The following is a 72089-nucleotide window of genomic DNA, read 5'->3' on the forward strand; positions in this document are numbered from 1 at the left end:
CCTCCGTCTCATAATATTTGTTCGGTCCGCAAAACAAGAACTACAAAATAATGCATTTCTTTCGAGAAAAAATTTAAATTTTTTTCATAAGTTAAAAGAACTCGTTGAGATCTAGTAAATTGTTGAATTTTTTTTCAATTTTTCTCACAAAAATAGTATTATTTTTATGTCTTCGTTTTGCGGACCGGACAATATTATGGGACGGAGGGAGTATTACGTTTGGATCTCTCTACCTATTTTGTGTCTTCGTTCAAACAGATTAAACATATTGTCAGGATTATACAGTACTCAACTAGATTTAAGCTGGGCACTTTAAGTGTAATCCCGTTTATGTACGCAGATTCGAGTCAGAGAAGTCCACTCACTGCTAATATAAAAATAATAATTTGAGGGTTACGTTTGTTTGTTTGTTTGTTTTTTTTTTTTTTTTGACCAGCAATAATATTTTATTTAAAATTTTTTGACAAAAGGTACATCAAATTTGGAGAGAAGGAAGGCTGAGCTAGTTCGATCTTCCAGCGGGAAGTCAGAGAATCCAACAAAATATGGATAAAAATAAAAATACCGATTGGGACAAAACCCGAAAAACACCTGAGAGGGTTACGTTTGTTGCTAGCAGGAGTAATGGTAAAGTGCAATATTACATGACTTCAAAGCTTAGATTTGAGGTAGGGTCCATTTAACAACTAATGGAGAGTTTGAAGGGTCTGGTCAAATGTCAATTGCTTAATTGGTTTCCAAAACTTGGGAAAACCTGGAAGAAGATCTCCAGAGAATCTCGGCGAATATAATTCAATTGATATCATTGCATGCAAATATGACCTGTGATTTCTTCTAAAATATGCTATCACGTTGACTAACTTAACGTAATAATTAACCAGATTAGGAACAAAAATAATTGGGGTTATGATGAAGCTTCTAATTTTGGCAAAGGATGATTTGAATTGGCAGTTATAGTTTGGACTATGACTGAAGAAGAGAATTAATTTTGCAGAATTATGGGTAAATTACGCTGACCTCCCTTGAGGTTTCTAATAAATATACTCACCTCCTTCTGGTTCTGAAAATTATTGTTACCTCTGTTACTTTATAAACTGGTATACAAATGCCCTCTTACCGTTAAAATTAGCCTAACACTGTTAACTCTGATCTACAAAAGACCATTATACCCTCAATACAAATAGTTCAGATATCTCCTATTCTTTCTTTTAACGTATATTCTTGTGCCGTACACACACACACACACATACAGCCTCTTTCTACTACTGGCGCCCTTAACTTGCTAAAATGCGGACCTCTCCTTTCCCGATCAAATTCAATGATCTGAATCGTTCAATGTGATCAAAACGTGATTTTAAAAGTTTTCGCGAAAAATTAGCATAAATATATGACTGGAAAGTGCTTCATCCGAGCAGTTTTTCATTGAACGGTTAAATGAAAAACTGCTCAGATGAAGCACTTTCAGGTCATATTTTTTGCTAATTTCTCATGAGGAACTTCAAAATGATGTTCTGAACACATTTAACAGTTTGGATCTCCAAAATTTGATCAAAAAAGGAGGGGTCCGCATTTTGGCAAGTTAAGGACGCCCTTAGTGGAAGCTTAGTGTGTGTGTACTACAAGTATAAATGACTATTTTATTTTCCTTATGCTAAATCAAATAATAAATAGAAAATTTTATGGCATTCTAACTTTTTTCAGACTTTTGTTTATTGTTAATGCACATTTTATACTTGGTCCAAATATGTGTTTCTATTCTTCTCGTAACCAATCTGAAAAATAATGAATTTTTTCAAGATGCAAAAGGAGTAACCTAAATATAAGATTTATCTAATTTACTTTCTTGTCTTTTTGTCTCATAGAAATTTAAGATTCAAAAGGGGAAAAAAAATAGTCATCTTCTGTAACGACCTGCACTAGCTGACCAACTTAATTCTTAACCTAACCACATGACTCAAAAGGTTAACCTCGGGTTAATAGTAGCTGATGGGTATTGTCATATATATCAAACCAAATTATCCTTTCATAGGTGATGTGGGACACATGCCCATTATGGGCTCTCACATTCTCCCCACCTTATGATGCAATATCCCCGTTGCATTGTCCTAGTAACCTTTACCTAGTGGTTATTTGGATAGGAGAAAGAGAACTATTATGATACCAACTAAAAACTAGCTACTAGGAAAGGAAGTCCCACATCCAAGAAAAAGAGCTACCTAATCCATTCCAATCTGTCCTTGTTTTCCATTCTTCTTTTCTGGCTGTCTTTCTTTCGGTTTATTTGAGTCATAGAAGGCAAGGCAGCGAGTGAAGGTAGAGGAAGAGAAAAACTATTAAGACGACTTTTAGTTACAAACCCTTATAGTACCAGTTAGACGAGCTACGGATGAAGTTTCTTATCCAGGAAACTCTACTTTCTGTCACTGCAAGCCATAGAGGCTGAAAAAGAAGCTACTCGCCTAAGCATAGGAGAGATGGTAACTGTGTTGAATGTAGAGGAGTGATGTAGAGACCCGTATTTTTTAGGTTGTATTTTTTTTTTGTAATCGTACGGCACGTCGAGATAGACGGTACGGATATTTGATGTGGCGTATTCGTGGAAGGATATAAGGGTGATTGTGCGAAAGATGCACGTGTGAGTGTGTGGTGTGAGAAGTAGGGGATTACTTCCCCACCTTTATTATTTCTCCAGGAGGAGAAATATTCCCATTCTCTCTCTTTCTCACTCTCGGCTCTCTCTCTCTCTCTCCTCCTCTCCTCCGAAAAACTCCCTCCTCTCTTCTCTCTTCGATTTTATCTACCTAAGGTGTGATTCCGGACAAGGTCCGAGAATTAAAGTTGCTATACGAAGCACGGGCTTTCTGAATATCCAAGAAAATTTATGATCGGACCTCGTGGGAGCTCGGTTGACTTGGTCAAAAGGTTGGGTTTTGCTCAAAACCCTTGAGGTACGGATTTCTTACTTGTTCTATGCGTTGATGAGTTGAACTTGTACCTAAATCTCGTGTCTGATTGTTGTTTTGAAGTGTACTGTTGGCCCTCGAAATCTGTGTATCGCGCTGAAATTTTCAGGCGCTATCCGTAGTCCGTTTTTGGTCCTACTCGTAGCCACTGATCAGAAACTGAACATTTGTTCCGCTACCCGTAGTCTGTTTTTGGTCCTACCCGTAGCCACTGCAGATTTTTGTAAAAACTCTTGTTTTCACATTCTAATGTCGTGGTTCATTTCCATAAGTGATGGTATGTATCTTTATGAGTTCAAGGACGTTAATTTATATTTAGCGGGAAGTATGACGATAGCTTGATGTATACGATTGCCAAATGCCGAACCGAGAACTTAAGGCACTATGTGAGGAATATGATTGAAATGAAGCACACGAACACTGAACGCAAGTTGTGAACTTTGTGACATGGTGATGTAATAAGAATCGATGACATGAGTAATGAAATGGCTGAAGGAAACTTGAACCGGCCCGTCAATTGGCGTGGTGAACGGCAGGGGATGAACGGGGTCCTAAATACCTGGAATGAACGGGTCCACCTATTGGTGCGATGACTGGTAGTGAATGAACGAGTCTGCCTATTGGTGTGATGACCGGCAGGGGATGAACGGGGTCCTAAATACCCGGAATGAACGGGTCCACCTATTGGTGCGATGACCGGTAGTGAATGAACGGGCGCGCCTATTGGTGTGATGACCGGCAGGAGATGAACGGGGTCCCAAATACCCGGAATGTGCACTTGGAACAAAAGACTTATTAACTATGAAACACGGGACACTTTGAATGTGATGGTAAACTAGATGATTGTTTCATTTTCGGCTTGTCGTTTTGTATTCTCGCGATTCGTCTCATTGGTTTCTCTAAATTTCTTGAGTATTCGTTCTATGGGATTTAAGCTTAGGAACTAGTAGACTGGGTTTAGTAGAGACTATTTGTGGTTAATACGTTGTGTGGGATGCGGGAACATATCCAGAGGTATGGCGTGGACTTGTGTATTTGTCGATGTACGATATGGTACTTTGTTTGTAATGAAAATGGGACAATGAATGATTGTTTGATATTGTGGACAATGCAAATGAACGGGTATCACCATGACCAATCAGTGATATGACCGGACCATCCAAATGAACGGGTATCACTACTTGGTGATATGACCGGACTACGTGCGATACATGCGAAGACCGTAAATGATGAAATGTTGAATAATGTGTGATTATTGGAAAATTATGAAAGATTGGCTTTTAATCATTTTTTTTTTGAAAGGAAAAGGATTTTGCTAAAAAAATCCTCCGATATTCTTGAGCGAATCAACGGTTTCCGGTATTTGGGCACAAATCAACGGACTCCGATATTCAAGCTCGAATCAACGGAGCTTGATCTGGTTTTGTAATACTTTACCTTTTTTTTTTTTTTTTGAAATCAGAAGGGAAAGTTTCATGGCGAAGGGGTGTGATGATGAACAAGGTGGAAGTGAGAAAGATTGTGGTATCATACGAGAGACGATGAGATGATTGAGGATTGATTATTGATTGAGGTATACATATGCGAATTTATTAATGTTGCTAGTTTGATGTTTGAACAGTTGGGAATATTTATAAGACGTCTAGAACCCTATGGTTGTAGCCCGCTTGTTTGTTGTGATAAACCTTGCTTTCTTGTGTTCGCTTATTGAACTTCACTCGCTCTTGGTGCATGTTCTCTCGCATTTTCGCATAGCTTAAGTATAGATTTTTCTACTGGGCTAGTGTAGCTCAACTTATCATTTTCAGGTACACCACAGGAGCATAGTCATTGAGAGTATGGAGTGCATGCAGACATCACAAGCTAAAGTTATTTTCTAAAGTACTTGTCTTTCTTCGTAAATCGAACAGCATTGTACTATTTTCTCTAGTTTGGAATACTGTATCAGTTTGACAGATTTGTGAGATTCGGGAATTGTATTGTAATTTGGGATATCGTATGTACTATTGCGAGGATTTGTATTTAAAATGGTATTGTTATTTATGTTAAAAATCGAGGGCGTGACAACTTGGTATCAGAGCATAGGTCTAGAATACCTAGAGACCGTGGGAAGACTTTTTAGTCTCATGGGTTCAAAATTCGCTGCATGTTTTGTTTCAACACATGTGTGCTTGCATGAACGAATTTGTACATCATTGAGGTATTGTAGTTTGCATTATGGCAGAGTGACATAGAATTGTTGACTCATGTTGGGAAGTTGGAGGCTTTGACCTCATTGTTGTGGTTGTGATTGTGGTAGTGACGACATGTGAACAAAATATACGTTGGCATGCGATGAAAGAGATAGACTATTGATATGACTCATGAGATGAATGTTTGATGTGTATCTATTTGAATTGTGTGGATTACGTACTAGGTATTATATGCATGGAGTAAATCCTGTGAGATTTGAGTTGTGTTAAGTGTAAGTATGAGGAGAGTAACGTATATGTTAGGAGATGAGCTAGAAAGTGTCTTGAGGTGTTAGCAGTTGAGGTAACATTTGTGGTTGGTTATCTTGTGGGTAGTCGTTATTGTGACTGTTAATGAGGTTGTGATTGTGAGCATAGGTAAGGTAAGCTAAACCTACATAGTGATTTGTACGTAGCTAAAGTTGACTTAGGAAAAGAGGGTTATAAGTAGGGTGTCAGGATACGGTATGTGTCTTCTGGACACCCAGGCGACTACCGATGAGATCCAGTTAGAAGAGATGCCTGATCACCGCTCCTTCTAAATGAAAGTCTCGAAAAGTCAATTGGACACTAAGATTGTGTATAGGGACTAGATCTCTAGGCTTGAGATAGATGGTTGTACGTAGAAAGTTCGTAGAAAAAGGGAAGTGTTATGGTGTTGTAGTCTCCATTGTCAAGGTGAATATCGTGGTGGTGTCATTATGATAGGGTGGTAGAAAATAGTGATAGCATTGTTTGGTAAAAAAAAAGAAAAAAGACAAGGCTTGAGGTGTACTACATTGATGTGACCTGAGGTGAGTGATTAATGTCAGTATGTGGTGAGAAACTTGTTTGAAGTGAGGGCAATATGAATGAAGACTGTTGTGGTTGATTATGCAGTGGAGTGTAGTTAATGTCCTGGGTGGAAATAGTAGAAATTTTGAAGCGATAGGCTTGTGGAGAAATAATATGTTGTGAGTTGAAAGATTGGAGTGTAGAGATTGTGTGTGATGCAATTGGAGAAGTAGACTAGACTAATGACATAATACGATGCACTAAGGTATGCCATTGAGGTGATAGATTTGAGAGAGACTAAGGTTTAAATAGTGGTAGTGGTAACAGTGATGGTGATGGGAATGATGTTGTTAATATTATTGAGGTTGAGTGCAATTGTGGTAAATATCTTTGAGGAAAAGTGATGTCGTTATGACTACTTAGTTAAAAGAAGAAATTTGTGAGCTGTGGAACTTGTGGTTAGCGGAACTATTAAAAGCTATTGGTGCGAGAGAATTGGTTCCTAAGTGATGAGACAGTAGAAGTCTTAAAGTATAATGAAAAGTATAGATATGTTGTTTGAAACCCTGGAGTTTTAAGGGTATCCAAGGGGAAATCTGTCAATTGGATTGTATCGGTGACTAGATTTCAGTATAGAAACAATCAATAGTATTGTATGTTAGTTGGTGCAGCTACTGCACACATTGTGTAAGTGTCAGGATGATGAGATGTTGTTAGGTTGTGATGCTGTTGAAATAGAGGAATGATTAGTATTGATGATACGTGTATTTGTGATGTGATTTTTAAGATTGTGAACATGAGAAATATGTGATTTGATTTGACTAAATGAATGAGAATGCCTGAGATTGGTAAAGTGAATAGACATCGTGTGAGGTATTACGAGATTGAAAAGAACGAGATTACTGTTGGACTTCCTAAAGCCATGAAATGTGGAGTGTTGGATACTTTGTGAGTCCATGAATACTGAGTGAGTCTATTGGATACTCTGTGAGTTTATTGGATACTCTGTGAATTTGCTGGATACTTAGTGAGTCTGTCAATCCATGGATGTGTCCGGTGTTATGTAAGCTATTAAATTGTACCGTGGGTTTGTTGAAATATTTCGTGTATGAAATGTGCTGTTGTTTAGATTTAACCTACATGTTTGATTCGTTATGTAATCTCAATGCGTGAAATTTGCTTTTAGTATACAATGTAGAATAAACAGTGGTGCGTATGTGAGTATTTGCTACGAGTAGTATATGCCTTTCTTTGAGTAGCAACAGTGATATATGAAGGACTGGGTTTAAGGAAAATAGTAGATTGAGAGTTTACCATAACGGTTTTAATGTTGTGTTGTGAAGAGTTATGTAGAGGGGACGCATTTCATAGAAGTGAATTTGGGTTTCTAGAATGGGAGTCGGTGGTGTTACTGAGTAAGCTAAGGAAAATGGAGTAGTGTTAGACTTTTGATTGTATTCGAATGTTAGATGGGTAAAAAAAAAAACGAGAGAGACATTTGAGATTTATGTGGATTTGATATGAGAGTCATGTGGGTAACAGAGATGTGAAATGGAGGTAATGGTTAGCAGTTTTGTGTTATAAATGTATTGATGTATCGATGGAGGTTAATTGTGTCCTTATGAGAGGGAAGTGAGTGCCATGAGGCACGGGGCCATTTGATAATTGTTAAGGGAGTGATAACGAAGCCTATTAATAGCAGTACCAATAGAATGATTCAATTGTGAGATCTGAGATGTGTTTATACTTGAAGTCCAGAGAAATATCAATAGCTAGAAGGGCGAGGAGTTTGACTGTGGTGAGTGAATGTTTATAGTTGAGCAAAAGGTGATGAGTTGTTATGTGGTTTTAGGTTCGAGGCTTATTAGTTTTGTTCCAGTGGAGGTGTTTGAGGTTATTTGTATTGGTGAGTAAATGCTTGATTCATTGATTGATATTGATTAGGAAAGATAGAACTTAGAGTTTAGAATTCGAGTTTTCATGAATAGTTTAATTTGTCCTAGAAAGTTCGAGAAGTACTTGGAGAACGTAAGGAGGTTGTTTGTTGGATTTTGGTATAATTGTCATGTTGGTATGTGGAATCTAGAACTTTCGTACAGATGTGAGGACTTGAGGATTTGGTGAAGATGATAGTGGTTTGTGATTAAGTGTTGAGTGGTCAAACCATATCGATGGAGAGGGTTTTGTGGAGTAATCAGGATAAGAAAAGTCTACGTAGAAAGGAGGGGATGATGTGATGATTATGAGATGGCAGTATGAGGTTTGGTATTGTGGTTTTCGACTCGGTTGGACTTGGTGATCAAATTTCGAGGACGAAGTTTCTTTAAGGAGGATAGAATGTAGAGACCCATATTTTTGAGATTCTATTTTTCTTTTGTAATCGTACGGCACATCGAGATAGACGGTACGGATATTTGGTGTGGCGTATTTGTGGAATGATATAAGAGTGATTGTGCGAAAGGTGCACGTGTGAGTGTGTGGTGTGAGAAGTAGGGGATTACTCCCCCACCTTTATTATTTCTCCAGGAGGAGAAATATTCCCATTCTCTCTCTTTCTCACTCTTGGCTCTCTCTCTCTCCTCCTCTCCTCCGAAAAACTCCCTCCTCTCTTCTCTCTTCGATTTTATCTACCTAGGGTGTTATTCCGGACAAGGTCCGAGAATTAAAGTTGCTATACGAAGCACGGGCTTTCCCAATATCTAAGAAAATTCATGATCGGACCTCGTGGGAGCTCGGTTGACTTGGTCAAAAGCTTGGGTTTTGCTCAAAACCCTTGAGGTAGGGATTTCTTACTTGTTCTATGCGTTGATGAGTTGAACTTGTACCTAAATCTCGTGTCTGATTGTTGTTTTGAAGTGTATTGTTGGCCCTTGAAATCTGTGTATCGCGCTGAAATTTTCAGGCGTTACCCGTAGTCCGTTTTTGGTCCTACCCATAGCCACTGATTAGAAACTGAACATTTGTTCTGCTACCTGTAGTCCATTTTTGGTCCTACCCGTAGCCACTGCAGATTTTTGTAAAAACTCTTGTTCTCATATTCTAATGTCGTGGTCCGTTTCCATAAGTGATGGTATGTATCTTTATGAGTTCAAGGAAGTTAATTTATATTTAACGGCAAGTATGACGATAGCTTGATGTATACGATTGCCAAATGCCGAACCGAGAACTTAAGACACTATGTGAGGAATATGATTGAAATGGTGCACACGAATACCGAATGCAAGTTGTGAACTTTGTGACATGGTGATGTAATAAGAATCGATGACATGAGTAATGAAATGGCTGAAGGAAACTTAAACGGGCCCGTCAATTGGCGTGGTGACCGGCAGGGGATGAACGGGGTCCTAAATACCCGGATTGAACGGGTCCACCTATTGGTGCGATGACCGGTAGTGAATGAACGGGTCTGCCGATTAGTGTGATGACCGGCAAGGGATGAACGGGGTCCTAAATACCCGGAATGAACGGATCCACTTATTGGTGCGATGACCAGTAGTGAATGAATGGATCCACCTATTGGTGCGATGACCGGTAGTGAATGAACGGGTCCGCCTATTGGTGTGATGACCGGCAGGGGATGAACGGGGTCCCAAATACCCGGAATGTGCACTTGGAACAAAAGACTTATTAACTATGAAACACGAGACACTTTGAATGTGATGGTGAACTAGATGATTGTTTCATTTTCGGCTTGTCGTTTTGTATCCTCGCGATTCGTCTCATTGGTTTCTCTAAATTTCTTGAGTATTCGTTCTATGGGATTTAAGCGTAGGAACTAGCAGACTGGGTTTAGTAGAGGCTATTTGTGGTTAATGCGTTGTGTGGGATGCGGGAACATATCCAGAGGTATGGCGTAGACTTGTGTATTTGTCGATGTACGATATGGTACTTTGTTTGTAATGAAAATGGGACAATGAATGATTGTTTGATATTATGGACAATGCAAATGAACGGGTATCACCATGACCAATCGGTGATATGACCGGACTATCCAAATGAACGGGTATCACTACTTGGTTATATGACCGGACTACGAGCGATACATGCGAAGACCGTAAATGATGAAATGTTGAATAATGTGTGATTATTGGAAAAATGGTGAAAGATTGGCTTTTAATCATTTTTTTTTAAAGGAAAATGATTTTGCTAAAAAAATCCTCCAATATTCTTGAGCGAATCAACAGTTTCCGGTATTTGGGCACAAATCAACGGATTCCGGTATTCAAGTTCGAATCAACGAAGCTTGATCTGGTTTTGTAATACTTTACCCTTTTTATTTTTAAATCAAAAGGGAAAGTTTCATGGCGAAGGGGTGTGATGATGAATGAGGTGGAAGTGAGAAAGAGATTGGTATCATACGAGAGACGATGAGATGATTGAGGATTGATTATTGATTGAGGTATACAGATTCGAGTTTATTAATGTTGCTAGTTTGATGTGTGAACAGTTAGGAATATTTATAAGACGTCTAGAACCCTATGGTTGTAGCCCGCTTGTTTGTTGTGATAAACCTTGCTTTCTTGTGTTCGCTTATTGAACTTCACTCACTCTTGGTGCATGTTCTCTCGCATTTTAGCACAGTTTAAGTATAGATTTTTCTACTGGGCTAGTGTAGCTCAACCTATCATTTTCAGGTACACCACAGGAGCACAGTCATGGAAAGTATGGAATGCAGACATCACAAGCTAAAGTTATTTTCTAAAGTACTTGTCTTTCTTCGTAAATCGAACTGCATTGTACTATTTTCTCTAGTTTGGAATACTGTATCAGTTTGACAAATTTGTGAGATTCGGGAATTATATTGTAATTTTGGATATCGTATGTACTATTGCGAGAATTTGTATTTAAAATGATATTGTTATTTATATTAAAAATCGAGGGCGTGACAAGTGAGGCATTTAGCCGTGACTATCCCAATTGGGGAAGGTAAGATCTATCTCTTTCTTCTCCTACGCTTTTCGATAGCTGCCCTATTCAGTTAGCTACTTCACTCAGGAGAGACCATTGATGCTAGCAAAAGAGAAAGGACACCCTACTCTATCGTGTGGCACTTAGTTCTGTACATCACATTCGTGTGCTCAGAACTTGATTTTAAAGGTGACCCCCACCATATAGATCAAGGTTGTGCTTTGATACCAACGATATGGACCTGCACCAGATGACTTGCTCCACATAGCTCAAAAAGTTAACCTTGGATTAATAGTAACTAATGGGTATTGCCATATATATATCAAACCAATTATCCTTTCATAGGCGATGTGGGACACATAGCCCATTATGGGTCTCACATCTTTGAACATGAATATTCATAATTTAATGTAGTTAGGAATTGAGTCTAATAATAGCCACCTCAAATAATGATTAAGAAAGTAAAACATTTAATTGATCAAGTTTTAAAACTTCACTAAACGACAAAAGGTAGGGCAAAAAATTCTCAAAAATTGAAGGAAAAAGTTGTACTGAGTTTGGAAAAAATCCAATAAAGATAAAAAGACGATTTTTTTTAATTTTCCTATCCTTAGGCCATCCACAGTCGTATAATCAAAAAACGATAACCAAAAGTTGACACATCAGCTTTTGATTTTTCACTTAAAAGATTGCTAAACTTAACAATGTTGAGCTTCACAATGATCATTTTTAATCCATTACCAAAATAAGGGTCCACTATAATTTCACTCTTTCTCCCCCTCTGTTTCCTACCAATCACTTCCCTCCATTTACTTTTTTTTTTTTTGGCAAAATATATCTATTCCATCTCATAATTTTGGGAAAAAATTGGTGACTTTCTTCCCTCCTATTATAAATTTTTTTGTGGGAAAAAAAGTAGAAACGGAAAAGAAGAGTGAAATACCTTAATCCAGCGATGACGGGTTGAATTGTAGATAATCGAGAAATATGAGCTTCATTTTTTGAGGAAAAGAAAGAGAAATAGTTTGTGAGTGAAGTGAAGAAGATATAGAGTAGGCGAAGAAGAGAAGAAAAAAATACCAATTGAAACACGCGTGTATACAAATTTTGGAACTAGTTAACTTATATAGTGTGGAGTTCAAAAATTTTGATTATTGAAAAATGTTGTTAGTTTTGGCTATTCAAAGCCCAAAATTTGATTATTTCTAAGGACGTTGCTAAGTTTAATTATACTATTGTGAGCTATCTTTTGCACCAACATTGTTAATTTTAAAAACAATTTGCTTTTGATTATACCACTGTGGATGGCCTTAGTGAACTCTTTTAGCCTTGTTCGTTTGCTAGTTTTGGGTATTTTAGTTTTGGTAGTGGGCGGAGAGATAAATAGGGTAATGATTGAAGAAATGGGTAATGAGTAGAGATAGATAGAGAGAGAAATGAAAGTAATAATTGGAGAAATAGAATAATAATTTTTTTGATAGGCAATAAGATTTTATTAAAAACTCGACAAAGAGTACATCGAGAAAAGACCAAATACAGACCACAGAGAAAGAGGTATTGTATAAGCCCAAGGGAAAACAAAATAGAAAAGAAGATTACATTCAAAGGATATTGAATGTTTTCCAACAAACAGACTAAAACATCAGTCTCAATAGAATGAAACTCAACAGAAGGACATCAGTCTCAATAGGATAATGATTGGAGAAAGAAATAGGGTAATGATTAAAAAATAAAACTAAATCAAAGTTAAAAAGAGAAATGAACAATCTTTGAAGTTGTTACAAAGATTAAAACAACAAGCGATTAAGGGACTTTTTTCAACATGCAGACAACGTATACATTTTATAATTTGTCTCGACAAGACGTAATCATAAAAATTGAGTTAAAGAGTAAATCAAGGTTGAAAAAAGTATACTAAAAATAAAAGTAAAAATTGATAGAAGGTAATATTCTGATTTTATTGTCTTTAGGTTACCCTCCTTTGGTTTTACAAAAAAATTGTACTATTATTTTTCATATTTGTACGGTATAAGATAAATTCAAAAAGAGTATTTAAACCAAGTATTAAAATGCACTAACAATAAAAAGAAAGGTCAACAACCTGATTTTTTTTTAATTTTTCCTATTGGTTATATTATTCAAACCCACCACACCTTCAGTGTGTGTCGGCCCCACCCAAAAATATGAGTGTTTGTCATGTGTAAGTGTTTATGGTTGAATAATAATTGAGAATTTATAACAAACAAAAAAGTAAGAGCATGATACCGACCCACCCTCAAAAGCGACATGTGGTTGGGTGGGTCCCGCAGCAACCAAATAAAAAAAAACCCCATTTGCACCTCCCATCTCTCCCCCTCTACAACATCCATTTCTTTCTCTCTCCCCCAAATCAGATGTGACCCTGCTCCACCAAAACCCTGATTTCGCCCTAAACCACGGACATATATTGACGACCACCATCAACACCATTTCCGATAACCACCATCGATGCCGGCGACCACCACTGACGCCACCCCTGTCACCAAACCTGTAGAGACCCAAATATTTTAAATTTTGAAAATGATTATTAAATGACTAATTGAGAAATTATGGTTTATTGGGTGATTAATTGAATCAAGGACCAAAGTGAAAGAATGGAGACTTGAGGGAGCGTGGGTGTAATAAAAAGATACATGTGTATATAATGGGTGTGTGTGTGGTGTAGGGGACCATTTTTCCCATCTCCCCATCTCTCTCCACCGTCCCCTGTAACAACCCGAAACCTCAAACACCTCTCAATTAAAGATCAACCATATGACGCATAAGCTCCTCTTTCGCCAAATCAATTACCTAAAACCCACCACCGTAGACTAAAGAGCCACTGCCCCTGGCTCTCCCCCTTTTTGCTGTCGCTTCTTTTCTTTTATACCCATAGTGACTCATCCCCCAAGTGGTTTGTTGCATGACACATATATTCATTAAACATCCAATTTTGTTTTTACTTCTACTACTTTTGCTCCCTTATCCGTTCCTAGTAGTGAATGCTCACCCCAACCAAATCACGTGAGCTATTACACGAAGTCCAATAATTTGTCTTCCTACCATTTAAAATATTATGCCTTGCTATTTATTTCAAATAAATGGTAGGGGTATTACATCCCCCCCTTTCTCTCTCATCCGGTTCTCTCTCTCTTGCTCCCTCTCAAAACTTCTCCAAAACTTCAAAAATCAACCTCATTCAAGCCTTCCAATCGCGTCTTTGAGCTCAAAATTTCGTGGGTTAAGCTCGGGGAAGAAGATTTCAGTTGATTTCAAGGAGTTTGAAGCTAGGGCTCGTACGAATCTCTTGGTTTTCGCTCCTTGACTCGAGGTAGGGATTTCTTTGCTTCTTTTTATATGTAAATACGTTGATTTGGTGTAGAATCATGTCTTGGATCGTTGGATTTTAGTTGTTGTTCTAGCCTTGAAAATCTGCAGAATCGCTGCTCGAAACCTCGTGGTATCGATACTATAAACTTATCTTTTTAAGCAGTTTATATTGTATCGATACGATTTTTGTGCGTATCGATACCAGGACCTTAAGTCCAGTTTTGCTCCTGCTGCTTCTCCGTCGATTGTTTTGACCCCGATCACATCTAAACCCTTTTGGACACCTCCTAATCTATCTCAAGCTCGTCTAATTGACTTCCTTTGTCTAATTGACTTCTCCGTCGATTGTTTTGACCCCGATCACATCTAAACCCTTTTGGACAACTCCTAATCTATCTCAAGCTCGTCTAATTGACTTCCTTTGACCATTCGATGCTATCCTTGTTCCGTTGGTCTTCCGGCTAGCAAGAACCGAATAAAGAATTACTTAGTTAAAACATCGTTAAAGTGCATTCTATAGATTATTGGTATTTGTGATCGTTCATGGTGCATTTGTGATGACGTTGGCATAATGTGTGATGTTTTATCTATGAATGTGATCATGGGGGAGTCTTAGCTTGCATATTGTATGAGAAAATAGTTAATTGGGTCGGAAGTTGGTTTAGGGAGTCCCGTAACGCAAAGGGTGATAATACGGAGACTTAGAGGGGTTTCGTAACGCAAGGGGTGGTAATACGGTAACCCGAGTCGTTAGGGATCACCGTGATGCAATGGGTGGCAACACGGTAATCCTCGTGGTGTTATATGGTAACGCAAGGGTTGGAAAATACCGATGGTGGAAATTGGGTTAGCGAGTCGAGTTGGGATTGTTTAAGTTGTTTGTGTCATATGACTTATGCATTCAATCTAGAGAGAGGTTCATTTATAAGTTGATTGATTACCATCTATCGAGCTGTATTTTCTTATCCCCTTTCATTTGCACTTATCATCATATTTACATATAAGTTTGGTAAAGATTTTCCTACTAGGCTAGTGTAACTCAATCTAATCTTTCTTTTCAGGACAAAATGCCGGACCATAGATTGCGTGCAATGGTGTGCCTGGACATGAAGATTTTTGGAAGCTAACCTCATTAGTTACTAATTCATCTTTGTAATAGACTTACTTTTGATTAAAGATGGTTTTGTAACTAATTACTCTTAAACTTTCCTTTTGACTGAAGCTTGTAACATTCCAAACATGTCATAGTTGTAGCTAAGTTAATTTGGGGTCGGACTGCCTAAGTTGTATAATTTTTATCTTGGGGACTTGAATTGTAAATCAAACTGCTGGAAATTCTCTTTTGGGTATTATATACGACACGCAAGATTCTTATTGAAATGTATTATTTATATATGTTGAAATTGAGGGCGTGACAAAACCACCCTTCTCTCTCTGCAACTCCCATCTCTCCCTCTCTCTCTAAAATTGAATCTTCTTGTGTAGGTTCCACCTAAATCAAAATCCTCACAGAAATGAAATCAGAATAATACTAGGAAAGCACTCTAATTGTTGAATCCCTCACTCCTTGAAACTAGTTGCTGGTACATGAAAAATGGTTGGCGTACCCGCATTAAAACCTCGTCGGTTGGCTTGTGCGCGACAGAAGTTTGATGAAAATTTGGAACCTACTCTATCACCTTGTAGTGACATGATTTCTGGCCCACCTAAACCAAAGGCAGTTCTTTAGAGGACTCAAGATTGGACAAAGTATTGATTATTAGTAGAGGTGGCAATTCCAACCCACATTTTTTAACGTGCACGAATCCGCCCACTTATAACCCAACTCAATGCGCTCATATTGTATAATGGGTTGATATGAGTTCAACCCATGATTACTTGGGTTTAGATGGGTTGAAATTGAGTTCAATATGGGTTATAATTAAAAACCCACCACACACACTCCAGCCCATACATTGCACACAAATCTCACAATTCTACCCAGTACCCGCACATAAATCTCACACACACACACACACACACACACTCTCTCTCTCTCTCTCTCTCATGCCAAAAAGGGTTTAATCTCCCAATGAAAATGGATAGTAAAAATCAAACCAAATCACTCAATTTTGATCGGTTCTAAGCCGACTGATTCTTTTAATAAAGAATTTGTGTAAGGTCCATTATATGTGTTTGACCAATGCCCAATCCACCTATCTTTTCAGTAAAGTGTCGTGTCCACTGACGATAGTTTGTAAGGTCTAAGGTCCATCTTCTATCTTTGGCAAGACAAAAATGCCCTTTTATGTTTTAAATCCTATTTTTCCTTACTATTACCACGTTCGACCATTAGACCGACTCCTCCTCCCTCCGACTACCTCTGGCCACTGGTGATTTTTCAGCGCTACCTCCGGCGATTGATGAAGTAGAGATGAAGGTTTGGCGACTGGCACCAACTTTGGCGATCTACAACAATGATTTTCCTTCTCTTTGTAGAGTTGTTGTCGGAAAGTTGTAGTCGCCGGTAGGGGAGGAGGAGGTACGAAGTCCATGGGGAGAGAGAGAGAGAGAGAGAGAGAGAGAGAGAGAGAGAAGTTCCCTTTTGGGAGCTATGGAGTTCACTAGTTTACTAAAGAACTTTGCACACCATGTGTTCGTCGAAATTCCTAATAGAAGAACCAATATAGTAAAAGAGGACTAGTTTATCTGATTGATCTAAATCTCCTTGTATATAGTTGTTTGGTGATGATACTAGTCATTTATTTTTGTGCTTTTATAAAAAAATCACCAACTATTTGAGTTCAATATTCATATCTTAAAATCTCGTGAATGCTCACTAGAATAATTCTATTACACTTTTACTAGTTTGATACCATTGGTATGCTGTAGTTGATAACAGAATACCATTTTTATGTATACTTTCTACTATTGTTATTGAAAGTAGTGATACCTCACTAGTTTGAACACCGAAAACTACTGAACATCCACCGGATTTGAACACCGAAAACTTTACAAAATTGACACTTTGTTATGAAAACTAGTGAACATTCTCTAGATTTGAGCAAAAAATACTTTTAAAAAAAACTAGTAGCACTTCACTAGATTATCTCATGGGCATTCACAAGGTATTTTGGAACCTGTCACTAGTTATAAAAACTAGTGAGCATAAAACACCTTTTAAAAAATTAGTAAAACTTCACTAACTACTGAACATTATAAAAAAAACACTAGATTTGAAAACTAGTGAATATTCTCTAGATTTGAGCAAAAAATATTTTTCAAAAAAACTAGTGACACTTCACTAGATAATATCTCGTGGGCATTCACAAGGTATTTTGAAAACTTGGAAACCCACACTTGTTATAAAAACTAGTGAGCATCCTCTAGATTTAAGCATCAAAAACTTTTTTAAAAACTAGTGAAACTTCACTAACTTTTAATTTTGCATTTTTTTGATATTGAAGGGTGTATTATGGATCACAATCTCACTACTTTTGTTTATTAAAACTAGTGAGGTATCACTACTTTTGTGAGGTGTACTTGTATATTAAAACTAGTGAGGTGTCACTACTTTTGTTTTTACAAAACTGCTTAAACCTACTACATTAATCAACAAAAACCAACTCATTCCAATATCTATATGCGTAAGCTATTTTTGGCCATGGATGAAAGTTAGTTGTCACGCCCCGTCCCGGAACGACACCTGAAGTGGGTCCGAACCGACACGACCATGTGGCATTCCACACCAAAGAACAAATCTAAACGATGAATCCCCACATAATTAAAAACATGAAATCATGAAGTACTTGACAACCTTAGTCACAAAATGAGTTTAACAAAAATTAGAGTTTGACCTATTACAACCAACTCGACCCAAAAACACCAACACTCGATACTAATCCAAGTGTCCCCAAAATGCCGACCGGTAGTGGACCAACTCTACGACCACCTATGGCCTGGCAATCCAAAAAGGAAAACCAGAGTGTGTGAGATATAGAATACATTCAATAAAATACCACAGAGCCCGAAGGAATATCTCACTTGAATGTAAACCACACAAAACTCAACATAAGTACTCAATTGTATAACCACATGTGTAAACACCAACATACAGTGGCACGTCTGCCACATCCCATGTACCCAAGGTATTGTGTCCCGCACACCACATTCCCATTCACCGTTAATTAGACGGCATGACCCATGATATGGTGTGATTCATTCCACAATCCTTTAGCGAGTACAATCAACACCCAACAAACACATATCATTAGCTAAATCCCTATTAGCATGATATACAATCACCACCATGAAACTTAGTGATCGAATACTCACTAGGAAAAAATGTAACGACCCTGACTTTTGGTAAGTAAAAATTTCGTTAATTATTTGAATTTATTGGCTAGGAATCCTACATTTCCTTAGATAATTTGATTCCAACCAATTAGTTAGCCAAACCAATTGGATTCTAAACCTAGTTAAACCTCCCTAATCATTTTTTTTGAACCTTCCAAACGTCTTTAAACTCTAGTATTTCCTAGAAAGGCCACTTTGAAGTCCTATTCATTCTTTTGCATTGACAAGTCATTTTCAAAAGCCAAAGCCAACCCTTTAATCATTTCACTTTCCATTGACTTGTCATTTTCTCCGCTCATGACAATCAAACCCATCATTATGCTTTCTTAATCAAATCACTTTCCTAGAAAGTGCATTGTTCTTTTTCTCCATTGGAATGTCACTTTCAAAGAGATATTCCTCCAAAATCATCCTTGAACCTTATGAACCTTTCTACACCCTAGTTGAACCTTTTCAACCTTAGACTTGAAAATTATTATACTTTCATGACTAGTTATTTCAAGACTTAATTTCTCATCATTATTTCTTCCAAGTATATATTTTCTCATCATTACCTCTTTACCCATTGAATAAAAGTTCGTAGGGTAATTTTTATCCTTTGAGTAATAGACTTGCCATAATCCAATGAGTACATAGATTTGACAAGACAAATCATTAAAGCCCTTCTTCATAACCTAGACTTGTCATGCATGCAAGCCTTGAAACAATAGCCTTGAATCTAATTACCCACCAAGGTTGCTTTCCTAGATCTTTCCCTAGGTATAGATATATATATATATATATATATATATATATACACACACATATACACACACACACACACACACACACACCTCATAACTTATTATAAGCATGCCTATATATACATAGATATACTTTCTAGGAAAATCCTTACCCATCGGACAATGCTTTGCACTTGAAAGCCTTGCCATAATCATTACTTTTCCCTAGACTTAGTAAGCTAGACTAGTTAGTACTTAAGTATACTTGTGTATATATATAGCTATATATATATGTATACATACATACATCATACAAGAGAGAGAGAGGTCGAGAGGGAGGGAGAGGAGAGAGAGGCCGAGAGAGAGAGAGAGAGAGAGAGAGAGAGAATGTGTGTGTGTGTGTGTGTGTGAATGTGTTTGTACACTCTAGCAAGCTACCTCTTTTACCAACTTCACACTCGAGCCTAGGACTACTTGACAATCCATTCCTAGACTACTTCAAGCACACAATCTAGCTTTTAATCATCCTAGAACCTAGCCCTTGATTACCCTAGATATTGACTTACAAGCTAAGCCTAGGATTGACTAAACATGGAAGGCTATTCTTTAGCCTAATCAACCATATCTTTAGACTTGTAAGACTTGCTTAGCTAGGGTATAATTACCTTGGATTTTCCCTAAAATGCCTTAAAATCCTACTTGATTTTATAGCCCTATGTCTAAAGATTGGATTTGACAAGTCATGGCATGCTTGGAAGACAAGATTTGACTAAACAATGGAGCAAATCCATGGGAGAGAGAGAGAGAGAGAGAGAGAGAGAGAGAGAGGGGGGGGGGGGGGGGAGAGAGCCAAGTTTTTGCTATAAATAGGACCCCCCCTCATGCCATTCAACTCACATCTTCACCCTTCAACTTCTCTCTCTAGAAATCATTGTGTTCTTGCTTTGTTCTTACTTGTTCTTCCTTTGTTCATGAGTTCTTCAAGAAACTCATCTAAGACTGCCACCAAACCACCACTCGATCCAAAAAAAAAAAAAAGTTTAGTAGTTTAGTCAAGAACTAGTTTCGAGAGAAACCTTTCTCTTTTGAAGCTACCAGAAGCTTACCATAGGAAGTCACTCCATCCGATAGTCGACTTACTTTTCGTAGCCGCCCTGCCGCCAAGAAGAACAGTAGAATACTTCTAACCACTTTCTATCTTTAAATATGGAAATATGCATATTGTTTGTATGTGGAAATGCATGAGAACTTGAAAGGTGTATACTAAAGTTTTGAAAAGGAATGGGAGTATGTTGAATATAACAATTTAAACATATGTTGTTTTGAATTTCTCTAAAAGGAGGAAAGAACGGATTTTCGAAATATAAACTTGATCGGAAGTATTCGTATTTTGATATTAGGATGGTTATGAGCATGTATATGTGATTACTTGGATTACTTGTTGATTTGTGATAAAACATAAGTGGTTTTCCACTCTAAAGGTGTCTGTCCATGTGACACTATGCTTCATATTGGGTGCTAAATGTTTGAGCACGACTACGTGATAGTATGAGCATGATAAGTAATATAGAGTTGTATGATCTTGCTAGTTTAGTTTCAAGATTACAATGAATGATTTATGATTACTTACGTGAAAAGTCCTACCGCGGAGTCTTTGCATGAAAACGAGACACAGAAATCGAAAAAGTAGAAACATGACATCTAGGGTGTGTTAAAGACAATGTGTGGTTTTGAAACTGCAATGTGGCCGGCCTTGCCCATTGTGTGGTGTGTGTGTGTGTGTGTGTGTGCGCCAATGGGAACCTGGGATGGCGGAACCATTGTGAGGATACTCGAGAGACCGGAACGGCGAAACCGAGGTTAGGTGTGTTAAAAAAATGATTTTGGAAATGTTGATTTGGTAAATGAAAATGAGACACTGTCTATGATGAATCGCGTAGGAGAAACTCAAAAAATCATGAATACGAACGTTAGCTTGAATAGTAAATGTGGATGTGTCATTGTTAACTGTTTTGTTAGATATGCATGTACTATGTGGAAATCGTTAATATTATGATCTAATGTTTGTAAGTTAAGGGTTAGTCGATATGGATTATTCTATTGAGCTACTGTAGCTCATGGTGTTACCTTTGGTGACCCTGAAATATTATACTGGGGGCGACGTTGGTATAATGTGTTAGACTTTGTAGATGAACATGGTGAGCTATACACCTTGGAGGCTTTTGGAACCAAAGAGCTGGCTAGGATGGAAGAGCAGGCGGAGCTATAGTTAGGAACCTTAGTTTCCCTCCCTTTGTGTAATTATGGGGATTATGATGTAATAATGAGTCAAACTCTATTTAGATTTTCTATAAAATTGTTTATTTAACATTCCCAAAATTAGGGGTGTCACAAAAAACCTCTGTAATTCTCATATGAAAGTTAGTGAATATACACTAGGTTATATTTAGTGAACATTTAATAACTTTTTAGGACAGTGTGCTCGGCTATTTACCCACCCCAAAAAAAAAAAGTGCGGTCTGTTTTTAATAAGTGAATGAGTACTTTTTTCTTTTTAACGGGAAGACTATTAATTTATTATTTTTATACGGTTATTTGTCCTAATAATAACTTCATTAGATAAATTTATTTATTCTTTTAAAAATTAAAAAGATAGAATGAAAAAAGAAGAAAAACAGTCTTTCCATTTTTTAGAAAGTGATGACATAGAACAAACAAAAAATAGAGAAAAAATAATAGTTTTTGCTCTTCTTTCAAAACAGAGCCTTTTGGCTCTCAATTTCCCAATGATTGTGGTGATGGCTCTGGAATCAAGCCCAGGCAACGTGTGACCCAAAAGAAAGGTGAAGTACCAAAAAAGAAGTGGTGGTGGTGGTTGGCGGCGGAGGTGACCGGTGACAGCTTAATTTCTAGAGAGAGAAACTGAGATGTCGTGGAATAAAAGTGGTTTTCCGGCAGGTCTCGACTGCGCCTATTAGACTTGTTCTACATCGCTCATTTAAGCTACCTAAGCTTGGTTAATATATTCTAGAGGCTACTACACCTATTGCCAATTGGTTTTATGTTGGAACCCTCCAAGAAATCTAACATGGTATCACAACTAGGTCTTAGGTGGCTTCACCTCTCGTGGGAAAGTCTATGTCATCTTCGTTGCCCGAGTCAATCAATCAGCTCCTAGTCTCATAGTTTGTCATCTGCACGTGCATCTGGGCTGCACATGAGAGGGAGTGTTAGATTTGTCCCACATCACTAATTTAAGCCACCCAATCTTGGTTAATATATTTTAGAGGCTACTCCACCTATTGTCAATTGGTTTTAGGTTGGAACCCTCCAAGAAATCTAATAGCGCCGACGGACAAGGCCCAGGCAAGGAAGGTCTGGGGAGGTTGGTGGCAGTCCCGTGGTGGTGGTTCCTTGAATCGAGCTGCCTACGGCCACCGTCCCTTTATCTGGTTCTTTGTCTGCATCGATTGGTTCAATTGGGTCGAGGAGGAGATTGGCAAGCGAGGGTTATTTTAGTCTATTCAGAGGGCACGTGGACCTGATAGGTTAGGATATTATTGGGTGGACGCGTGGGGTTTGGTAAATGGAATAATGGACTGTACACTAAAATAACCAAAGAGCATATAGGTGGCTTTTAATTTTTATTCTCTCCTTCTGTAAAAAGAAAAAAAAAACACTTTCGTCTAATTTAAAATAACTAATTCTCTTGTAATTTGCTAATTTCAGACACTTGTTCAACAATTCCTCTTTCTATAATTTCCGTTCTTTCAAATTTTCTTCCCTTTCTATGGTGCGGCCAAGTGTTTTCGAATTCACGCCCCGTCCTACTTTAAATTATAGGTGATGTATTGTGAGAGAATGATCTGCCTCATAAAGCGGTAAATAAGTATGTAAAAAATAAGAACCTTAGCAGAGCGGGACCTCATTGAAACAATTGGGCACAAAGATGATCTGAATCTCTCTTTTTTCTTGACCTTTTTTTAGCCATTCATGTAAAAAAATCAGATCAATCGGATTTTGTTAAGTGAAGTACTTTTTTAGAATTCGTAGGGTTGAACAAATTGGTTTGAAGGCCTCACAAATTGTTCGCCCTACGAAGAGAAGCCCTTAAAGTGTCTCCAAAGGTATAACCAAACTAAAAGACTTTTAAAATTAGTAATATAGATTCAAAATATGGCTCACAATGATATAATCAAAATTTCCTAATGATTTACTTTTAAGTTTTAACCCCATTATCAATTTTTTGTGTATAAAAAAGGTGAAAAATAGCTGAAAGTAATTAGGTCCAAAAGGAAGCCGAAGAAAGAGTTGGAACTGGAAACAAAAGCAGCCACATTTTGGGGAAAAAACTAATCAGTTGTTTTGCCAATTAGTTTGGATTGTTGGGGAAACAAAAGCAATGTAGATTCAAAATATGGCCCCACATTGTTGTTTTGCCAATTAGTTTTTTCCCCAAAATGTGGCTGTTTTTGTTTCTCAACAATGTTACTCACGTAATAATTCAAATACAACAACTTACACAACCTCCCACATACATGTGGGGCCCACACATAGTAATGTGTGTGGAGCTCATATGTATGTGAGAGGTTATATAAGTTGTTGTGTAAGTATCATTTTTGTTGGCAAAAGTATGTTCATTTATGACACAGTGGTAGTCATACTGGGAATGGGAACAAAAAAAAAAAGAAGAAAAATGGGTTGGGCCAGGTTTGAGTACGACTTGACCATATTTGACCCGACACATCTAAACCCTTCTATTTTTTGACCCATATTCGATCCGTCCATATTCAACTCATGACCTATTTCAACCCGTCAAAACCTGCTCATTTGGCACCTCTAGTTATTAGAAATAAAGATTGGATTCCCCCATGTGTGAAAGGGGCCTTATTTGGAGTGATTTTTCAGTGCCAAGCGAGTATATCTTACGTGGTATCCGCTCGGCACATTCGAGCCGTCCGATATACTTTTAGAAAACTTGGATTGAAACCCTCTCTCTCCTTTCATCCAACACTTTCTCTCTCCTTTTTCTCCTTCCAAATCTGAGCCGTTCAAACATGCAATGAACGGCTCAGATGCGTGAGTGGGTACCATGTGGTACCCGCTCGGCATTGAAAATTTTTCCCCTTGTTTGACCTAAAACCACACCTATATCCAGACAAATTTCAAGCATGGCAGGTCAATTAATGCTACTAGTACTTTTTTTTTCATTCGATTTGAGAGAGTGTGTGTGTGGAGTGCTCTGGGATGGATGGTGATTGGTGGTTGCCAATGTTGTTTGTGGTTTGGGGCAGAATTAGGGTTTTGGTGGAGGTGGGTCGCGTCCGATTTGGAGGAGAGAGAAAGAAATGGATGTTGCAGAGGGGGAGAGATGGGAGGTGCAAATGTTTATTTATTTATTTATTTAAAATTTGGCTGCTGTTAGCATGAGACCCACTCTGCCATGTCAGCATCATGCTTTGAGGGTGAGTCGGTATCATGTTCCGTAGCATTATTGAATGACTTTTGTTAATATGTGCCCCTAAGGCAAATGATAACACACCAGACAAATATTGCCTAGTAAAAACAAATGTAGTGATTTGTGGACCAAAATACCCTTTGGCTTTTCTCAATCTTTTCCACGAGTGCGCGCACAAGAAAGAGAACAAACATGGTTGTGAAAAAACTCGTCATGAGTTTTTTTTATTGGCAATACGTTGTTAATTTACTTTCATAAAAGCAAGAACAAAATAATTAAAAGGTTATTGACCCAAAGTTTAACGGAATTATGAAGAGGCAAAATAGATGCTCATAATTTTATTTGTTTAGTTGCCAGCAATGTGTTATCGATATTTTTTTTTTTGGCCTTTTTAGTTCGTCTCGGTGGAAGAATTGAAAAACGTATAAAAAAGAATCAAAATGATAAAAAGTCAACCATTTTAAAAAATACTTTAAGTATGCCCCAAGCTTATAATAGAATAATCTGAACTGATCATTTTATAGGGCTTGTTGAAGAGTTTATTCATGAAAAAAAATTATGTTCTTCAAACATCTATAGGTATCTAACAAAAAATTTAAAAAACACAATATTGTTTGATACCCAATGATATCCGATCAAAATGAATTTTTCCATGAATGATCTTCTCAACGACACCAATAACATTAGTGGTTTGGATCATCTTGACACTGTCTTTAAAAAAGATGGTTGCAATTATTATTTTTAGTACTTAATGAAGAAAGAAATGATTAAAAAAATGTAGAGACCCGTATTTTTGAGGTCGTATTTTTTCTTTTATAAACGTATGGCCCGTCGAAATAGACAGTACGGATATTCGGTGTGACGTGTTCGTAGAAGGATATAAAGGTAATTATGTGAGAGGTGCACGTGTGAGTGTGTGGTGCGAGAAGCGGGGGATTGCTCCCCACTTCTATAATTCTTCCCGGGAGAACTATTTCTCCTCGCTGTACTCTCATTCTCTCACGGCTGTCTCTCTCTCCTCTCCTCTGAAACTTTCTCTCCTCTCTTCTCTCTTCGATTTCATTCACATAGGGTGAGATTCCGGACAAAGCCCGAGTATTAAAGTTGCTATTCGGAGTACAGGCTTTCCGAATATCCAAGAAAAATCATGATCGGACCTCGTGGAGCTACAGTTGACTGGGTCAAAGGGTTGGGTTTTACTCAAAACCCTTGAGGTAGGGATTTCTCATTTCTATTATGTGTGTATGTGTTGATTTGGTGTTTGAATCGTGCCTTAGATCGTTGTTTTCGTTGTTAAAAATGTTCTGGTGGAGTCTGAAAATCGTGCACTGAAAATCCAGGTCCTACCGGTAGGAGTTTTGGTCCTACCGGTAGAAAAGCTGTCCAGTAATGTCATTTTTGTGAAATCGTGGTCTCCTACCGGTAGGAAACTGTATCCTACCGGTAGGAAATGAAAAATTCAGCATTTTGGCAAAACTTCGAACGGGCATAACTTTTTCATTCGAACTCTGTTTTGGGCAAATTTTATATCGAAATTCATGTACCGGAAATGTACTTTCCAATGGTGGTGGTCTCATCTCCCAATTTTTAACCGATAAGATTTGGCAGCCAAAATAAGATAGATATGTTCGTATACGTTGGGAAATCCTTTTTCCTTAGAATTGTTTGGGTGAAACATGGGTGTTCTTAGGTTCCCCTGAGTACTAGTTGAATGGTTTGATGAGGCTAGTGGTATACTTAACGCTTGGTAGTGGTCGTTGGGTTCCGTATGAGTCGTTTGACACCGAAACGAGGGTTTAGAGAATATAAGGAGTATAGGTGGCCGAAGGTTGTATGTGTTGACATGCGAAGTGAAAAATGAACACATAGAACACTTCTTTGAGTTAAACAATGCTAGGCATGGATACATGAGACAGTTCCTTGTGTTTGATATGTGGTACACCTCTTGCGTAACTTATACGATTTTGCGAGTTGCAAGGTGGAAATCTATGAACTCGTTGTGAGAGTTTATCTTTTGATGTGTGAGTGCTTGTATGGTGATGAGAAACTACTAACGTAACGATTGCGAGTTGATTGAGATGAAATTATCTGTACTACTTCTATGTGAATAAGTTTTCGTTGTGAATTCATTATATGTGACTGAGATGAATGGCTAAATTGTAAAGTGTATCGAAGGAATTGTGGTATGGTGACCTTTGATGTGTGACTTGAATTAGCTCCATCAGTGAGGACGGAACTAGTGGGGAGTATCGGGATTTCTTAATTGGCCCGGCAGGAGCTTTTGCTCATGATACAGAATGATGAGGAAATTGTGACACGATGTGAATGGAAATGGGCTATCATTGTGAACGGGTAAGTGATACGAAAGACATTGGTGTTGCGATTCTTTGATTACGATAGTTTCATAAGTCAAGATATCGGATTGGTGATTCGAAGTAATATGAGGGACAGTGGCAGTCTTGAGAAAATCATATAGATAGTAAGTCCTCGTGGTTGAATTAGAGTTTTGGTGTGTAGTCACGGTACTTCATTTATGTCTTCGACCTTGGGAAAATTACTAGTTGTGTTTCGTTTCATCATTTGAGATACCGTACCTTGCTTCTGTTATTCATTCCACCTGTCATTCCATTCATATTTAATAGTTGTGTAGATTTCTCTACTGGGCACGTGTTTGCTCAACCTACCATTTCAGGTTCATTGCAGGTCATGGTCATGGAGTACTTGGAGTGCATGCTGACATTATCGATTAAAGCTATTTTGGAGAGTACTTTATTATTCTTGTATAACAAACGACTTTGTTATGAAATTCCTACTTTGAAAGATTGTATTTGTAGACCAATTTATGGAATCGGAAACTGTATTGTATTTTGGGGTATTGTACATACGATTGTGAGGACTTTGTATTTCAAATGGTATTGTTAATTTATGTTGAAAATCGTGGGCGTGACAAAAAAGAATTACTGTACTTTGTTTGGTTCAATTCTCATCTCATCTCATTTTTCTCTCTTCTCAATACTTTTTTTTTTCTATCTCTCTCCATTCATTACCACTCATTACATCAAAAATAATTTTTAAAAAGTTGAACCAAATAAGGTGAATATTTTTTTGTCTAGTTTCTCATTTGGGTCCAAACGTAGGTTGCTAAATGGGAAACAACACTGGAATGTGGCGGGGTATTTGTATCCATGCCCAAAACATTTACTCTTTTTCCACCAATCGATTTTTACAATACCATAACTTTTCATTCCAACGGCTCAGAGATTCGCATCACGGTGCTGTGCACCTCACTGCAGAAAACTAAACCCAAGAATGTAATGCTAACATATGTCCCTAGGGCACAAACAAGACCCTTGTTGAATTTATAAACCGTTATTGGAGATGCTAGTAAATTACTCTTCACACGCGCTCTCTGTCTCTCTCTCCCACGGCCACACCCACACAGACAACGGCCACACCCACACACGAAAACCCTCACACACGAAACCCTCTCCTCTCTCCATCTCCCATGGAAACCACAAACTCTAAGACCACCACTCCCAACTTCCATCTACCGCACCACCACATCCCCAATTGAATCGATCTCCACAGATGATTGCCGCACAATTCCAGAGTTGGTTTATGTTAGGTTTTCGACCAGGAACTTACATTTATCTACTTCTATTAGGCTTTTTTTTTTTTTTTTTATATTATTTTCCCTGTGTCTTCTTGATTTTGTGTTGATTAATCAGTTCGTGTTGATAAATTTGTCAATTTTTCTTCATGGGTCCAGAAAAATCTTCACCTTGGAGCCTGCGATGGGACGGCGTAGGGATGGTGCTCCGCCATAGCCAACTCAATGGGCTACCGTGTAGGGGCTTAAGAGAGAGAATAGATTTCTGCGCCCTCGGTATTTCTTATTACCCCAAAAGCAGTGTTCTGCGTTGCCTCCATCTTTTTTCGTCTCTTCTTTGTGTGTGGGTAAGCCTTTCATCTGATTTTTTCTGCGTGAGGATTTTACACTGCATAGTCATTTTGCCTTATTTTGTTGCAGTGTGGATTCCTCTTCTGCTTTCATCAAGGCTCCCATTGCGTTCTGTGTGCGTAAAGGTAATGATCGGCTCGGTGTTTATGCCTTTGTTGGGTGGTGTTTGTGTTCGCGTGTAAAAATAGATGTTTTCTTCGTTGGGGGGCATTTGGGCTAGGGATTTGGGTTTGCTCCTCTGTTGAGTGTCCGTTGTTGTTTTGACATAAAAAATGTAGTGCTGAAAGAAGAAGACAATTATTGTTTTATTTCCATTACTCTTGCCAACGAATAACTGTTGTAGGGTAACAAAATTAGTTATTTTGTCAAAGCTGAGCGGGCTTTTTCGAGTTTGTTCTGTTGATGGACCTGTGGATTTCTTTGCGCAAAAACTCCACAGCAAAAAAGAAAGAATAATGTAAAAAATCAGCGGTCTTTTTTGAGAAACTGGCTTGGCGTTGTGGCCCTCTAACTTGTTTGTACTTGTGATTTTACTTATGCATGTGCTTTGTGTGTTTTTTTAGAGATGGTGGCCTTTTAATTTGTTTTCGTGGTACATGTGCTCTATTTCGGTTGCTAGCACTTGTTAGATGATGGCATGTGGTTGCTGTACTTTATATTTGTGTTCGTACAACAGATTTTCGATGGTAATAACATGAAATATTCCATATTATCACATGAGATCTTCACCAACGAGCTCTAAAATCTCTATGCTATGTTTAATATGCTTATTGTGATTTTGTACTATATAATTCTCATTTATTGCAATCTGTAGTAATTACGAGGATTTTTGCTCCAAACAATTACGTCCATTACTATGTTTGTTGCTGCAAGTGAACATTTCTTCGGCTCTGTTTAGGGTTGAAAAATCGGTGAAAGGTTTTGGATGTTTTCTTTACTATTTTTAATTTGGATTAACATTTGAGGAAGGAGTGGAGATGTTGCTCGGTTTCATGATTATAACCAGTGCAGTGCTGGAAGGGGTGCTCATGTTAACCTAAAATGTGCAGAACGAGCTCGTATTACTGTAAATAATATTCCAGGTATCCTTCTCCTTCTGTGAGCTTCTGTAATGATTTATCCTTTTGCCTAAGCAGGCATCATGGTTTGGAGCTAAGAAGGTATCCCTTGAGATTTCTAACATTGCCAACAATGTCTTCAAAATTGCGTCCCTTGAGAGTTCTACCATTGCCAACAATGTCTTCAAAACGTGAGACATAAATTATGTAAATTTTGCTTAGAACTTGAATTTGGTGGGGGGTAGGGGAAAAGGAAAAGCAAAAGGAGAGGAATGTTGAAATGTGAAGGAAAACCGTTTTCTTTGTTTTTTTTGGGTTTTCTTTCAATGTTCTAAATCTCTTATCGGAAACAACTATTGTTAGGGTGTTACTTTTAATGAGTTTAACGTGCTCTATTAGCTTCATCAAGGCTTGTAGTTTGTGTTCTATTTCGCTTCACCTTGCTTCACCTTTTATCTCATTTGCCTGTTGAATTTAGGCACGTCTCCCCTTTTGCAAGTTCATGGTATAGGTCAAACCCGCATTTTCTCATCTAAATTGGACATCCTCATTCGATGTCTCTTTTATCTTTCCCTTTCCCATCATAATTGAGTTGCTTCTCTTTTGCTAATCTTTTATGGTGGCTCAGCTCTATATTATGTGGTGTGGTTCCACTAGATGCTCATTTGTTGTCTTTCTTATTTAACGAGAAAAATGGTGGAGAGGATGGGTGAGGCAAGCCAAGGATAATAAAAGGAAGAAAACCTAGGTATAGGGTTTGCTTCAAACTTGAAAGTATTCAATGGCATATTTTTAAGCTGCTTTTTTTTTTTTTTTCCCCGTTGACTGGTTGGTAATCTTAGGTTAACAGTTGTCTCCATTAGATTTCTACAAGTTTTTTTTTTTTTTTTTTTTTGGGGGGGGGGGGGGGGGGGGGGGGGTGGGGGTTGTTTAGGCTAAAATTTACCTTTTTTCCCTTCTTTGAAAGTGTTAAATAGGATATTTGATATTGGCATGTTTATTGATCTCATTTGATTTTGAAATTGGCATGTCTAACCATATATAAAAAGGAACACTTTGGCAATTAGATGGCTTGCCATTTTTGTCCAATTTGGACAATTTTGCCCCTCAATTGCTGGTGATGTATTCTTGGCCGGTTGTCCATACTTGTCATTTGACTTCTTGTGCTGGGTTCTCATCTCAGTCGTATATGGGTTCTCATTTCAGCAATATATTTTCCTCGTGGTTCCCGTTTAGCCACATACTAGGCCTTTGAGAAAGCAATATGCCTCTCTCTCTCTCTCTCTCTCTCTCTCTCTCTCTCTTGTCCATTTGCTATTCTTTATTGTGCCATGGCTACCCACCCAACTCTTTCTTTCTTACGTTTTGGATGCTATGATGATTCAACTGATCGATCTGAACTCTCTTGAAGAGTTGAATAGGTAAAGCCTGTTTAGATCAATATTTATATATACACATGTGTATGTATATGTGTATTTGAGGAGAAGGAATGGGGTTTGGATCATATCCAACCCTTTTCGCTTGGCTTCCGGTTTCTTGTTCATGATATTTTTCTGTCTCCATCATTAGGAACAACAAGCGCTGCAAGCCGGACCATGAACCCATTAACAACTGATGTTCAAAGAATCAGTGATGATTAATTTTGCAGGGTTAAAATCAGGTTCTGAGGACGGACTTGTTTATTGGCGAGGCAACTCGTTGCAGCCATGACAGAGTCAAGGTCCTTGGCTTGATTCAAGTAGATCTCAGCCTCACCCTGTATTTCATACACCCACATGCACCTATGAATCCGCCTATCCGTTCACTTATGGACATATTGCTTCTTCTTTTTTTGTGGAGTTTTAATGAATCCCTATACACATTGATACTCCTATGTTTTTGGGCTGTTTTTATTATTATTTATTATGTTTCTGTTTGAATTTTTGTTGGGGCTCTGATTTTCTATGGGGTTTTATTCCTGTCTTATTTTGGGTTTTTGGCTTGTTTAGCACTGGGTCTCGCCTTGTGATACTCTTGCGTTGACAGCTACATGATTCCTGATTATTTTCTGGTTTCTTAATTTATTTTTGTGGGGCTGTTTTTTTGTGTTTGGTAGGTGGAGCTCCAGCAATAGGTGAGGCATTTTTTATGATCTAAGGGAAGGGATTTCTTCTCTGTAATCATCACTCTCCCTGTGTTTCAAATGGATTGTGCTGTAACCCAACAGGAATTTGAGTTTGTTTGCATCTTGGATCAGTTAGTGATCCTCAAATTTTATTTTATAGCTGCAAATTTGGATTCTTCACATTTGACTGAGATAGATATGCTTGCGATCAGATTCATTTCACTTGCATTTTGGTTTCCATTGCATTGCTTAAAGTGATCCCACTTTACCATAATGGAAGCCTTACTGTTGGAAGTTGATTGTTTGTCAAAATTTATTTCTCAAAGTATTCACCGAATTTGATGTTTAAGCTTTTTTCGGAATTTAGCATTTAAGTTAACCTTCAATTTGATGGCAGCCCTAGCTGAAATTCCTGGTGCTGATTCCGATTCTCTGAACAAATTTTTTTTTTTTTTCCAGTTTGGGTCTTTGGGAAGATTACTTTAGATATCAAAATAATTTATGAGGTTTTTAGTATCTTGAATGGTTGTATTCACATAAGATCTTGTGAAACTGTCCTCCTTTGACTCTTCCGTTCTAACTTCTACCATGGAGGCTTGAACTCATTGCATTATGATGCTGCTATGATAGGATGTCAATCCTTTGATGAATAATTGGAGTACTATAGAGAAGTGCTCATAGGAAGTTGTTAAGGTGATAAAAGTTATTTCCACCAATCTAGGCCTTATGGTCTTTTATTCTCATATTCTCACTTGTTGGAAGCTAAATGAGTTTAAGTTGCAAGCAATGTATCTGGTTTCACTACTCTGTTATGTTGTGCTTCTTTCATTTTAATATCTTTCATGTAGATATAGCTCAGTAAAAATATTTTTGAAGTATAATATTTTTTTTTCCTATGATCTTTGTGCATGGAAATTGTTGATGTATCTATGCATGTGTTAGGTACTCTACTGCAATTGACATGATTGATTTGGCTTGGGACTTGGGAATGCTTGTGGACCCATGTAGAAGTAGCTTTGGAAGTGTGTCATATATTTGTACTGTGTTGTTTTTTATTCAATTTTTATGATCTTTTGTGGACTCTGGTTTGTGGGGTGCGAATGTGTATGTGAGTTTTTCCTGTTTGTTCTTTTTGCATCTCACTTTGAGTGATCGATGAAATTTATGAAGCGCTCCATTGGGTCACTAATTTTGGAGGACACTTTTTTTCTTCATTATCCACTATGTTGAGTGAACATAGATATCTTCTTTTCATCTGATTTATTTTCAACTCGTGCTAAGCTGCTGTAATGTTGCCTTGCCAATGGTGGCAAGCTTCTATTCTGTTTTATTGAGCATTTGTTTCACATTGTGCTATCTGACTGAGTCAAATTTTTTTGGGTGTTGATTTGAGAGTAGAATTGACTTTCCGAACTTTGCTATCGGAAATTGAGTGTCCTACTTATCCCTCTCTTTCTCTCTTCCTTCTTTCTTTTTTCTATTTTTGGTAAAGGTTTGACAAAAAAATTCTAATATGATACATAAGTCATGTAGCAGTAATCTTGAATCCGTATGGTGGTTTGTATTCTTTATGAGTTGGCAAACATCAAGCTTTAAATTGACGCATCAGTCATGCAATGGATGTAATTAGTTTCATCAAGGCATCAAGCCTAATATTCAAATTGATGCATCAGTCATGGTTTGCACTAGGGCTGTCCACGGATCGGATTTGGTCGGATTCGGGTCGGGTTGGACCCGACCCGACTTTTTTCGGATTACCAAAATGTCCACCCGAGCCCGACCGAAACTCTCGTCGGGCTCCGACCGAAATGCACTCGGATTAAATTTGTCGGGTTCGGTCGGATTTGGAACTGGCTGCAAACAAACAGATCGAAAGAGAGAGAGAGAGAGAGAGAGAGAAAATGCGTTCAACCCAGAAATTGTTCACTGATTACATAGAACCCAGAAATTGTTCACTGATTGCATACAACCCAGAAATTGTTCACTGATTACATAATACAGCTTGTCAATGGTTTCTTTTGATTCCTTGAAAACAAGATCACGAACCAAAGATTTTCCATGGCTTCCTTGACAGAAAATGCTTTCAACTCTGAAACCTTAGCATTCCTACAGAGGGAAGGAGAGTGAGAGAGATGAACGGGAGAGAGAGGGAGAGAGAGATGAACGGGAGAGAGAGGGAGAGAGAGATGGACGGGAGAGTTCAAGATCGATCGAGAGAAAGAGAGAGGAGAGATGTACCACGGTGGCCGGTGGGTCGATCGGCAGAAGGAGGAGTGGCGGTGGACTGGTGGTGGTGGCCGGTGGGAATTTGGGGGCTGTGGGAGAGAGAGAAAACGAGGAGCAGAAGGGAGGAGGAGGAGGAGACAGGAGGAGTAACAGAGGAATTTGGGAGCTGTAATAGATCTAGGGCTTTTTTTTCCTTTTATACACGATTTCTTGGTCGGGTCGGGTCACCCGAGGAATTATATGGTGCACCCGACACCCGACCGACATATCACGAAATCTGACTAAACAGGCCCGACCCCGACCCGAAAGAGTAATCAGATCCGTCCGTTGCATGTATTTTCGGGTCAGGTCGGTTTGGTGGACAGCCCTAGTTTGCACTAACTAGGCTATTAGCAGAATGTATTTTATTTTGTTCTAGATGTAAAACGGCATCTTGGGTTTGTTTTGTCATCAACATAAGCTAAGTGAGCCACAGTTCCTTGTTAGAGTTATCTTCTCGGTAGCTTTTTTAGTTTGTGCTACAATTTGGGTAGCAATTGACTTGTCAATATAGAAACCATGCTTAGGCTGATTATGTTTATTCTATTTCTTTTTACTTTTTCGAATTCATCTTGGTTTGATTTTTCTCCATAGCTTGGAGTCCACCTTTTTGCAAGGCTTGGAATTATGACCTATCACAATGAAATGCCTAAGCCTTTTTGATTGTTGATCTTTAAATCAGTTATGATTAACTATGAGCTATCCTAATTAGCACTTTTTGGTTTTTCTTTTGCTATATTGATCTACATTAAAGCTTTGCATGATTAGATGCTTTGTGCCGTATGGATAGCGCTTGACAGCTAGAGTACCACATTGGTTTCTTGATTTTTCTAAATGGTTTTTGGGGCCAGCTTTGCTAAACGGTTTTTCTCTATTTTTGGTAGTGTTAATGAATTGGTTTCCGCTTCTTGAAATCAGTTCTCTCATTACTATGAGCTATCCTAATTAGAGCCATTGTCACTGCATCTCATCTGGGTTTTTTTTTTTTTTTTTTTTTTTGTGAGGAATTTACACTCCAGAGTATATTTGCGGTTTTGCATGTTGCGTTTGTTGGCTTAGTGTTGCCTCAGTTATTTTGCCTTCTTTTGTCGCAGTGTGGACTTCTCTTCTGCTTTCGTCAAGGCTCCCAGGCTATTCCATTGGGTTCTGCGTGCGTTAAGGTAATGATCAGCTCGGTGTTTATCCCTTTGTTGGGTGGTGTTTGCGTCGGTGTATAAATAGCTGTTTTCTTTGTTGGGGGACATTTGGGCGAGGGATTTAGGTTTGCTCCTCTGTTGAGTGTCCTTTGTTTTGACATAAAAAATGTAGCGCTGAAAGAAGAAAAATTATTGCTTTGTTTCAATCATTTTTGCCAATGAATAACTCTTGTAGGGTATTTGGGTTTCATTCCTGCAGAACAAAATTAGTTCTTTTGTCAAAGCTGAAAGGGATTTTTTTCGAGGTTGCACTATAGAAGGACCTGTGGATTTCTTTGCGCAAAAACTCCACTTCTAAAAAGAAAGAATAATGTAAACAATTAGTGGTCTTTTTTGAGAAACTGGCATGGCGGTTGCTGTTGTGGTTCTTTAACTTGTTTGTACTTGTGATTTTATGTATGCATGTGCTTCGTGTGTTTTGTTGAGATGGTGGCCTGTTAACTTGTGTTCGTGTTGCATGTGCTCTATTTCGGTTGCTAGCGCTTGTTAGATGATGGCATGTGGTTGCTGTACTTTATACTTGAGTTTGTATTACAGATTTTGGATGGTAATAATATGGGATATTCCATATTATCACATGAGATCTTCACCACCAAGCTCTGAAATCCCTTTGGTCTGTTTTCTACACTTTTATGATTTCTAAGTTGTAACGATATTAATTCTCATTTATTGTATTTTCTAGTAATTATGAGGATTTTTGCTCTGAACAATTACACCCATTACTATGTTTGTTGCTGCAAGGGAACTATTATTCGGCACTGTTTAGGGTTGTTGAAGAATCTGTGAAAGGTTTTGGATGTTTTCTTTGCTATTTTTAATTTGGATTAAAATTTTGAATAAGGAGTGGATATGTTGCTAATTTTCAGGATCATTACCGGTACATTGCTTGAAGGGGTGCTCATGTTAACCTAAAATGCACCCAACGAGTTTGTATTACTGTAAATAACGTTCTAGGTATCCTTCTATGAGCTTCTGTAATGATTTTTCCTTTTGCCTGAGTGGGCATCATGGTTTGGAGCTAATAAGTATCCCTTGAGAGTTCTAATATTGCCAACAGTGTCTTCAAAATTGTGTCCCTTGAGAGCTCTAACATTGCCAACGGTGCCTTCAAAACCTGAGACATAAATTAGGTAGACATTGCTTAGAACTCGAATTTGGTGGGGGTAGGGATAGCCGGTAGCCGGGTACAGGTAGGGGAAAAGGAAAAGGAAAGGAATGTCGAAATGTGAAGGAAAGCCGTTTTCTGGGTTTTCGCTCCTACTTATTGAAATGTTGGAAAAAGAAAAACATTTTGAAATGCTAAGAGATCCTGGTAAAGAGAATGAGGATTGGTATTTAGATCTACACATTATCACCTATTTTGATTATTTTGTTTTCGTCTCCTTGTTCTGTGTGGTAATCAAGGATGGTCTTTGTAGAATATGTTTGCTGGCTTAGTACTATGTTAGTGTCACATCCTGTTGCAAGCTGCAATCTGGGTAGCTTCTTTGCTTCTGTAAAAGGAACTGTGATTTTTATTTACTGTTCCTGTTAGTTAAACATGAAAAAATAACTTCACTGATTGTTGTAGACTCTTTGGACCTTTTTAATAACTGCTACGTGAGACACATTGATATGCATTACTAAAGCAAAGTTGCTTTCTACGTGGCTTGATCAAGATTTCGTTCACATTCTGTTTCATTATTGGTGGCGTTAATAACTGCTGTGTCATTTTTATGAACAAATTGACAAGCCTTCTATACAAAAACAAATGAAAATTTGATTCCCTGAGAGTGGAAGAAGTGGGAGATCTGTTTTAACACTCAAGAATCTGGAATTTGGATTTGGGGATGAGGTAAGTAACATCCACAAGCGCCTATAAAGGAATACCTTTCCAAGTTGTGACTTACACTTTGGCATGGTTGGACGAAAATTCCCCTTAGTTTGGAAACTAGGGGGCTTAATCCAACTCTTCTTGGTTCTCAGCGTTTTAGTAATTTCACGCTTTAAAGTGGTGGGGCATAGCCACTATTTAGGTTATTTACAAATTACTTTAATGGGTTTTTGGATTTTTGAGGTTTTTCCTCTGTGTCCTCTTTTTTACATACTATTTTGTTCTTTGGTGGTGTTGGGTTAGAGGGTTTTTTGGTAAAATCGTGTTCCCAGGTCACTATGTTCACGTTAATTTCGGCTGAAATTCAGGATTGCTGTCTCTCTCTCTCTCTCTAAGCTGTGAACCACATCGATGATGATAGCAGACTCGATGCTGAGAGTTCAAGATCCCAATATCGATCGATTCGTCTTGCTCCCGTGTTTGATTGATCGTCTTGCTCCTGTGTTCGATTGGTTCGTTTTGCTCTTGCCTGACAGACTCTGAAAATTGGGAACTGGAATGTTTTTGCATGCAATGGATTCAATTTTCTAAGGTATTAGATTTGAAAAGTTGCATGTGTGGTTGTGCGAACACACGCCTTTTCTCAGTTTTTTGATTTGTGCATATTCTCATCTCAATTTTTGTTGTTGATGTACTCCTCATCTCGTTTATGATAGGATTTTGGTTGGGGATTTAGAGTCTTGTTTCATTACCTTTGGAAATAGTTACGAAGTTCATTGATAAAGAGTTGTTTTCCTGTTGATCTAGATGAAGTCTCGTTCAATATTATCTGCTAATGGGGACTAACATTTTACTTTTCTCATCATTGATTATTTATGATATCGCATTGATCTTGTAGGGGGTATAAGCAGCGCAAACACTAGGGCAAGAACGGGAATTAGCCAATTAGGTATAGAACGAGAAGTTTAAGGAGATCTATAAGTTTCTCCATATTCCTGTTTTGTTGGACATTTTCTTTTTGGATGCTTGTGTAATTTAGCAGAAGCCTTATATTGTTTTAGACTTTTGAGGGTCTAGGTCTCCGTGAGGAAACACTTTGAATCATGTGTGTGATACGGTGATACCCATGAGCATAACACTGTTTGGGTTTTTGGGGTGGAAGAGATATAAGACATACTGTAACGCCCCGAATTTTGGGTACGTTAAATAAGTAATTTTATTGAAAATAAACTGAGTCAGGCTCTTTATTACAACAAAACTTAAAAGAAGTACTTTTATTACAAACGGAAGGGAACTAAGGTTCCTAACTACTGCTCCGCTTGTTCTTCCATCCGGGCCAGCTCTTCGGCTCCAAAGGCCTCCAAGGTGTAAAGTTCACTCTGTTCATCTATGAAGTCTGACATATTATACCGGTGTCGCCACCAATATAATAGGCCAGGGTCACCAAAAAGGCAACACCGTGAGCTAAAACGCTCAATAGAATAATCCAACCCTCTAACCCTTAACTTACAACAATTCAACACATAGTCAAAGAATTTCTCATAGCATGCTTATCTAGCCAATACTAACAACAACACATTCGTATACGATAAACATTCAACGTTGGTGTCTAAGATTTGTGGGTTTCTCCTACGTGACTCCTCGTAGACCGTGTCAACATTTTTCCACATTTCATAAACGTATCACCTTTTCAAAAACTCGTTTTTAACACACCCAACCTCGGTTTCGCCGTTCCGGTCTCCCGAGTATCCTCACAATGGTTCCGCCGTCCCGGGCTCCCATTGGCACACATTGCATTGGCTCCGTAACGCGGATAACCAAGCACACACCCAACCTCGGTTCCGCCTTTCCAGTCTCCCGAGTATCCTCACAATGGTTCCGCCGTCCCGGTCTCCCATTGGCACACAAAACACACACCACACAATGGGCTACTACGTCCGGCCACATTGTGGTTTCCAAAACATTTCACACTTTTCAAAATACGCCCTTTCATAAACCACACCCTAGATGTCATGTTTCTACTTTCACGATTTCCGTGTCTCGTTTCTCATGCATAGACTCCGCGGTGAGACTTTTTCACATACGATATCATTCATTGTAGCATTCAATCTAACAAGATCATCCATTTTAAACTACTTGACATGCTTGATTCACTTAATAACGAACATCATGCATTTCATACGTTTCCAACAAAAGATAACATTATCTACTTTAAATGCAATGATCAAGGTTACTTCCTAATGAACTTATATTTGGGTACAAGACTATATTTGGGAAAGTTGGTAAGGATAACTACTTGGGATGGAAGATAAGGAGATCCTACCTTGCTTCTTGGCGGTAGTAGTCGGCTAAGAAGATTTGGTCGTCGGTTTTGGATTTCGGCGGCGTAACGGCGTCGGTTTGCTTCGAAAGGAAAAGAGATGCACTTTCTTTTCCTAGAAACAACTTTCTAACTTAACTAAGCTACTTTAAAAGATCTAAAAGTGGTTTTGGAAGGTGGTTTAGTGGTTTCTCTCAAGAACACTCAAGAACATAAGAAAGCAAGAACTTTGGAAGCAAGAACTCTTGAAATTTCTAGAGAGAAGTGAGAGCAATGGTTGAAGGTGTGAGTTTAAGCTTGGAATGACTTGCTATTTATAGGCCAAGGCTCCTCCTCTCCCTCTCTCAACCGAATTCTCTCTCTCTCTCTACATCTTTGATTTCTTTCACTTGTCAAGCTTGATTGAAAGCTTGATGGGTTAGGCCATGGGGCTATCTAGGCTTGCATGGCTAGTCTTAATACCTTGGATGGGATTTTCGGAAGATATGTTGGAAAGGAGGAGACATTGGTACAAGATTCTTGGTTTAAACAATTGAAAGTGGTACAAAGGAGGACAATGGTGGTAGATATGGAAGATATTCATCTTCCAAGTTTGAAAAGATGAAGAATATCAAAGTACAAGTCCCATCTTTCTTCTCCTTCCTTCTCTTTCTCTCCCTCTCCCTCTTTCTCTCTCTCGGCCTCTCTCCTCTCTCTCTCCCTCACGACTCTCTCTCTCTCCTCTCTCCTCTCTCTCCCTCATGCTATACATATATATATGTATGTACTAAAATGTAAGAACACAAATAAATAAAAGGGTACTTTGGTACTTTTAAAATCTAAAAGGATTTAAGGTCAAGATTTACCCTTTAAACTAATATAAAGGTACGAGTACTTTAATTAATATAATAATGTACTTTTGTACTCCGGGAATCTTAACAAAATATTAGTTTATTGAGCCAAGTACTTTGTTGGAAGATGAACCTATTACCCAATGGATAATAAAACCCCTAACGGTTATTAACCAAAGGATAATAAGGTACGAGTACTTTAAATCATAAATTAAGTTTTTGAAAAAGACTACATGTCCTTTTGTTATTACACATGTGTTTATATATATATGTACTTAACCAAATATAATAAAGGAAAGGCTTTTGTCCACTGGGTAAAGATTACCCTAACGGTTATTGTCCAATGGACCAAAGTTACTTGGGTACTTTTATTAGAAAAAATAATCAAAAGTACTTTTCAAATAATTATAAGTGTCATTTTTTAAAAGATCAAAGTACTTGTTCAAATCTTTCAAAAATCCTTTTAATATAAAGAATTGGGTTTCTATTATCCAATGGATAATAGTTCCCCTAACATTTATCGTCCAAAGGATAAAGAATAAAACCAAAACAATAAAAGAAAATAATTAAACAATTTCTAGTCTAGGGTTCAAAAGGTTCAAGATGGGCAAAACGGTCCATCTATGGTTAGGGAAAAGTAACTAGGTGACTTTCTAGTTTGGTTACTCCATCAAGCCGGTTAGAAGCTAACTAGGCTTGCTAAGTAGGGCTTGAAAGTCAAGAAACGATTCTTGAGGGCTAAAGTGTAATTAGGGTTTCTAGTCGAGGGGTAAGATGATAAGGCGATCGATTGCTTAAAGACCAATCGCTAATAATTAATATGAAAACCATCGAGCAGTTAAGAGAAATTACGAAATTTCGAATAACAACGAGATTTTTTATTGAATGAAAAATCGGAGTTGTTACACATACGGAGTACATAGTAAGTGAAACGAAAACAAGAGGACAAAAGTGAAAGCGTTTTTTTTAGAAAAGGGAAGAAATTAGGGACAAAAATATATTTCTTTCATTTGAACATGAACTAAACAAGAAATGAAATATTGTTTCAAGTTTCTTCTTCAATATAGGATTTAGACCATACATCTATTTTCTGGATATTACAACTCATGAAACTTTTGTCAACAGGTACTTTTGCCCTTTCGTAACCCATGTGTTTCATTTTTAATTCGTTTGCAGAAACTTAGATATTTTTAGGTTGGCATTCATTTGTGCATCCCCCGATGCCACATTTATAATTATGATGCTGCAGTGAAATTATATTTCAGATCTATTTAGAATACTAGAATGCTTGTTGCAAAGGCACAAGTGCTACATAATATGAGTGTTTTCCTGTATACATCTTATGCTGACAACTAATGCTGCATGTTTCTTTGATGACTACCTTTTGTGTTTTTAATAGGAAGATACTACGGGGTGGAGGTGGATGAGGGTTCTTGTACACTAAATTAATGGCCTTAGTTTTAATCAAAAGAAGAATCATGACTATATATATCAGTTTGATGCATCTGTGACTATCCTTGAACTGATTTTTGGTGCTGTGTACTCACTGCTTTACATTTTTCTTGCAGACTACAGGCATGACAAGTGAAGCTAAACTACGTACACCTGTGACAATTTCAAGCTCAATGCCAATCTCAACCATTTGCATCACTGACTTCTGTGAAAAGTGCGATGGCATCATCCTCAAAAGAAGTTAAACTACATACACCTGTTCATATGTATGCTTCAACAAACATCGACGGCACCTGCTGGAGTTGATTATGATGAGTTTAAGGAGGGATTGTCCCTAAATTCAGGGGAACAAGTATCAGAATCTAATCATAAAGATATATTGGGCCTCATGTCTCTGCTGATAGGTCATCTGATGATGGATATAACTGGCGTAAGTATGGGCAGAAACTTGTCAAAGGATGTGAATTTCCACGGAGCTATTACAAATGTACACATCCTAACTGTGAGGTGAAGAAGATTTTCAAATGCTCTTTCGATGGGCAAATCAAGGAGATTGTGGAGGGTACACATTATCATCCTAAACCTCAACCTGCCCGTCGATCTTCTGCAGGTGCTATTATGTCCTACCAATAGAAAACTGATAAAGTTTCGTCTTTAACAGCTGAAGAAGGTAAATAAAGAGACTTTCCTGTGTTTTCTCTTTTTTTAAAATTTATGGTGTACTGAAGTGATTCCTTGTTGGTTCTTTGAAGACAAATCTGGCGTAATTGCTCGGATGTATTCTCACATTGAGCCAGATGGGACCCCTGAGCTATCTCCTCTTGGAACAAATGATGATATTGTTGAAGGTGCAGTTCCCCAATTGAATAGCACAAACGATGAGGTTGATGATGATGACCCATTTTCAAAGCGAAGATGATGATGTTTAAGTGAGGCTGTAGAGTGTTTTATCTGTATGTTAATAGCTGTGTTCAACTGTCATGGTACTAACTTCGATTGAACTGCCCAAATTTTTTCTCAAGAAGTTTGACAGTATCGGTTCTGATATCACATCAGTACTTAAACCAATTCGTGAACCACGTGAAGTTGTTCAAACTACGAGTGAGGTTGATATTCTTGATGACCACTATCGATGGCATAAATATCGGCATAAATTGGTGAAAGGCAATCCTTATCCAAGGTATGTCTGAGTTTCTTGACTTTGTGCGGAACTAAAAGGGGGAACAGAGAATGGAGCTTGCGTCCATGCATACGGATTACAAGGTCAAACCAGTACACAAGGCAGCCTTACCCCACTTTTATGGAGAGGCTAATTCCTGAGACACGAACTCACGCCACAACCCTAGGGTTGGATAACACTTATGATCGTGCTAGGTCAAGACCTCTTTGTTAGCATCAAAATGCAGATTTATTTTCCTGACAAAGTAATGCTTTAAGTCATTTGACCCATCTAAAACCTCCACTGTTGCCAGCTTCTGTTATTCATTTGGACCAGTCAATTAGAAATATCATAGTTAAAGCAAGTCCACTAATGAGTCATTTAGGCTGCCAAAGCCATGACTTGGCAGTTGGCAAAATCTAAGTCCACGTGTTTCGATCTTTTGCTACAAAGCCATCTTTGGTGCGGTGCCAAATTTGGCACCGACTTTGATTTTGCCAAATCTCCCATATCTAGATGTGAGATTGTGCCAGAATGACACCAAATTGGTACAGCAGGCTTAGCAGCAATTTTTTTGTGTGGCCTTTTTGGACACTGTAACAAGCCAAAAATGGCTTTGGCAAAGTCACTTTTATCTATATGTTGTTTGAACAACAGATTAATGGTAGGTAGTAATCTTTAATCACACTATTTGAACTACTCAACTGAGCCATGGTCAGCAGCTTTTCTAATAATCCTTGGCCCATGCTGCCAATTTCCCTCAAAAATCTAGGTAGCCAGACACCTTTATTCTTTGCGTTTCGGTTATTAGATACTTGAATGAGGGCTTCGAGAGAGAACCCCTGTAATTTTGAGCATTATTTTTGGTTTTGAGATTGACTTATTCATGGAGGCTGAATAGGTTATTAATGGAGCCGCGCGATCACACTTGTCCGTTTCAGTTGAGATATGTTTTTACACTTTGACCAGTAATAGATATCTATTACCGCTAATGGATTGTTTTCAATCCGGATCGTCCAAAACACTTTTGGACGGTCGAGATTGAGCTACGGAGGCTCTGTAAATAAGATTTTCTCTTTGGTTTTAATGGTGTAGAATAAAATTAGTTTGTTCAATGATGAAGGGAACTGGAGCAGCCCTCTTTGTTCTGTGTTGGCTAATTTAAATTGATAGGCACATCTTTGGCTATTTGATTGTAGTCATCACTCATTTTTTCCCTTTGTGCCATGAAATAGAATTCCATCCAGGGAATGCTGATAATATATTGGAGTTTTTTCAAAGTTTTTTGGTTTTTAGGATTTTATGTCTCTCTTCGCTTCATGTGGAATGTGTTTTTCTTTCTCACTTTTGCTGGGAAATGGAGATGAGTTTATTGCTTGGTAGAATATTTCCAATGAAAGTTGTCGCAATAGAATCCCAAGTGGAAACCCAACAAGTTGAATTATGTACAACTTTTAGGTCACTAAAGCTGTGTGATAAAAACCTGATTTTTAATTATTTGATTTTTCATTGTCCTTTAAAGATCGAGTCCATACCGCAATTTCGGAGGAGAGTGACTTTCTACAGTAGCAGCAACCAAAATTGCCCTTAGACGTTTGAGTTGATCATGTTGCATGTATTTCTTTGTCTCTCTGTTTGTGTATATGGTATCTATAGCATAGCTAGGTTAGTTGGCAACAATGTTTATCTTACTGCTTCGCTACTTTGGTTGTGATGGTCAAAGAAAACCAAGGACTAAACTGATCTTTCTCTTCAGTTATCCATATATTTTTCCGAGTGTTGAATTTTGTGATCTCTGGGTAGCTTGATTAGTAAATATCTGTCTTCATTATTGTTTTCTATCAGGTTGGGCCCACTGTTGAACATAGATCCCCTATTGAAAGGATGTAATTCTGCCTATATAAGTTAGAGTTGCCATGCTTGCTGAAAGGTCTTGAGCAAGCTGGAAGCAAGAGAGGCTGTCAGCATTTGGAATCACATGATATGGCTGAAAGGATTGGGCAACTAACGTGAACCAACTATAATTTTCCAGGTAATACTTTGCTGCGACGTTCTTGACTAATTTAGTAGGTTGGTGGCACCAATGGTAGTGCTGCTACTCTTTTGTTCAATTTGTTGGTAATTATGTACGCACGTATTGTTGGTTTCTTGGTTGACTAATACAACGATTTTCCTTTCTATTGGCTCTGGATTGGCTTTGTAGAGAGAGGTTGAGTTCCTAAACCTCTGATGGTCAATATTTAGAGGTTTGTAGAGAGAGGTTGAGTCCCTAAACCTTTGATGGTCAATATTTAGAGGTTTAAGCAATAAATGTTTGATTGTTGGACTGGAATAGGTGGGATTCTGATCCTTGGTCCAGGGACATCTATTCTCATGTAGAAATTTTGCTCCATCCCATTATCCATTTGGTCTATCATCTCAAACCTTTGTCACTTACTTCATTTTGGGAGAGTTTACTTCTTTAAAAATAGGAACCTGTGATGAATAAGATGGGCTTTATTTTACATCAACTTGGGATGCATATGGGTTTAATTGGGGACCACTTGCAAATTGCAATATCGACAATAATGATTAGTAGTATTTTATGATATGGTGTTATTTTCTTTTTGAATTGCTATCTTACTGATTTCATGTTCCCCCAAGCAGAAATACTGCTTAGAGTCATTCGTTGTTGTTTCGCCTCCCATGACTTAGATTTGTGCTCACTCTGTGCTTCTTTTGTTCTGTTAAAATGGTAATGGCTATGAGAGTTGATTATTGCTCCCATGACTGAGGTGATTGTTTCACATAACTATTTCAGTAGTTTTAGTGCCACCCAACGGCCACATCAAAGTTGTTTCTTTTTTGAATGCTGAATCCTTTTTTCCCCTCTCATGTTCATACAATGGAAAGTAATGAGGGGAAAGTAGGCACAAGTTTATGAATACCGAGTCTTTTTGAATATAGGAAAAAGTTATCATTGGAAAAAACTGATGGTTTATGCAAGAAATTCATGGGATGGCTTGATTTTTGGCCACAAAAAATAGGTTGAATCGAATGTTCTTTTGAATTTTGTGTCTCATATTCTTTGATTAGGGAAGCTGGAAATACCACTATAAGCGCATTTGTATATTTCCTGGGAAGTTTTTATTACTGTGCTTTTTTGAGCCTATGGTAGGTCATTTTTTTGTTTCTTTGTGTTCTTTTTGTCAATCTATTTTCGTCCTTTGTTGTTTGAATCATGCATAACTAAGGTACCACTGGGATACACCGATTTGCTAATATTGGTAAGGCCGTTTAATATGAGAGACTCTAATATGTAAAAATTAATCTCCAACTTCTAATTCTTGTATTTGTCATTTCTAGGAGCTGCCTGAGCGATTCAGATCATCTTGTGAACAATATGAGTATGAAGAGTTTATACTTCTTTCAAAAGGAAAAAAAAGATGGAGTATCCAAAATGTTGGATTTTTCGTTGGCAATGGGTGGAGATTATTTGTTCGTGAACATAGCCTATCAACCTACCACACATTAGTGCTCAATCCTAACATCGATGTAGACTTGAAAACCTTAAGTACTCTGGCTTTAGTTAGCAGCTCTTTTAATTGTCAGCTTAGCTTTGGTTTTTCATTCCTCGGCCGACACAGAATTGGCAAATATAACTTCATCTCTTTAGTGAATTTTGACAGTATAACATCTCCTCCCTCCCCACTGCAACATTTTCTTTACCATCTGTACATGTTTAACGTCTATACAATGCATTCCAGACAAATCAACTATACATGTTTAACATCTACATTTTAAACGACGCCATGTTTGCATGCTCAAAACAACAATACAGTTTTGAACAATTTTACTGAGCACGCGATTCGTGTGAAGCACGTTGTGTGACACTAGTAATGAACTGAAAGAGGACAAAGGCTGACGAAGTTCAGCTGTCTGTTTTTGATTATTGTACATGTTATACTTTCTTTGTCAGGTGTTTTGTAAGAAGGCTGGACATTGAAACGGGAAAATTGCCATTATTGGCCCAAAGAGTGCGGAAAGTGTTCTTTGCTTAAACTTATTATGGGGTTTAGAGAAGGCTATAGGAGGTGAAGTTCTGCTTGGGGAACACAATGTTCTTCCAAATAATTTTAAGCAGAATCAGGTGTCTACTTGTGAGTTGTTATCAGCTGGGTTCTTATAGTTTTGTTTGGTCCATTATTTCTCTACACGAATAATTATTTAAATTAGGCTGAGGCATTTGATTTGGATATAACAGTGCCTGAGACCGGCGGAAATTGCGGATGACTGGCAAACTGATGATGTCAGCGGGCTCCTTGGGCATTGCAGTTTCAAAGTTGATATGATTGATAGGAACGTATCCCTCTTGACTGGTAGTGTGAAGGTTAGCACTCATGGTTTTCTATTGTCTTCGTTTTCATTAAGTGATCGCTTTACTTTTGTGGTTACATAAGAATCTATCTTTGAAAGTTCTGAATCTCTTATTGGAAACAACTATTGTTAGGGTGTTACTTTTAATGTGTTTAACGTGCTCTATTAGCTTCATCAGGGCTTGTAGTTCGTGTTCTATTTCGCTTCACCTTGCTCACCTTTTATCTCATTTGCCTGTTGAATATTGGCACGTCTCCCTTTTGCAAGTTCATGGTATAGGTCAAACCCGCCTTTTCTCATCTAAATTGGACCTCCTCTTTCGATGTCTCTTTTATCTTTCCCTTTTCCTATCATAATTGAGTTGCTTCTCTTTTGCTTATCTTTTATGGTGGCTCAGCTCTATATTATGTGGTGTGGTTCCACCTGATGCTCATTTGTTGTCTTTCTTATTTAACGAGAAAAATGGTGGAGAGGATGGGTGAGGCAAGCCAAGGATAATAAAAGGAAGAAAACCTAGGTATATAGCTTGCTTCAAACTTGGAAGTTTTCAACGGCCTATTTTTAAGCTGTGTTTTTTTATTTTTCCATTAACTGGTTGGCATTCTTAGGTTAATGGTTGTCTCCATTAGATTTCTACAAGTCGTGACTAAAATTTAGCTTTTTTCCCTTTTTTGAAAGTGGTAAAGATGATATTTGAAATTGGCATCTATATTTTTTGGAACAATTTTTATATAACAGGACCAAACCAAAGTCCTCAAGGGGAGGAACCCTTACAAGGGAAACACCTCACTACACTAGGACAAACCCTAGCTGTAGAAGGAAAAAAAAAACCTAGAAACAGAGTGAATAAATCAAGACTGTGCAAAGGAGGTCAACATTTAAACCCCACTCTAGAATCAAACAAATATTTGTAGTAGACCTACTAACATGCCTCCAGGAGGTCATACTAGCCGTAACCTCCTCCAGAATCAAATGCACCACTGAAGTAGAGTCATGGCCAATCTGTTGAAAAATCCTTCCATTTCGCTCTTTCCAAATATTGTACACTGAAGCAGCAAGGCAGAGCTTGAATAGTCTTGATTGGATAGAGCAGTCCTTACAATGAGTTAAACCCCAGTGAATCTCATCCATGAGAGCACGAGAAGGAAGAACAAACCACACTTAGCTTTCACAACCTCCCAGATATCAGAAGTAAAAGAGCATTCAAAAAATAAATGTGAATGGGACTGAAAACCACCCTGACAAAGGATACAAGAAGTGTCATTGACCGGACCCCAAGCTCTTAGTTTGTCATTAGTAGCCAACCTACCAAGAAGGGCTAGCAATTGTATGAAAGACCATCTTGGAATGTGCCACCTATGCCAAACCATATTAAACCAAAACACCTCAGGCCCATTAGAGCGAAGTGCCTGCCACGCTGACCTAATAGAGAAAGAACCATTTACAGACAAAGTCAACATGTGGGATGTGAGGTTAGGATCTGTGGAGGCCACAATTTCTCGAACAATAGGAAGCCTCATTCTATGTCATCTCCAGGTCCCATTATGAATAATAGAACTAACTGTTGCATGAAGAGACCTACCAAGGTTGAAGACCACTTGATTCCCATATCTCTGAAATAAAGGGCCAAGGGTATGCCAATTATCCAACCAAAGGAAGGTGCTTAAGCCATTACCAATGCTGGATAGAATAAACTTCTGACCTACACTTCTCAAACCAAAAATCTTTCGAAGGGTCCAAGAGGAGTCATTGGGAAGGTTCATTGACCAGATACAACGATTTTTAATCACACAAGAATGAATCCATTTGACCCATAAGATATCTTCCTTTTTACAGAGAGCCCACAAGAGCCTTAGCATAGCAGCCCGATTCCATTCTTTAACTCTTTTGAAACCCAATCCTCCTTCACATTTAGGAAGACACACAGAAGACCAAACCACCTTAACCCCAAAAGATTTTAGCTCCACCCCTTTCCAAAGGAAAGCACTTAGCATACTTTCTATTTCTTTCATAATCTTCTGAGGCAGGATAAAGATAGAGGACCAATATACCTGTATACTAAACAAGACAAAGCTAATCAGCTGAGCTCTGCCTCCAAAAGAAAGCAATTTATTTGACCACGATTGAATCCTTCTGAGTATTCTATCCTTGAGAATCACACAATCTGAATGTGTTAGCTTAGTAGAAATTAAGGGCACCCCTAGATACTTGACAGGTAAGCAAGCTTCAGGAATATTAAGAATAGCCCTAAGATCCAACTTCATATCAGAACCCACCCCAGCAAAAAAAACAAGCGCTCTTGTTAAAATTTGGTTGCAAACCTGAAAAAAGATGGAAATCCTCCAACACTCCAGCAATAGTAGCGAAGGTCTGAGAATTAGTCCCACAAACAATAAACATATCTGCAAAGACTAGATGAGAAAGGTTTATAGCTCACATTTAGGGTGGAAAGAGAAAACCCCCGTACTAATTCTGGATGTCAACAGAGCAGAAAAAACTTCCATAATAAGCAAGAAAAGATAAGGGGAGCTAGGATCCCCCTTTTACCAGCAAAATAACCTTTCAGCTCTCCATTTATAAGCACAGAAAACTTTGAGGTAGTCACACAAGCTTGTACCCAACTAATATAGAGGCTAGGAAACTTCATACTTCTCATAATCCCAAAAAGGAAATCCCAATCAACACTATCATACGCCTTCATCAAGTCAAGCTTCAATGCACATCTAGGAGGACCTTGATCTCTATGGTATCCCCTAACCAGTTCTTGCATTAAGAGAATATTGTCCATTATAGACCTACCTTTGAGGAAGGCAGATTGAGAAGGGCCAATCAGCAAAGGAAGAACAACCTGAATACGATTAGCCAAGATCTTAGTTATACATTTATAGATTGTATTGCAGCACGCAATAGGCCTGTAATCTTTTATAGAATTAGGAGCTGGAATTTTGGGAACCAAAGTGATGGCTGTAGAGTTCCATCCATTAGGCATAGAACCAGTTAAAAAGAAATGAAGCACCCCAGCAATAACATCATCCTTAACAATAGACCAGTTATCTTGAAAGAACGCAGAATTAAAACTGTCTAGCCCAGGGGCCTTATCCCTATGAATGGACTTAAGAGCAGTCCAAATTTCAGCTTCTGACACAGGCTGTACCAACCCCTCCTTTAGATCTTGAGGAACTTTTTGATGAATAGCAAGAGATAAGACCATGGAAGCATCCCTTCTCTGACTGAACTCAGTGCCCAAAAGATTGTTGTAGTACCCAAGGATTTCAGACTCAATATCCTCAGGATTCTCAAGCCTAATACCTTGATCATTAACAAGACTGAGAATGGTATTCCTAGACTTGTGAGCATTCATTTTCTGATGGAAAAACTTTGTATTCTTATGTCCAAGAGCTAGCCAGTGCACCCTTGACCTTTGTTTCTTATAAGATTCCTCTGCGTTGCTCAGAGTATAAAATTGTTGAGTCAACTCCTTCTCCAAATCGCTCAAAAACTGATCATGGGTAAAAGGTAAACCTAAAGCAAAGGCTCTAGATTTTAGTCAGGTTTGCCCTAGCAACCAAAACCCTACCACTGATATTACTGTAAAACTCTTTATGAAAGGCCTTACACACAGGTTTAAAATTCTTCATCTTGAGACTGAGCTTTGCTATCGGATTACCCCTCACTTCTTGAGACCAAGCAGAAATAAGGAGATCCTTGAACCGACAATCTTCCATCCAAAAATTATAAAACCTGAAAGGGCAGCTTTTATATTTCTTATGGACTATAGCCAACACCAGAGCGCAGTGATCGGACACCCCAGGGGCATGCCCAACAGCTTCAGAGTCACTAAACAGATCAAGCCACACATTATTAATTAGCACCCTATCTAGTCTACTCTTATAATCACCAAGACCACTCCTCTTGTTTGTCCAAGTAAACCAAAACCCTTTTGTAACCATATCATCCATATTAATATCATCCAAGCAACTATTAAACTCTGCAGCTGCTGCCACATCAAAACCACTCACCCTTTCCTCAGGTCTCCTAACGACATTAAAATCCCCCATAATCACCCAAGCAGAGGTACCCAACACAGGAAATAAAGATCTCAACTCCTGCCACAAAGGGATTCTATCTCTAGCAAGATTTTTCCCGTAAACAACTGAAGCAAAAAAAGATTTCTGCACTTCTAAAATAGTAACAGAAACTACAATCATCTGGTCAGAACACAAAACCACAGAAATAGAGAGTTTGGATGGATCCCATCCCACCAAAATTCTAGCCACTGTGAGGGTGCCAACATTATGAACATACTGCCAATTAACAGGAAAACATCTAGCCGTAACACTAGGCATATTACTAAGCCTAACTTTAGCCTCAACAATACCAAACAGAGAAAGATGATGAACTCTGATAAAGGAACACACCTCCTTTTGCTTCAGGGGGTCATTGAGTCCCCTGACATTCCAAGTAGCAATCTTAGACATTAAAAAGGGTTATTTGCCACCACCCTTAACGTTCCTCTTTCCCCTGCCAGCCTTTACAGCAGGAGGAGGAACATCAACCCTCTTGGTACCAGGGTCACCAAGAACTACATCCTCAACATGAGGAAGTGGAAGGGGAATATCAGAGATTTCTTTAAACTCCTCCAAAACCTTGTCAGACAAAGGGGAGAACTTATTCCTCAGTAAACCAGCATCTACAGTAGGACTTGAAGTGAAACCAATCACCCCCACCTCAGCATCAGAAGGAAGCCAAGCAGCCCCGATAGAATCCTTACCTACAGAGTTTGAAGTAGCCCCCACCCTTGCATTATACTTCTGCACAATCTCATCAATCATAGCATTATCACAAATCTGAATTCTTGACGGAACACCAGAATTTGAAGAACTAGAACCTCCCCTCTCCACCACAAGGCCAGCTTCATACTCCCCACCCACAAGGTTAGGGATAATAGTAGCCACAGGAGCAGAGATAGCAGCTTCCGCAAGACAAGGAACCACAGGAGATTTATGTTGAAACACAGAAGGAGCTACCCTCATTGGGACAACATGGGGAGCAGGAATTGAAGAAGGGTTAGAAGCACCAACCACTTCCCTAACCTTATTAGGGCATCCACCTTCTGAATGTCCAAAAACCTTGCACATACAACATTTAGAAGGCTTCCAAGGATATTTAACAGAAATATCACAACTCTCCCCCCTAGCATTTACCACTTCAACTGTATGCAACAGCTCAGAAGAGACATCCACTTCAACACAAATTTTAGCAAAGCTCAAACGTTGGCACTTCTCAGTCATCGTATCTGCGTACAGGGGCTTACCTATAGTGCTTGCAATATAACTCAAGCCTTCCTCATTCCAAAACTCAAGCGGAATACCAGAGAACTGAACCCATTTAGGTAGAGTAGACAATTGCTCTTTTTCTAACCTCATCTGAGGCCTCCACTGCTGTAGGATCATAGGTTTACCAGCTATGAGCCATGGCCCAGACTCAATAACCTTCCTAATAGCATTCTCCTTAGAGAACTGAAAGAAAAAGAAACTAGAGTCATTCGATAGAAGATCATAGATCCCAAACTTCAGTCAAATCCTATCAACAATATTTTTTACCAACCCAAAGGGAACCTTCTTGTCAAGAAAATATCCCACTACGAAGTCAGACTACTGCTCACATCCCTTAGCCTCTACTGAAGGAGGTAAGTACACAACCGTTTTCTCCGCAGTAACCACCGGAGGAAAGTAGGTCAACTTCATGCGGGAGTCACCAGAAGTTTGAGACACTACTGAACTCCATTTAGGTTGTTCAACCTTCGGAGGTGAAGATATCCGAACCGGCGCCTGAATTGGGACCATAGGGGAGGAATCCGTTTCCAAAAAATCGAACAGGTTAACAGGAAGAATCCCAGCATCAGCCGTAGAGGGGAACACATGGTACATTCATCGCGGACGATGAGTTAGGGTTTTGAGAGTTTTTCCCATTTTTAGAGTTTTTAACTAAAGAAGAAGAAGGTAAAACAGGAAATTGATCACCTAGATCCATCATATTAGAACAGGAACAGCCCTAGAACTTGAATTCAGCGTACTACCTTGATGCCATCGCAATAGGCGCGTTCGAAGCCAACTTGTTTGCTCTTTGACTTGATCTGAAGACACCGCCAGACTTCCATATTTGTTTCTAGTTAATCTCCATGGTCCACCATATACCAATCACCAAATAAAAACCTGGCACCTCTCTCTCTCTCTCTGTGTAACTGTCCTTCCTCTTGATCTCATAAGATTTTGAAATTGGCATGTACATGGAAATGGTTTGAAAGTACTATGTACATTGCTTGCCTAGCCGGAGAATATCTTTTGCTTCACTGTCAAAGGCTTGCTTCTGGGTGTAAACTTGCAGGTTAGAAAGCTTATTTTAGTGTCATGTGCATGCCATATTATAACTTCTCATTCCTCCATGAAAACACTCTATCCAGCACATCATTCACAATCGGATCATAAATGGTATCCGGGGTGTACTGTTTGTTACCTAAAACAGAGTCATTCCTAGCTTTCCAAATGTAATACACTGTCCCAGCCATAGCTCGCTTATAGAGAGCAAATGAAAACCATTTCTTCTTGAGGTTCTGAACAACCCAATTAATCTCATGCTCCCACTCCATAGGATATCTGGAAAAGCCCAACAAATGGAGAATTTTGCCCCAAATACAGGCAGAAAAAGGACAGTTGAAAAAGAGATGCATATGGGAATCGTACACACTTTGACAAAGAACGCAAAGGGGTCCACCCTCATCCCCAATGAGCGAAGCCTATCTTTTGTAGGGAGCCTACCCCAATGCACAAGCCACATAATAAAAACCCATCTAGGAATACCTCGCTTAAACCAAACAATAGGAGCCCATAGAACTATGGGGAGAGGTGTCTTGAGAGCATCCCAAGCTGTTTTAACAGAAAAATTAGCATTCTGGGCCAAAAGCCAGGTCACAAAATCAACCCCTATGTTAGGCCTGAGATTAGGAGGGGTAGACCTCATAATTTGCAAAATAGCTCTGTTCCTCTGCTTGGGCCAGTGCCAATCCCCATCTTGAATAATAGATGATACTTTGCGCAGAAGGGAGCTGCCAACATTGCTATCAATATCTTCACCAAACACTTTGTATAGAGGGCCTACATCATGCTAATGATCCAACCAAAGGAAAGTAGTGTTCCCATTACCAATCACATACTTAATAAGGGGCTGCACTACCGCTATAAGTTTGAAAAGCTTCCTGATGGTCCATGAAGAATCTTGGGGCATACCCAGTGTTTACTTTGTTGGTCCTTATCCTCTCTACTTTAGTTAAATGAAAAGGGAACCATGAAGTTTCCCTCGATGATGTTTTGTGATTTGCTAGGACGATACGATTTTTGGAACCGTATTTATTTTTCAAGGTTTTATACTTGTGATTTCCTACAGATGTGTATGTCTCTCTCTCTCTCTCTCATGTGTATGTATCTCTTTGTTTTGTTATTGAGTACTACCACGGCTTTCAATTGTCCACTTTTCGGAATCCAGAAATGACTGTCAACAATGCTTTCTGAAACGTGGTAAGTTAAAGCTTAACAATCTTTGCATTGTACTCCACTCAAGAGTTACAAAATCACCAATGTATTCCGTGCTATATATGTTGGTGTTGAATGTTGTGTCTTTTGTCTTCCTGTTTTTTTTGGTTGGTGTCTCTTGACTCTCTTAGTTCATAATTTGAAATTGTCATAGAGAGATGATAGTTAATTATTTTAATACTACCGGTGGTTTTTACTAGAACTTGTCACAAAGGAAAGTAATGCCTTCAGTCTTATAATTAGATTTCATTTGCAGCTCGCGTAGGATCAAAGCCATGGTTAAGAGTATATAAATCGCTCTAAGATGATGACAAAGTTAGTAAGTGTCCACCTAATAACTGCAACTTCTTAGTTTTGTTTAATGCCTTCAATATGGTTGCAACTATAGTCGGTGCTTTTGTTGCTGCCTGAGTTATAATTATATCTTCAGGTTAAAATCTTTTGAATCGTATGTGGTTTTTTCGCTTGTTTTTGTTTCTTATTCTCGGTTTCAGTTGCTAGATGTTTGATTACACTCAATGGATAGTTATAAACTTATACTTCTTTCTCTAGAAAGCTTAATTGTTTTGGGTAGGTCAATGATCCAGCTTGTCTTTATGATACAGAATTGCAAGGCATGCACAACATGGTATCCCAACTCAAAACCAACGTACCTAAATATTTCATTTTCAACTTTGAAGCTCTCCCTCCGACTCCCTTACATCTTCCTCCCCAACCTTCAATTCGATCTTCCACTATTACTTAGATCCTGTCCTAACGACATTCACCAAACACAAACATATTCGTATTCACGGAAGAACACATCTATATTCTGCCATCTCCATCTCCATCGCCTTCAACTTGGTGCTCCACGAATAGAAGAGTCCTCCATGGATGCGGTCTACAAAGGGATGAACAAACTTCTGAAGACAAACATGCCATAGTAACTTGAAATTTCTCCATTTTCCACACTTGACCATTATTTGCGGTCCTCTGTAATGGACTGACATCCCAAAATAATATCCCTCAAACAGAGATTGGTATTGGAGTTACCTACACCAACTATTTAATTCATTTACTGAATTAAGGTTGGGTGCAATGGATGCCACATTTGAGTGGCCCTTGTAGATTTTCCCTTACTGTGTTTGGTGTCATACTACGCTGACCCTTTGCCTTGGATATTGATATTCCAAGAAAACAAGAAAGAGAGAGAATGGTTTCCCTTTTAAAGAATAATAATGAAGTTTAGGCTCTTTGAACTTATGAAGGGGAATACATCCATCAGGCTACAGAAAGCAAATATGTATTTTTGATTTTCTTTCAATAATAAATCATTTTGTGAATTGCAACTCCAGTACTTTGACTTATCATTTCAAAATCAAGTTTGGTATGCTTTGTTTATTGCAGGTGGTTGGCTTTTGGATGTAAAACTTGGCAAGGAACAATCATGCCAAGCTAAAGCATATCCACTCCATCCCTTTTCTGTAGATTCTTTATTCCAAGCTAAATCCTTTTCCGAATAATGCAACTTTCTTGGTCACGTAAAATGCATATACATCTATCTTGTGTTTAGTGTAGAACTTGGAGTTTTGGGTGTTAATTCCACTAAATTTTCTTTGTTGCCATTTGATAAAAGAAAGAAGAAGAATCATGCCCTGCATTGTTCGTAACTTTACTAGCACTGAAATTGGGCACACTAAACACTTCTTCCAGGATAAAATTGTTTACGTATTTTGCCTTTGTCCTAGAAATTATCCTTCCACTGTGAAGATAATGCTACCTTTAGGGATTCCATAGGGTATGAAGCTTTAGTGGGGAAAGCGCTCCAAAACTGGCAACATTGTTCTCTAAGAAGTTTTACCCTACTGGATACTATGTTTTTGTTGGGTATATTCAAGTTTTATGGGTCCTAAGGAACTTATTAAGACAAATGGAGATAGTTCATAAAATAATACGTTGAAATGTGGAGCAAAGTTGTAGTATGAAAGGCTTTTTTCCTTGTATTTTTTGCATAGTACTCAACAATCAACATTAATATTTTTTGTATTACAGAGGATGTAGTTTCTACCTCAACATATGAAGTTAATCCGGCGGATAAGGAGCTGATTTGACAGATTTGGCTTGGTTTGGCTCCCAATTTCCCCCCTCCATAGGTCATTCCCCCCCCCCCTCCCCCCCCCCATAAATTTAATCTTTATCCGGCTAAGGGGGCATTAATTATGCGTGGGTTTTGGGGTGGGGAAATTTAATCCGGGACAATCCACTAGGTTTGGTGACAAATTTGTCCCTCCTCATCCGCCCTCCCCCAACCCCAATACCTAGCCCTCAAATTCAAAACCCTAAACCCAATTTTCAGAAAATCTTGAAATTCAACAATCAAAGCGCTGCACAATTAAAAATTTCAGAACCCTTACCTCAACGAACACCCATCGTCGCTGGTACCACTCATTGCTGTCGTGAATCACTACCGCCGTCAGTGAACCGTGAGCTAGAGGCTGAAGGAATTTCGAGAATTGGTGGAAGAGAGAGAGAGCAATGTATGAGTTATGGAGATTTTAAATTTTTTTTTAAAAATGTATGAGTTTTAATCATGTGCTTCACATACACTCAAAAAACCCTTTGTCTATGAGTTTTAATCATGTGCTTCACATACACTCAAAAAACCCTTTGTCTACCCCTTTTCTCGGATTGAAACATATTCTTTATATATATATAGGGGCCGGTTCTACCCACACAATTTTTGATACAAAATTTGACACTTCATCTTAGCCATACAAATCAAGGGCTGAGATTAAACCACTTAAATGAGAATACACACGTAACCTCACCTTATCTCTCTCCCCCTCTCTCTGTCCCCACGGTCTTTCACGAATACCCCTGGCTTTCAGGACCTCCATCTCCGGCGAGGGACCTCATTGGCGATTCCATCTCCGGCGATGGAGATGGAAGTCTGAGAAAAAAGGTTCGTGGAAGAATTGATGAGGTATTACAGACCTCTGCATAAAGAGGAGAAGAAGAAGAAAGTCTGGTATTCCTCCACCATCACCACCGTCGGCCTGTCGACTTTGGTTCCACGGACGTTTTCCACTTTAAAGGGACCGACCAGCTTTGTCCCTCTTTTTTGCTGCTCCGAAATAGCTCTGTCTTCACTTGTCCCTCTGCCGAACATAAATCGAATTGGAAATTGCAATGCACAAATGGAATTTGCAATACCAGTTTAGTTGGATCTAAATGGAAATTGCATTATCATAATCATTTTCACCATCTTTTAATTGTTTGCATATTTGTCCAAATGTTGAATCGGAAACTTTTCCCATCTTTTTAATTGTTCGATTTGTTCAAAATAGAGGGGCCGACAGTGGTAAAGGTGGAGGATGAGACCGGCGATGGCGGAGCGGCAAATATTTGGCCGAGACCGATGGTAATGGTTTTCGATATATTTTGTCCGACGGTGGTAATTGTTTGCAAATTTTTCCAATCTTATCAGAATCATTTTCCCCATCTGGGTATGGTGGTGGTGGTTAGGGTTTGGTTGTAGGGGTGTGAGATTATGTGTGAAAATAGAGGCGACGAAGTGGGAGGGAGAGATTAGGTGTAAGTGAGATAGAGAAAAGGGAGTACAATTAAATCTCAGCCCTTGATTTGTATGGCTGATATATATATATATATATATATATATATATATAAGTTATTTATTATTAAAATAAATTATTATAGCTTAATTGTCCAAAATAAATAAATTTATTCAGTTTTGCAATTATATAATTAATAACTAATTTTGGGACTGCACGAGAGCAAATCAGTCATTTAATAGCTTTTTACATCATCCATCATTTCTTATCCCTCATTTTATCCTTCATCTAAAATAAGTACCATTTTATTTCCCTCCATAAAAGTCACATTAATGTGGGTCTACCCTCAATAACTAATTCCCCTACTATCTTATCCTCTCCATAAATAATCCCCCAAAAATTATACCTGCATCCAATCTGCCCTTAATGCATTCCATTATACGCGTTTTGGTGATGGAAGACTTGGGTCTTCTAGCTTCTAGTTGTTGCATTGAATGCAACCACAATGTTACGTGTTTCAGAGAGAGATGGGGAGAGAGTGGACATGGGATGGTTGTGGACTTGTGGGAGACTTTGGTGCTTGCCATTTGTTTGCAACCACACCCAAGGACGGAACCAAGATTTTACCCTAGCAATGGCGAAATATATACTAAAAAAATTTAGTGGTGGCGAAACTATATAAGTTGGGCATAAATTTTTTTTTTTACATATAATAATTACATTTTTTAAAATTCTTGTCGTGGCGGTCGCCGCTACTAGATCCCCCCTGATCCCATCATTGACCACACCGTTTGGTGGTTTTGATAGGAAGACTTTGGTTTTACGCTTTCGTTCTGGCAGCGATTCGAACGGGTGCTTCTCTCTCTCTGTGTTTGTTTTTTCTGGGTTCAAAATGTTTGTTGTTCTTCTTGTGAGTAATTTTAATGCTTTCTTTAGAGAAAAAAAAATAGGGGGTTTGGTTTGGGCAACGCGGTTTTTATGTAGCATCATCTGATTTGGATTTCGTTTCCCATTTGTTGATTTGGAAAGACAATTGTTTTTTGTTTCACTGGCACACTCACAAAAAACCATCATCGCCAAGCTGTCATACCCCACCCGGGCCAGCACTCAAATGAGCTCAAACCGATGTGAGGGTGCAACATCAACCACAAACCCATTTCTGTAACTCAAGTTCTAGCAATTAAGTTAACCAACAGCCATTTTATTGATAACGCAATATATATAGTTCTTACAAACACAGCGGAAGTCTTAAGAAAGCATTAAACTATACAATGAACCAAATATAAACATAGGCTACAATTACATCCCTATCTACAAAATTTCGCCAAAACTAGTCCAGCCTTCCCAACATGCAACCCTAAGCGAGAGTACAACTCCACGACGATCAGCAGTGGATATCTACAACACCTGCAAAACTGGATTCCGAAATGGAATCCGGGAGTGTTTATGAGATATGGATGCAATTCCATATTAAATGTACAACTAAAAGATAATCTCAACTTGTAACAGTTTATCGAGAAACCAAAAGCAATTAAAAGCAACACCGGGCACACAACCAATAATTTAAGGCATAAAGCCAATCATCGGGCACACAGCCAATAACTTAAGGCATAAAAGCCTTTTGGCATAAAGCCAATCACCGGGCACTAAGCCAACATTCAAGTTCAATTCAATATAGAACATCTATGAATCAAACACTCACCTTGTACTCCAAAAGAAAGTACTATTATGGTTTCGGTGCTCCTTGATTCCCCGACTCGTACCTATCCACAAGCCAAACGTTTTAGTATAGAAATACTTGAAAGGCTTTAACAAATGCATTAATAATGTCTTGCACCAACTCAACTAGATAACAAATGTCAAAACAATCCTATTTATGCTCAGAATACCCTAACTTCAAATAAAATCATAACATGAATCCAAACATGTGCCGATTCCGCATAGAAACATCTCAAAACAGTCCCAATTTCAACAAATCACTGTGTCGAGTCTTTTATCATTATCGAACGATTTTGGTGTCAAAACCTTCGCAAGAGGATGTACTTCAAGAGTTGTGAAGGTATCAAGACCAAATTCAAACTATAAGGATGGGAAAATTGACAAACACAACAGATTCACAAATCTGTCTCAAAACAGATTCTCAAGATCAGACCAACATTCAAAAATTCACAATAAATTGAGTTCTTAACCTTTTCAAGTGATTCCAAAGCCAAAACATCACCAACTTAACAATACTTAAAACTCATAAGATCTCATGTCCACCCAACATGTTTAAACTTGAGGAATTTCATGAAGAACACAAGCCAAAAGCTGTCCAGAATTTCAGAAGTAACAAAACCTTAACTTTAATTCAAAAACTGCTATAATCTAGAAAGAACCACGACACAACCCATACATATTCAGAAACATATACGAGTCTAGTTTCAGAATCAAGAAACGGTGCGTAAAACCGATACCCGAGCTAAAAGTTATGCCTGTTTTTCCAACACGTGTCTGTGCTGCCAGCACAGACGCGAACCAGACACCAGTTCAGTCCACGAATTTTGTAGGCCAAGACACTTCGTGTTATTTTCTGAAAATTTAACACGATGCAATAGACTCACAGATGAACATTCAGGATTTTTTTTTCAAGAATTTAGAAGATTTCTAGGTACCTTGAATAAATTCGTCAAAAACAGGACAGATTCAACTTGGTTCAACACAGTTATGCATATTCATAATATACACGAATTTTCTGAAATTAAACCCAATTCCAACCTCAAAAACCCTCTCCCATGGATTCAATTCAGAGCTAGCAATACGCCAAGTATGGAATTGAACAATAAAATCATAGATTTAAGTATAGAAAAGCATGTATTACCATAAAAAGTCTTAAACTCAAGCTAACCCTAATTGCCCTTCCTCTTCTCCTTCTTCTTCTTCCTCCACCGCAGGTCTCTCTCTCTCTCTCTCTTTCTCTCTCTCTAACGTAGAATACAGAACCTCTCCATCTGGGTTTGTTTTTTTTTCTCTTTTTCTTTTATGACTCACACACACACACGGCACACATGCACAATACTTTTAAAAAAAATGCACTTTGCCCCTTTAAGTTACTAAAGTATAACTTTAAAGCAAGCGCTCGGAAAAGGAGAGACCTCTTGGTTGGAGAAGAAGACTAACTCACTGCCATGGCCACTTTCATCACACCACCACCGAATCATTGCTTCGTACTAGGCCGCAATCTCCGCCACGAAGTAGACCCAATCACGCCAATCTATTCCCCAATCAGTGAGTTATCGTGCATATGTAATTTTTTCTGGTTCACTCTCTGTGTTTCCTCCCTTCGTGTTCTTTTTGGCAATTGTAGGGAGCTCATCTAATCATATCTGATGAGCAGATTTTGAATACTTGCACTGAATCATTAGCTAATTTTATCTTCTTGTTCTTTTAAGTTCCTATTTTTCATGTGTTTAGTTCCATTCTTATAGTGCTTTGATTTTATGTTCAGATTACAGAGCCAGCTCAGAGGGGCTGCGGAGGAACCAAGCACTACCGGCCTCTAAGTTTTGGAACAAATTTGGGGTCCCACTTCAATATAAGTTATCTATAAGTATTTGAAAATTCCATAGGTAATGTTTCTCTCTTACAATTATATACTTTTAGATTTAGGTTAAATTTTGGTAACTTTTAGTAGTTCTTTTGTGCTTTTAAAATAAATTTTTGAAGATGTAGGGGGCTTAATATTGGGAGTTTTCTTCCGGCCCCCAATAAGTTTGAGCCAACTCTGACAGATTGTTGGATTTTTGTTGTTTATTGCGAAGCTGAAGTTGAAGTGGAGCTCCAAAGTTTCTTTGGAAGGATTTTGGGTATATAGATGGACCTATCTAATTCCTTGCAATCTTAACTTAATCTTTTGACATCCATTTCCTGAATATTGCAACATGGGAGTATATTTTTGTTATTGTTGATGATTAATTGAAGCACAAAAAAAAGGGAAAAAGAAGAGAAAGGAGAAACTATTTCCCTTCAATTAAAAGTATCTACTACTATTTGGGACATATTCTCTTATCTACTACTCCTCCCATTTAACTTCTGACATAAATGAGCTATGGCCATTGGCTACCGTTCTTCTCTTAAGCCTGTTTTCAGCATAGCTTGATTATGCATCAACTTGTATATTCATTTTTCGGACATTTTGCATGATACTTAAATTATGTGCTTTTCAAGTGATGAACATCATATCTAGCACTATTCGACTGTTTGAAGAATCAGTGTAGCACTAGAATCATATTGAAAAAGAAGGTGCTTACGCTTCTAGAAACATCTTTTGGGTGAACAATTTGAGGGTATTGTTGTCATTTTAATGTCTTTAGTATTAGTAGTCTTTGAGTCTATAAATAGGAGTCTTGAGTTTTTCATTAGGTTGTTTTTTGATGTATTGATTAAAGAATATTGATAGCCTATTTGTATCCCTTTTAGGGATTTCTCTCTCTTATGAAATCTATCATTTGATTTGGTTTGCATCACTTCTTGCCTCCCTTGCCTTAGCCAAGGGCCCAAGGCCCGCCTCATCCACACCCTACACACTACCATTATCGCCTTGCCCACACTCTCCACCAGTTCTTATTGGATAATGCTGAAAAGGGGGGAAAGTGAAAGAACACCTAAGTGAAGAAATCTCGGTAAACGCACACAAACACAATGCATGACACCTTTCTCAATTGTGCCTCTTATTCTTTTTCAATTCCTTTTCTATTGGTGACTTGGTTTCATGAAGGAAAAAGTGAATCAATCATAATGGAATAGGGAGGAGAGGCAAAAAAAGAGTTTTGTGCCTTGCTAAAAGTAATCCGTTAGCCCTTGAGCACTATTCTCCTTGACTTCTTCCTTTTTAATTTGTAGTTGACTATGTCTCTTTTGAAATATAAACTTGCTACTCTTTTGGAACAATTAACTTCTTGTTTTTAAATTTTTTTTTTTGAGTATGACAAGGAACCCCTTCCGAGGATATACCCGGGGTCTATGTACAACTTATATATTTCAAACCCTGCTCTTCTTGACAAAAATAATAGGAAAGATATGCACCATTGATACCTAGGTCGTGTGTGAGCACCTGACATTTATGGGATATCTTGCCTTCTAGAGGATCTTCGCTTCTTATTGTTTGGGGCATTGTAATTCGAAAAACAAATTCTTCTTTAAAAGACCTCGGAGCCCTTGACTTTGCGTGGTTTTCCTTGACTTTTTTTTCTCACGTCTGGCCAAGTTTCCGGATAGTATTGGAGATTAGAGGCTGCCCTCAGAAGATTCACCAAATAAATGAGGTTCTTTTATAGATAATGTGGAATAACTTTCCTTCTAAGCTTTATTCAGTATTAGTAGTCTGTTTTCTCTACCATTCTGTCGTTTGATGGCTATTGATGTTGGCTTCAAGAATATAGATCTTTTGTTTTTCCTCACATTTTTGTTTCACTGCTGATTTCTTTTCTTTTTTCTCCTGTTATGTTTCATCAGTGTCTTTTTTTTTTTTTTTTTTTTGTGTGACAAAGTTGTACAAATTTGTGACACAAAGTCACCAAGTGATAAAAACAGTGGTTACTAAAATTGAATGGATTTTAACATAAACAGGTTTCCGAAATTGTTCCTGTTATACACATCATCTGATTGCATGGTTTTATAATGCTAGTTTTGCTGCTAGTAATCTAATTAATTTGGAACAACATTGGAGATGATAATACAGGGCAATGACACAGGACAAAAATCACCTGAATTGATTATAATCCAACTGGCAACAGTCAATATGATAGAGGGTATTGCTGTACTGTTTGGAACTGCTCCTTTTCTCTCTTTTTTTTGACTTGTGGCGGTAAACATATGAAAAGAAAGGGAAACTCGTCATCTTTTCAGTAATAGTTGATTGATTGGATGAGTTTGGATGAAATACGGTTTCATTAGTTTATAATGTTGATTAGCCCTTGCCAGTTTGATATGTTCTCCCTTTTGCACGTACCATTGTACTATATGGATGATAAGTCACTCATGAGGAGTAGTTTGGTTGAAATCCTGGTGAGGAATTTATGATATGTCACTCATGAGGAGTTGTTTGTTTGAAATCCTAGTGAGGAATGTATGATTGTTTAACTGTGAGGGAAGTCAATTTATTAGCATAGGTTTGGTTAGTATCTGTTGACTGTATTTAATGTATTGAATGTAATTAGGAAGATACTCAATTAGGTAGAATCAATTAGGGATTTGATACTCAATTAGGTAGAATCAATTAGGGATTTGATTTGATTTTATTCTCTTTCCTTATTTTACCTTGTATCCAGTCTATATATTGTACCTCATTGTGAGAAGAATAATATATATCAATCGAGTATGTCGACCTGGTATCAGAGTGGGTTCCAAGGACCTGATTTCTCCTTTCTCTTCTTTTCTTGGTCTCTCGACCAAGTATCGTCTTTATCTTTTTTTCAGAGCCAGGGAGCCTGTCTCTATTCTCTCTCAAACGATCTCTTTTTCTTAGACCTATCTAAGAAACCCATCTTTACCGACCCCTTTTTTGGCCCTCTTTGACCACTCGCTAGCCCTCATCTGCATCACCGACCACTGGAGACATCATTACAGTCATCTCCGACGATCTTCGCTCTCTGACAAAGTACTCTCGGTTCTTAGCAACACTAAGATTGCCTTCTCAGCCTTCTCCGACCTTCTACAGACTCCGCCGCCCAGTCAGTCGGACTCCAGCGACCTCGCCTGAACCCCAACAACTACGTCGAACCCTCATCTAAATCATATCAACTCCAGGTATCTCTGTTGCATCTCCAACAACCACCAGATCTAGTAATCTTTTTTTCTGGGGCTTGATATCAACTGGGTAGTGCTCAAGATCTCTAGTAATACTCCCTCCGTCCCAAATTCTTTGTCCAGTCCGCAAAACGGAATGTTAAAAATAATACAATTTTTGTAAGAAAAAATCAAAAGTTTTTCTACAACTTACTAGATATCAATGAGTATTTTTAATTTGTGAAAAAGTTTGAATTTTTTCTTGAAAAAATTACATTATTTTTAACACTCTGTTTTGCGGACCGGACAAAGAATTTGGGACGGAGGGAGTATTTGGTTTATTCCTATTTTTTGGTTTGCTCTCGTATTATAGGAGATGAGGATAAGAAAACCGAAATATTAGGCTCTAAGGACACTGTTAGGGATCCATTTCATCGTCTCTCACCTCAATTAAATTAAATGGGGCCAATTATTTGCCATGGTCACGTGCTGTGATTGTTTCTTTGCGAGCAAGTGGTGAGACTTCCTGTATCACTGATGCCCCTTTTGAAGATTCTGTTTGGATTCAAAATGATTCGTATATTATGACTTTGCTTTGGAATAGTCTTGAACCTGATATTTTTAATAATGTTGCATGCCTTGACACATCCAAAGAAGTATGGGATACTTTACATGAGTTATATTCATCCGAACAGAATCTCTCTCGCATTTATCAGATTTATCAGAATATTCTCTTTCCAACAAGGAGATCGATCGGTTGATGAGTACTTTTCCACCTTAAAGGGGATGTAGGATGAGTTAAATGTCTATCAACCTTTAACCACGGATTTAAAGGTTCAGCAGAAGTACAAAGATGAATTTCGAGTTACCAAATTCTTGTCTGGGCTGAATTCAGAACTTGCTCCTCTCTGTCCTTAAATTCTTACCGACAAGGATGTTCCTACCATTGGTGAGGCTTTTGCTCGTGTTCGAATGACTGCTCCTTAGTCTTCTGTTTTAGAGCATCCAACTCCATCTGCTCTAACTGCTCCTATTCCATCTTGGAATTTTAGCCATTTTTACCCCCCCCCCCCCCCCCCCCCCCCCCCCCCCCCCCAAGTCTTAATGGTTCTTATGAACGTGGTGGTCGATGTGGCGGCCGTGGGGGGCGTGGTGGTCATGGCACCAAGAAGTGTACACATTGCAATGCAACCAATCACACTGTTGAGATCTGTTGGAAGCTTCATGGCAAGCTAGCTTGGGCTAATTAGGCTACATTTGAGGGGGAGCCGTTTGGGCTGGCTCCTCCGGATCAGATTACTATTTCTAGGTCTGAGTATGATTCCTTGTTTCACAAGGCTGATGCATCTTTGACTTCCATTGCGACTCATGTCTCATCGAGCATTACTTGCCTTCACTCATCTTCTCGTATTGGCAGTGCTCCATGGATTCTCGATTCTGGCGCATCTGATCATATGACAAGTGATTTGTCTCTTCTTATTGATGTCGTTACACCTTCCGTTCCTTTTTATGTTACTATTGCGGATTGTACTAAAATTCGTGTACATGGCATTGGTATTTATTGTGCCTCTAGCCTTATTTTTAATTTTGTCTTATACTTACCACAATTTCCTTTTAATCTACTTTCCATTCATAAACTTTCCCAAACTCACAATTGTTTTGTACTCTTCTATCCCTCTCATTGTGAATTTCAAGATCTCAAGACGCAGAGGATTGATTGGTGGGGGGTATGAGAAGAATGGTCTGTACTACCTTCAGCCGTCCAATCCTTCCAAGTTATTTGCATTCCACCCCACTACCACACCTTACCAGTGGCACTGTCGTCTTAGACACCCATCTTCTGCCAATCTTCGCAAGATAGTTCCTGATTTACCTAGTTTTTCTCCTTTTAATTGTGACACCTTTGAACTCAATAAACATCGTAGAGTTTCTTTTCCTTTACGAGTTGAGTCACCTAGTTTAGAACCGTTTGCTTTAGTTCATTCGGATATTTGGGGACTATCTCGTACCACGAGTTTGTGGTGCTCACTATTTTGTTACGTTTATTGATGATTTTTCTCGTTTAACTTGGGTATATCTTCTCAAAGATCAGTCTCAATTATTTTCTGTGTTTTCTAATTTTTATGCTAAAATTGTCACTCAATTTAATGCCAAATTATGTATTTTGCGGACTGATAATGCCCAAGAATATATTTCTCATCAATTTACACATTTTACTGAAACTTATGGCATTATTCATCAAACTGCTTATGTAACCACCCCTCAACAAATGAGGTTGTTGAGCCGAAAAATGGACTAGTTTTAGCAGTCGCCCGAGCTCTTAGACTTCACATGCATGTTCCAAAATGTTTTTGGGGGTATGCAGTTCTTACAGCTAGTTATCTGATAAATAGAACGTCATCTTGGGCTTTGAACGGCAAAACTCCTTACCAGGTTCTCTTTCCTGACAAGGATCTTTTTTCTCTTCCCCCAAAACTTTTTGGTTGTGTTTCATTCATATATAATTTCTCTCCAGGTCATGATAAGCTTGATCCTCATTCTTATAAATGTATATTTCTTGGTTACTCTCGGACACAGAAAGGATATAGGTGTTATAGTCTCTTGCTACGCAAGCACTTTGTAAGTGTTGATGTGACATTCTTTGAGACCATCCCATATTATTCCCCAGCAGGTGCACGGTTACAGTCACCCATGTTGGCTAATCTTGGTCTGTCACCTTGTCTTCTTGAGATTGCTCCTCGACCACCCATTACACAAGTCTGTCCCACCGAGACTGCTCCTCGACCACCCATAAAACAGGTCTATGTTTGTCTTCGTTGCTCTTTCGCTGCCGCACCACCCATTGCTCTTGCAGACCCAACTTCTTTACCCACATCATCTCCTTAACCGTCTGAGGATCCGGATCTTGACTTTCCTATTGCCATTCGTAAGGGTGTGAGTTCTTGCACTTTCCATCCTATTTCTCGATTTGTGTCCTATGATCATTTATCTCCCTTTTTCGCGCTTTTTCTGTGTCTCTATCTTCTGTTGTTGTTCCTAAGTCTTATTTGGAGGCTCTTTCTCATCCTAGATAGCACTTTGCTATGGCAGAAGAGATGCGTGCCTTGTCCATAAATCATACTTGGACCCTTGTTCCCCCTACTGGAGCACATATTGTTGGTTGTCATTGGGTGTTTACTGTCAAACAAAATCTTGATGGTACTCTTGATCGACTGAAAGCTCGTCTTGTGGCGAAAGGTTTCGCCCAAACCTATGAACTCTATTATACTGAGACTTTTTCTCCAGTGGCCAAACTTAATTCTGTATGGATTGTTCTCCCTTGCGGCATATCTTGATTGGCCTCTCCACCAGCTTGATGTCAAGAATGCCTTTCTACGTGGGGATCTGTCTGAGACTGTCTATATGGCACAACCACCTGGTTTTGAGTCCAAGGGGGAGTGTGTGTGTCATCTTCACAAATCTATATATGGCCTCAAACAGTCTCCCCAGGCTTGGTTCGATAAGTTAAATGATGCTGTTGTTTCTCATGGTATGACTCCAAATCTGGCTGATCACTCCGTGTTCTTTAAAAAGACCACTCGTGGTATTGTGATTCTTCGTGGTTTATGCGGATGATATCGTCGTCACTAGTAGTGATAGAATTGGGATTCAAACATTAATTTGCCATCTTGGTTCTAGCTTTCTTACCAAAGATCTAGGCAAGCTTCGATATTTCCTTGGCATTGAGGTGGCTCGTTCCAAAGCTAACATCAGTTTATCACAAAGGAAATACACTCTTGATCTCTTGAAAGATACAGGTTATATTGGGTCTAAACCTGTAGCTACTCCCATGGAGACTAATCTTAAGTAAATGCCTAAAGATGGTGAGCTAATCAACGACCCTAAGATGTATCAGAGACTTGTGGGAAAACTTATTTATCTAACTATTACTAAACCCGATATCTCCTATGCACTTAGTGTTGTCAGTCAATTTATGACTCATCCTCGAGTTCCTCATATGGAGACAGTTGTTCATTTCTTGAAATATCTCAAAAATGCTCCCGGACGTGGACTTCTCTACAAATCATCTGGACATCTTCGTATTGAAGGATATAGAGATGCTGACTTGGCAGGATCTCCTGCTGATCGTCATTCTACTACTGGCTATTGCACCTTTATAAGAGGCAATCTTGTGACATGGAGAAGTAAGAAACAGTCAGTTGTAGCACATTCTAGTGCTAAGGCGGAGTATAGAGCAATGGCTCATACCTCTGGTAAGTTGACTTGGTTGCGCACACTTCTACAAGAGTTTGGGATCCTGGTACATGGTTCTACTCCTCTATATTGTGATAATCAAGCTGCTATCCACATTGCTAATAATTCGGTATTCCATGAGAGGACCAAACACATTGAAGTTGATTGTCATTTCATTCGGTCAAAGGTGGAATCTAAAGATATTAGCACTCTTTTTGTTCCTTCAGGCTCTCAACTGGCTGATATTTTCACCAAGGCACTTCCTAAGACTTCTATTGATACTATTTGTTGCAAGTTGGGAGTACACGATGTTTATGCTCCAGCTTGAGGGGGAGTGTTGACTGTATTTAATGTATTGAATGTAATTAGGAAGATACTCAACTAGGTAGAAACAATAAGGGATTTGATACTCAATTCGGTAGCATCAATTAGGGATTTGATACTCAATTCGGTAGAATCAATTAGGGATTTGATTTGATTTTATTCTCTTTCCTTATTTATTCTCTTTCCTTATTTTACCTTGTTCTGGTCTATATATTGTACCTCATTGTGAGAAGAATAATATATATCAATCGAGTATTTCGATAGTATCCATGAACTTATGGATTACCTGTAGCTTATTGCCTTCCTCTTCCATGAATATATGGTCCGAGTGTCCTTTAGCGATTGAGTTTTTCTGTGCATCTACAAAAAAAAAAAAGCACAAAACAAAATACGGAAACTTACTTGTTTCTTGCTCTGCAATGCCTCTGCTATTGCTATATGAGGAATTGCTGGGTACTTTATTCATTTTGTAATTCCCGAGATGTATCTTTGTTCTTCGGGAATATTTAGTTTAGGTGCTTTTTTCTTTTAGTCGATTCTATTTTTTGTTTTTATTGGGTACCATTCTGATTGTCTTTACTGAATGGGTTAGCTTTTATTTAGCTGCTTGTTGTGGAGACCTTTTTTAATGCTTTTTTTTTATTGAGGTTGCTTTAGTTGTTCACTTAGTGTCTTACCTATTTCTGTTGTGGTTGATTGGCCTTCATTACCCTGTAAGGTTGATGGCTATATGTTGGACTTTGTAGTGAGCATGCAAGAAAGGACTGAAGGAATTATTAGAGAAATAAGTTTATCCACTATCATACAAAATCCAATTACATATCCTAATTTAAAGTTGTTCTACAAGTGGTGCATATATTGAAGAGGTCATGTGTGGAGAAGACGTTTGTTAATTTGATATCAATGTCTGTGGGTACTTGTACTAGAATCTTAGTATACTTCGTTAAGGTTTTTGAAAGGCTGTCTTCATTTGTTAAGCCCCCCTTGAAATTTTATGGATGGTAGAATCTAATACCAAATGGCATAAGAAGGGCTGTTTTGAAAGCAGTAGCATAGAAACAAAATCAGTGCATGTTGAACTTAGAATTGATCACTTCTTTTAGATTGCTTGCTCTTGCTTTTTTTTATTCTCCTTTTAAAAGGTCTCGCACAATTATTTCCCCTCCTCTTTGGTTACTTGTGTTCGTATTTTACTTGTTTTTTGTATTCTCCTTTTAAAAGGTCTCGCACAATTGTTTTCTCTCTTCTCTGTGGTTACTCACATGTTCCTATTACTTGCTTTTTTTCCTATTGTAACATCTTTACTTGATCCTGGTTTAAATAACTAAACCTCGTTCTTTTTGGTGGAGGTATAGGGAACATCTTATGTGATGCCAACATATTTGAACCCAATCTTTGCAATGAAATTTGCATTTTGCCTTTACTAATGTAGGTGCTTCGATTACTCCGATGATAATGTGGAATAATACCCCAAGCGTAGGGTTTAACACGTCGATTGAAGCATAATAAACCGGAAATCCGGGATCGTACCCAATGGAATAATTATATGGCTTGGTCGGATTTGTAGATGCAAGTAAGGGCTTCCGGCTTTTAGACAGCCAACTTTGTTTTACTTTAAACGGTGGAAATAAAAGGCTAAATTAAAAACGAATTAACTAGAGAAAAGATAGGCTAGGTCTAGGAATTATCAACACTCAAGACTCGAACTAAATCACACTCTTCACCCAACTACATAATTTAAGATACTTGATTATAGTTCTCAAATCGGAAGATAAAATGATTTGAGAACCAAGCTAGCCCTAGAATTCATTTGGCAAATACCTCGAGCGACAGAGCTCTAAGCATCATGTGTGGTGGGTAGGCGATGCTCCCACCTACACATGATCAAAGAGGTTAACACCTCGGTAATTTGTCAAACAAATCCGAACCCCACATCAATTTTCAAATCAAAGTTTAAAGCTTTATTGGGTGCAAAATGCAATTTTTGCCCGAGCCATGAGGTGCTAATTATCCCATGACCTAACCCTTAAAACTACTCACCCATATCTAGAGAGATAAAAGCAAGCAAAAATCTACTTAACATAATGAAATAACAAGACTTGAAATAAACTAGAGATTAAGATAGATCGGGAGTAAAGAAACAACTTTAATTAAAGCAACAATATCAAAAACTAACAACTAAAGGCAGAAATTAAAGTATTTAAAACTGAAAAAATGAAGAACACTCAAGAACAATTTGAATTGCAAAGAAATCTAATCTAGATCTAGAAAATATGCTACTTGAATCTATCTACTTGTTTTTACAAAACAATGACATAAGCTTTTATACTCCGGAGATCCGCGCCTGGAATATTCCCAAGATGCTCAGAAAATT

General features: G+C 38.3%; 4 long non-coding RNA genes across 5 annotated transcripts; all 4 read left to right on the forward strand.

Annotated features, from left to right (window-relative positions):
* The first annotated feature begins 2726 nt into the window (after positions 1-2726).
* On the forward strand, positions 2727-27525 carry LOC131300596 (uncharacterized). The gene is made up of 2 exons (XR_009191005.1): positions 2727-2948; positions 27432-27525. It is a non-coding gene; the product is annotated as an uncharacterized LOC131300596 (long non-coding RNA).
* An 897-nt stretch (positions 27526-28422) lies between these two features.
* Positions 28423-43669, forward strand: LOC131300598 (uncharacterized). The gene is made up of 5 exons (XR_009191006.1): positions 28423-28696; positions 35222-35287; positions 37533-37728; positions 41855-42408; positions 42491-43669. It is a non-coding gene; the product is annotated as an uncharacterized LOC131300598 (long non-coding RNA).
* LOC131300600 (uncharacterized) lies at positions 28805-31988 on the forward strand. Of its 2 annotated transcripts, none has more exons than XR_009191008.1 (3): positions 28805-28825; positions 29712-30506; positions 31407-31988. It is a non-coding gene; the product is annotated as an uncharacterized LOC131300600 (long non-coding RNA). The 2 variants fall into 2 exon arrangements; XR_009191009.1 differs by having other exon boundaries at positions 31854-31988.
* A 9840-nt stretch (positions 43670-53509) lies between the features above and the next one.
* Positions 53510-55724, forward strand: LOC131300599 (uncharacterized). The gene is made up of 3 exons (XR_009191007.1): positions 53510-53640; positions 55099-55161; positions 55448-55724. It is a non-coding gene; the product is annotated as an uncharacterized LOC131300599 (long non-coding RNA).
* The last annotated feature ends 16365 nt before the right edge of the window (positions 55725-72089 follow it).

The sequence above is a fragment of the Rhododendron vialii genome, chromosome 9a (assembly GCF_030253575.1).
Source record: "Rhododendron vialii isolate Sample 1 chromosome 9a, ASM3025357v1".
Classification (NCBI taxonomy): domain Eukaryota; kingdom Viridiplantae; phylum Streptophyta; class Magnoliopsida; order Ericales; family Ericaceae; genus Rhododendron; species Rhododendron vialii.